Source organism: Lathamus discolor, chromosome 2 (assembly GCF_037157495.1).
Source record: "Lathamus discolor isolate bLatDis1 chromosome 2, bLatDis1.hap1, whole genome shotgun sequence".
Classification (NCBI taxonomy): Eukaryota; Metazoa; Chordata; class Aves; order Psittaciformes; family Psittacidae; genus Lathamus; species Lathamus discolor.
Genome location: NC_088885.1, coordinates 22,522,962 through 22,595,050, shown reverse-complemented (window position 1 = coordinate 22,595,050; position 72,089 = coordinate 22,522,962). Strand labels below are relative to the sequence as shown.

General features: G+C 41.4%; 1 protein-coding gene across 7 annotated transcripts; it reads right to left on the bottom strand.

Annotated features, from left to right (window-relative positions):
- Window positions 1-26,392: 26,392 nt before the first annotated feature.
- On the bottom strand, window positions 26,393-69,666 carry LRRC3B (leucine rich repeat containing 3B). 7 transcript variants are annotated; one of them, XM_065669203.1, is made up of 2 exons: window positions 69,435-69,666; window positions 26,393-28,497 (listed from the first exon to the last, which is right to left on the bottom strand). In XM_065669203.1, the coding sequence occupies exon 2, from the start codon at window positions 28,338-28,340 to the stop codon at window positions 27,561-27,563; it is 780 nt and encodes a 259-aa protein (XP_065525275.1). In that variant the 5' UTR covers window positions 28,341-28,497; window positions 69,435-69,666; the 3' UTR covers window positions 26,393-27,560. The 7 variants fall into 7 exon arrangements, with proteins under 7 accessions (XP_065525275.1, XP_065525277.1, XP_065525276.1 ...); XM_065669205.1 differs by lacking the exon at window positions 69,435-69,666 and adding an exon at window positions 69,276-69,324; XM_065669204.1 differs by lacking the exon at window positions 69,435-69,666 and adding an exon at window positions 69,081-69,154.
- Window positions 69,667-72,089: the final 2,423 nt, after the last annotated feature.

Genomic DNA, 72,089 nt, shown 5'->3' with positions numbered 1-72,089 from the left:
GTTAAGATGTGATGGAAAAGAGGAGGAGAATTTGCACTTGACTAAGACAGCATAATCTGGTAACAAAGCAAAGCCTAGGGCTTACAGTGCAAATAAATAATGGACTGCCCAGCAAGCCTCTTAAAATGACAGCAGTGCTGGAAATGGGCTGACAAATGAGTTGCCATATAAATAATGTCACCATAGGTGTCATCAGAATCAGCCAGTTGAAACTCTGAGAAACTTCAAACAAAACCAGAACACCTATGCATCTTTACATGGAAGAGGACCTTAGCTTCCTAATGCAGAAATAACACATGGTATAAAATATTTTTCCCTTTCCACTCTCCATCTTCTGCCTTCCCCTGTGATTCTTACTTTCACCTTTTGGCTAAGACCAATCTAAGAGTCAGTTTTAAATATCCTCTTTCTGTTGCCACGTAACACATAGGCAAGGAGATGCCAAGTGAACGCTATGCTTACAAATGTCTTCACCTTCTGAGATTAGGCATGGAAGATGGAAAGAACCCAAGTGCATGCGTTATTCCTGCAGTGAAATAAAACCTGCAGCAGTCATACTAGAGGGAAGCATCCTGTCAATGGTATCAAATAAAAGGGGATGACTTTATATGGCAAATACTATGTCTAACAGAAATGTGAAACAGGCCCCTTTGACCCACGCTCTGTAAAATGAGACGCAGTCAGCAGGCAGTGGAGGGTATGCATGGACAAATCAGCAGTGATGTGCAGGATCTGTGCCAGTGAATGTTGGACTGAGCCTTGTTACACGCAAGCCTCACTGATTAGTCAAAACTGTACTGCTGTGAACTGTGGAAATTGCTAACGCAACTCAGGTGCATGGCCTTTACCATTTAAGTTTTTTCCCAGCTGCATTTTCTGGAGCCAAGATACTGCTTACGTGGCTGCAGCGCAGGGAAAAACCTTTTTCCCTGAGAATTGGTTTACTTTTAGTTCATTTTCCCAAAGCCCTGCTCTGTGTGATTTCCTCCTCTGCTGTTTGCCCTCAGTGTACTTTTCTCTCTTCCCCCAAGTTTTGCAGTATTGTTGCTGTGAGATCCCAGTGTGATCATACCCAACATTATCCTGTCTGTTTTATCTTCCGGACTGCCAGTCACAGCAAATTATCACATGAAGGAGGATTTGTGAAGAGACCGTCATCTCCGCATGTTGCCTCTGACTTGTTCCCTTTTTTCAGTTCCTGCCACAGCTCCTTGTTGCTCAATCTCAGTTGTCTTTCCCGTTTCTTGACTGAAGGTACCTTCAAAGTTGTTGCTTAGCATATAGCAAGGGAGACAGCTCCATCTTAACAGACTCTTTCAAAAGTAATAGCTCTGTGTGCAAAGTTTTCTTCCAAATCCCTCCTTCCTTTGCAAATTCACAGAATCGCAGAATCCCAAGGGTTGGAAGGGACCTCAAAAGATCATCTAGTCCAACCCCCCAAGAGCAGGGTAACCTAGAATACGTCACACAGGAACTTGTCCAGGCGGGCCTTGAATATCTCCAGTGTAGGAGACTCCACAACCCCCCTGGGCAACCTGTTCCAGTGCTCTGTCACTCTCACAGTAAAAAAGTTTTTCCTGATGTTCACATGGAACCTCCTATGCTCCAGTTTACACCCATTGCCCCTTGTCCTATCACTGGACATCACTGAAAAAAGCCTAGCTCCATCATCCTGACACCTACCCTTTACATATTTGTAAACACTGATGAGGTCACCCCTCAGTCTCCTCTTCTCCAAGCTAAAGAGACCCAGCTCCCTCAGCCTCTCCTCATAAGGGAGATGTTCCACTACCCTTAATCATCTTTGTGGCTCTGCGCTGGACTCCTTCAAGCAATTCCCTGTCCTTCTTGAACTGAGGGGCCCAGAACTGGACACAATATTCCAGATGTGACCTCACCAAGGCAGAATAGAGGGGGAGGAGAACTTCTCTTGACCTACTTAACCACACACTTTCTAATACACCCTAGGATGCCATTGGCCTTTTTGGCCACAAGGGCACATTGCTGGCTCATGGTCATCCTCCTATCCGCCAGGACCCCCAGGTCCCTTTCCCCTTCACTACTTTCCAGCAGGTCACCCCCCAACCTGTACTGGTACATGGGGTTGTTCTTCCCCAGATGCAAGACTCTACACTTGCCCTTGTTGAATTTCACCAAATTTCTCCCTGCCCAACTCTCCAGCCTGTCCAGGTCTCGCTGAATGGCAGCACAGCCTTCTGGTGTGTCAGCCACTCCTCCCAGTTTAGTATCATCAGCAAACTTGCTGAGGGTACACTCAGTTCCCTCATCCAGGTCGTTGATGAAAGTATTAAACAGCACTGGTCCCAGCACCGACCCCTGAGGGACTCCACTAGTCACAGACCTCCAGCTAGATTCTGCGCCATTGACCACAACTCTCTGCCTTCTTCCCTTCAACCAACTCTTGATCCACCTCACTACCTGATCATCAAGCCCACACTTCCTTAGCTTATCTATGAGGATGCTGTGGGAGACAGTATCAAATGCCCTACTGAAATCAAGAAAAAACGCATCTACTGCTCTACCATCATCCCTCCACCTAGTCACTTCCTCATAGAAGGCTATAAGGTTGGTCAAACATGACTTCCCTGTGGTAAAACCATGTTGGCTGCTCTTAATGACCCCCTCATCCTTGATATGTCTAGAGATGGTGTCAAGAATAAGTTGTTCCATCACCTTTCCAGGGATGGAGGTAAGGCTGACCGGTCTATAATTACCTGGGTCCTCTTTCTTGCCCTTCTTATAGACTGGCATGACACTTGCCATCCTCCAATCCTCAGGCATCTCTCCTGTTTCCCACGAGGTGAGGTCCTCATTTCTCAGCCCAGCTTTAGATCCTAAGACTTTGAGAGAACTGATGTTGCTATCACCTTAATGTTCATATTCTCCTAGTCAAATCCAGTAAATGCCTCTAGCCTGACTGTGCTGTGTGTGTGTCTTACCCAGACAGGTAAGAGCTTGGAGGCAGCAATCAAAGAATTAACCAACCTGCCTCCATTAACTCAGAAAGTCACAGGTTTTACTGCAGTCCCACCCCTAGCCTGAGGCTCCTCTCAGGTCAGCTGTGTCCCCAGTTCCTCTCTTTAAAACCGATTTGTTCCATTAAAGGATTTGGTAGCACAAATTAAATAAACCCTTTCAGTACCTTCTACAGACTATGTCTCGTTGGTGAGACCTGTTTTTTTCCTTCTACAAAGGAGATGCCACAAATATCCCTTCTCTTCTTAATACTGCAGCCATTGCTTGCAGTATTGCTCCAGAGTCAGTGGCATTTCCTGGTGTGGATGTGAAGGACAACCATGCTCCTCAGGATCATATGGCTCCCAGCCAAGGTGTGCAAATTCCCCTCCCAAATCCATTCCCATGCTGAATCACCCATGGCAGGGAGTAGTAGCAAGGGGCAAAAAAATCCTGGTTACTTAGGTGCCCTGTGAGCAATTTCTTTCCCTGCCACAAAGTGGAGAAGATGCTGACATGTGAAGTGATCCTCACTGCTCCTTCTAGGGTTCACAGTGTGTTTGGATTTTATTTTTAGCTCTCTACCTCTTTTTTTGATATTTATTATTTATCTCACAGCTTGGGAGAGGTCATTCTTGCTTACTACTCTGAACTTCCAGGTAGCCAAAGACTTCAGTTCATGTCTTTCACTGCTTCGATTAGGTATGGTCCAATAAGCCTGACTAATGCTGGCAAGCTCCCAGAGCTTGGTTTGATGGAAAATAAGCCTAATGCTCATTATTTTATCCCCAAGGTATTTCAAGTTTCCAGACAGCCTTCAAATTTGGGATTAGGAGACATGAACAAGCCAGTTGATTAATTACAAGAGGTATTTTGTACACCAGATACCATTTTTCATCTCCTAAGGAGAAGTAAAATACCCTCATCTACCAGAAATGTGCCTGTTTGCTCATGTAGCTACTTAGAACATGAGCAAGCTGCTCTGTCTTTAAAAATATTGTTAACAAAGAGGAAATATTTCTAGTATTTTTTTCTTCTTTTACACGCAGAAGAGAGAGTTACTCCTTAAAATCGGAATCATCTCATTTCCCCAGGTGTGTGCATGGGGAGTGGGGAGAAATGAATCCCCTTTTCTTTAGTAGGAGCCAAGCTTTTCTTATCTTGGCCTAGAAAATTGCTTCTGAATTTCTGGTATCAGTAAGTGTGCCACATCTGACACAACACAGAGGGCACAGCTGAAGGTGGACTTAGAAGCAATTGCATTGTCTGGTATTTGTGACCTGCCTGAAAGTTGGACGGTTTGTGGTTCACTCTGAGACACTAGCTAGCCTTTAGAAGGAAGTTTACTTTTCCTCCTTAGTCTTTTGCCAGGCAACAAAGACTTAGTTCACTATCATCTGGTGATCTCCAAAATAAAACATTTTGAACCTATATGCAAAAAGGCAAGAATATTCGAACAAAATTCCTTCCCCTTTGTTTTCTGTAACAGCTTCTTCCTTGCTTACAGGTACCGAGTCCCTACTGAGCTGACTTCATTAAAACTGTAAGAAATGTCTAACTGATTTGAGGAAACAATGAAGAATGAGCAGCGTGAGTCTAAGGAGTAATATGGCCACCCCCACTGTCCTATGTACCCTTGTAGGTACAGTCTGCACTTCTTCCATCTCACCAGCACATGAAAATGTTAGGAATGACTGAACATTGAAAGTTGGAGAACTCAGGAGAATAGATTAATGGTCCATGCATAATAGTGAGACATACCTGAAGAAAATTCAAGTACCTTAAAAAAAATGAAGTTAAATTAAATAAAATTAAATAAATTAAATAAATTAAAAAAATAAAAGAGGAGATTCAATAAAACACATACTGCCCTTCACTGCCCAACCCAGCTCTGCTAACATAAATGTCAGAAATCCATGCTCCGGGAAAAAAGCTCTATGCCCTCTAAAGCAAGGTAATAAGCTAGACATGGAAGACCATGCTGATGAAGACACTGCATCCATATTTCAAATGTTTTCATGACTGACGATGACAGATCGCTACCTCCTTATGAGTGTTATGAGGAAAAACTAATTGTCTTTCCTTGGGCATACAGAAAACAAGGCAGTGAAGCATAGATAATATGGTTGGCAGGAATCTTCTCTGGATATTTAATAGGACATAACTTTAACTTGCATGTATTAGCATTGCATCATTGAATTTATATTAATTAAGCATCTGCCCCAGTATATTAATGGTTCTATTATTCTTTTTTAGTGGACATTCATATATATTTTAACAAAGAAATGCCTGAAAGAGCTGTCTTAAATCAATGGACCAAAACAACTCACCCCATAGTGAAAAAAACAGCAGAATGTTACTCAGGGATTCCAGAAACAACCTGGGTAACTCAGCCTGGCATTGGTTTGCAAGAAAAGAGAAGATTCAGGACATGGTTATCACTGCCAGGGTATGCATGCCCACTCTTGAACCTCTAGCTTCTATGCATGCATGTCTGTATACTAAATGAAATCAGGTAATAATATTCAAAAATCACTCCCCAGTATGACTGGACCATGGATGTGCTTAAATTATATTAACCCCCACAGAGCAAGTACCTGTTTAATCCTTTACTTGGGTTCTTCTGTTGATCATAACTGTTTGTTTTTTGGTACTCTCTCCAAATATAAATATAAAATGCTGTATTTGGTGTAAACAGATGAGAAATCAGGGGTGGAGAGTAGCAGTCGTCATACTTCTCAATCATCAGAAACTACTAGCTTGGTACGTTCCTACCCATCTGATTGCCTCTCCTTGGACCTGAGAGCAGGCTCCTAGATCTGCACATTTGGAAGCCAAAACAGTAACGTCTAGGAACAAACCTTTTTATTATTTATTTGGGTATTGAAGCTTGCTTCAAAGATCCACATCATTCTGTCCTATAAACTATCTACTTAACTATTGATAGGACCTTGTATCTCCTGTCCTTCAGTCCACTGGATATTCCTCTGTTCTTAATGGGGTGTCAAAAATGATTGATAATCCCTCTGTAATTATCCCTGCCTACTCTTTAAGAATATTCAGGTGAGACTATCTGTCCTTGCTCACATGTGAGCATCTAGTTTGTCACCATCATTTTCTTCATTCTTTTTCACCAGCCCAAACAACTGCTTCCTTAATAGTTTTCTCACTTTCTAACCAGATGTATTGAAAGTATAGCTTTGAATACAAAGCAACAGATTCTGTACTTCCACATACTTTGCTTGTGAAGTCTCACTAGGGTCAATGGTAAGCACAAGATACAAATCCCAGCACATGTCAGCCTTAGAGGAATGTACTTTTGTACGCTTCTGTCTATTACCTCCAGTTAATATGTCTGGTTCCCAAACAAACTTTGATTTCTGTGCTTTTATCTGATATGCCAGTCTGAAGGCCAAGTTTCTAAATTAGAAGCCACATTCTACCTTTTAATGGACACGGTTTCACTCCTGAAGGCTTTTGTTTGAACTCCATGCACAAAGCAGATGGTAAAATCAGATTTACAATCCAAGACCTTAATTTGGTGTAGATGGAATGCTCTAGAGCACTGAATGTGCAATGAAAAGATATAATTATGTGCTTTTGAGGTAGGTAAAGATATTCTACTCATTTATTCAGATTATGGCAACCTGGAGAACATCATTACAAATTGTCAGAGGCATGAGTGGGGCTGATAAAGCCCATTTTCACTGAAATTTAAGTTTAAAGTAAATGTTGATGGATATCAGGTATAGGATATCAGAAAATTTATTGTGGACTTTATCTTCATAGGAAAGTGGTAGACAGTCAAACAGACACAAATCCATTTGCTTCCATTTCCCCTGATTATAGGTAAGACTTATGATGGCATAATTTTATCACTGGATTTTTAGGAGTATAAATTGCTGTTTATCTGAAATAACTGAAAAATTTAAGGCATTGAAACTGAACAGTACTAAAGTACATGACAAATTTAAAAGCATTCAGGTCCAATTCTTAAGAACCCATTAAAATTCTTTCCATGGACTTGAGAGCACAGAAGTATCCATCCAATGTATGTGCTCATGCATAAACATACCAAGTCATATGTAGAGGGCTCTTCATCCTGGTATTAGAGATGAAGCTTCTCTGATCACATTTATTAGGTACTCTCCAAGTAGGCTTGTTTCACTTAGTTTTAGACATTTAAAGCATAGACATCTGTAATAAGTAACTCACTTTAGTCTCCCTTCAGTCAACGGAATGAGAATAGGCATGGCCTATCTTGTCACTTAGGCATCACTTTCAGAAAAGGAGAAATTGTCCTCTAATGCATCTCTTTTCCTCCTGCTTTGTAGATAACACCATTTCATCAAAGGATCCCTTCAAAGTCTTCATCTGCTTTTTTTCAGTTGGATTTGATGTTAAATCTAAGCTAGTCATATAGAGATAGGTCTTTCCTTTGTTGTTTCAGAGTGGTTGCAGTCAGAATAGGGATCTGGACAAGAGGGTAATGGTCTTCTTTTTTCTTATCTTATTTATTTGTGGAATAAGAGTGCTAAGACATGGAAATACAGTGCTTCTTAGCACCTTTGCTGCCATTCTAAAAGGGAATCATTATGACAGTACATTTTGCTTAATGAAATGTGCACTAGAGTTTATTACATTGGTCATTTTAAGATCTATTTTTGCAGTTCAGCTGGAGCAGTATGACAAATGGCTACAGTTTCACTGCCATCCTTATTTTTTCTTTAAGTTCACCCACATCAAGCAGTAATTGGGTTTCCTGATTTGGAGTCCTGAAGGTTTTCAAGATTCTTTCAACCTATCAGTCATTTTAAATGTCCATACCCAAATACAGCTTGTCTGGCCAGCAGCACAGATCGTTATGCACCCTGCACTTCTGCCCTAGGCAAGTCCCTAAATTATCCTTCTATCCTAATCTGGTTATCCCTAGCACAGTTGAATCTTGCAGCCATTCTAACTACCCAGTTGATAAGCAGAGAAGGATCCAACGTTGGCACAAATGTGAATTTTGTACATATCACTTTTTTCCCACACAACTGGAGAAAGCACACTAAACTACCATTGTTGCTTGGGAGGATGCTGTCCTGAAATCAGTATGCTGCTGTGCACATTGGTCTGCATAAGCAGGGGGACCTGCCCAAAGTGATCAGCTTCCAGTCTGGTAGTTTTTGTGATGATAGTGATGAGCTGTATACATATATACTAAGCACTGAAAAAGAGCGTTTAGATGATTTTTCAAAATGTATAGTCATCTTAATTTGTACAAAGGAAAGCCAAAATGTTTAGTTTACATGAAGCCAGGCCTGGGAACATGCTATGGCAGGACAGACATTTTAAATACCACTTTTATGCACAAGTCAGGTGGATTTTTTTCCTTTTTTTTTTTTTTTTTGCTTAACAACTTTAATGCTTTCTTTATTCACTTCAGATTTTGCTTTTGAAATAGCCATCTTGGCTAAGATCTTTACTTATGTTTTTTTCAAGAGATTTACATAAATCTGAGACTAAGCATGAAGAGCCAGTACAGATTAAATTGGTACTCGTTATGTCTTCAATAAAGGCAATAATTTTCTGGAACTTACCACTTTTTGGTTCTTACCATGAAGGCCAAACTGTTAGAAACCAAAGAAATTCTAAGTAGGAAGAAAGATACACATTCGTATCATCACAATGAATCTCCCCACATACACACCTTGTAAGCTCAGCCTGAAGCAACTACTTTGCTGTTTGTGGGTCATAATACCCACAAATAATACCCACACAATTACTGCAGGTCCCCTGAGAATGAGGTGTTGATAACGTATGCTCAGAAAATGACATTTTGTTGAATGTGAGATTTCAGGTCCTCCTGCACTAAGAACACCACAGGGAAGGCGGCTGCCCAGGGCACAGCTCTGCTGCCTGCTTTTGGGGCATCCCCTTGGCCTCTGGCTTTCATGCAAGGCTTTGACTTCAGCTCAGTGGAGCAGATGTTGCCTGGCATTTCCCAGGCCTAAGTCCTCAATGAATTATTACAGATATTTGTAAGGTGCAAACATAAATCTTCCTCCCTGCTAATTGCAAATATTTAGCTGTTGGCAGATAGTGACTGCAAAAACAGGCTTTGGAAGCATTATCAGTAGAGCAAATAGTGCTGAGAAGGCAAGCATTTTACCCTGAAAAAATAGCATGTTATTCAGCTACCAGTGTGACTGAAATATTGTTTAACTTCAGCACTTTCTTGTTTTAATTAAACATGCCCCTTTCTTTCTTTCTTTCACAAAGAGAATGTCAGCTAAGAAGTATAATGATTTAAAAAAAAAAATAAAGAAAGAATTATTCAGATTTGCTGAGGACAAAGACTTTTTTTCTCAGTCAATTTACAGTGAGTCAGTCTGCCAGGGCCAAAAATTAGCACTAAGTAAGTGAAAAGAAACCCAAATGGGTAACAGCAGTAACAGCAACACCAGGGAAAGGAGATCAAACCACCAGAAACATAGATGTTCTTCAGGTGCTGTCTTTGTTCAGACTGGCTGGAAAACAAGAGCAAGTCTTAATCTTAGACACCCACCTTCATAATCAAATTTGTAATTGCATGACACTGCTGTTGAGAAATAGGTAATTAGATAAAACGTTCCAAATATGCCAAAATCAGTGCCATATTTGGGAAGAAGGCTTCAGCTATCAAGGGCAAAAATTTATACCAATTACTTACTATTTAATTCCTATTTCCCTCTCTGTTCTTTATTAGGGTATTAGACGTTCACGTCATAGAATCATAGAATCAATTAGGTTTGGAAAGACCTTCACAATCATCAAGTCCAACCTTTGCCCCAGCACTGTCATGTCACTAAACCATGTCCCTAAGGGTCTCATCTACACAGTTTTTTAACACTTCCAGGAATGGTGATTCCACCACTGCCCTGGGCTGCCTGTTCCAATGCCTGAGCACCATTTCAGAGAAGAATTTCTTCCTAATATCCAGTCTAAGCCTCCTGTGATGCAGCTTGAGGCCATCACCTCATCCTATCACTTGTTACATGGGAAAATACAGCCCATTCTAGTGCATTCTGGTCATGCTTAGCTGGCAGCCACCTTGCCAATCAAGTGACTTCTGCCAGCTTTTCAAGAAGTGCAGAAGCTGGAGACTGGGAAGGGAAGGCAGCCTCTTGCGTGCCCTCCTGGTACTAAGGATCCCTCATGGAATCAGGCAGAACCTGGTATTCCAGAAAACATTCTTTTAAACACAGTTTTGTTCTCATCAAAGGTAACTTCCCTGATGTTCTGGATATTACTTATAATCACCTCATTTAGAAAAGAAAGTATATTCCTTACGTGCTTGAGGATTTTGCCTTGGCTGGGCAAGACTCACAGGTCTCCTACTAGCATTTTCTGCTCAATTAGTTATTTCAAAGGGGGTGTTGAATCTACACAGATCTTGTGTAATCTGGGTTAAATCAGGAAACAGTATAATGAGAAGCAGTTACATGGGGAAGGGAGGTCAAAAAAAGCAGCAACAGGAACTCAGAAAATATGAGGATATAAATAAAAGGACAGGTGCTATCTTCAGTCATGTAATGCGATGGGGACTCAGTAATTGACCTAAAAATAGAGGAGACTAGAAGAAAACATGCTGAAAAGCACAGCAGAGGCCATAACCTCAGCTGGTGTAACTCAACATACTTCCACAAGAATGAGTATGGAAGTGAATCACTACAGCAGAATAATAAGAACGTACATATTTATAGAACTGGCAAAAATATCACTTGTAAGAAAACATTACTCAAAGCTAAAGAGAAATACTTATCAAAGTAGACCACAATCTGTGATCAGAGCTGAGATGACTATATCATACTTACAGTAAAGGCAGGCAATGCATAGACTAGGTTAATTTTAAATACATGTTAAGCAAGAAACATTTGGTAACTATGATACAGATGGTAACAATCCTAAAAAAAGAAGGGATCATGTTTATATTTTCCTCCATGGCAGTATTTTTGGAATGACAATGGCTAAATCAGAACAAATACTCAAGTGGATCGTGCTCAGCTGGATATATATCCGATCAGATTTCAAACCTTGCCAGTTTTGCCTTGGATATAATTATCTTGGGCTCTGAAGAATTACTGAAGGAATTTTACTTATCAGAGGCAACAAGTGATTTTAAAGGATGGGCATTCTCCATCAGTCTATGGCCAAAGGGAGACTAAAGGCTACGATTGCCTCAGACAACCTAAACCTGAATTCTAGCTGTCCTGCTTTGAAGTGAGATATTATCAGATCTCCATTTTCCCCTGTTTCAAAACATGCTCAGCTTGTTCTGGATCCAGTCCTGAGCAATTTCACTCTTGAGAAACGATGAGAGACAGAGTACATGAGGAAATGCTAATTTTCTCCTTGGTTGATTTTTTTTCACTTGAATAAAAAAACTTTCATAAAGTTGGAGAAATTCTGCTCCAAGAGGAGTAAACAGGAGGAGAAACATGCTTTCTGGCTCGTATCTTGAAGACCAAGAAACCTGCTAAATCTGGGCTTTAATCATTGACATTTTATGCAACCATCTATAATTAAAAGCAGAGTTCTCACCCAAAATGTATCTTATGCAATCAACATATGTTTTGTGCAATTGAGCTTAACTGTTCCTATTCACTGAAGGAGCAACTTCACTCCTGGAGAGCTGAAACTGGACCATTTCCTTACAACGCTGCAATGCTTCAGGAAACCAAGCTCAGCATTACCGTTGCCATGCTCATAAAGTCTGTGTGTGATACCCTTGTTGTTGTAAATTAGCATAGCCCCGTGAATTTTCACAGTACTGCACAGATTTAAGCCTACTGAGACTGTGACTCCCACTTAAGCAGGACCATTTGACTGCTGAGACTTCATGCAGCACCAGGATAATTGCATCCAGAAGTGGTTTTCTCCCACAGGGCCTAAATGCAAAGCCCTGTAGCAGAGCCAGCTCCTCAGATACATTGCTGGGTCACTGCATCCATTTTGCACATTCATAGGTGAGCAGCCTTGTAGGAACCATTTCAGAGCAGTGCACTTCAATACAACACAGAAATGATAAATGGCAGAAAGTGCTTTATTTTCTGTTTCAGTGAGGCTAAAGAGTAATTTGATAGCCCAAAAATCACACTTTAATTGAACCTTTTAATGAGTTTGAAAATACATTTATTCACAAAATAGGGTTCCAGCCTTTCCAAAGATCAATGAAAGCTGTATGAGGGTATTACTTCTTGAAGAACGAGCACAGCCAGAAAGTGTTATGGAAGTATTATGGTTATTGGCTTTCAATGGAAGCCAACAAATTTTAAACCAGCTCAACCAACACCTTTGATTCACTGTGTTTGGTTTGTAGCTGAATAGGCTGAACAGAAATAAAACTGATACATGTGCCTCAAGGTTACAAGATAATTTTTCAGTGGAGCAGAAAAGTAACATACACAGGCTTTTTTCAGAGGGAAAAAAAAAAGCAGGAAAAATTTCAACACTATTTAAAGCTGTTTGCAAAACATTAACAACTTTTACAGAAAAAAGGTCTTTTTTTTTTTCACATCATTTTGAACCAGCTCTCCTCAGATGCTTAGAAATCTCTTTTAAGAGCCAAGCAGGAAGTTGGCACCAACTCTGCTGCAACATCACGGAACAGTGAAGCAGGATAATATAATAACAATCCTTCTTGTTCTCTTAATATTTTCTCTTTTGTCTGTTTTGCCCAGAAATATGCTATAGGTTTGATCGTTATTTCCTTTTTGCCTGAAATACTGATCTGTTGCTGATCTGATTTGTGAACCTTATCCTCCAACAAATGTGTCATCAGCTGTCACTGCAAAGCTCACAGGATGGTGCAAAGCACTTTGACAAGCAGCAAAGACGTATTGATGGTTTGGTTGTTTAATAATTTCAGAAATACCTGAAACCACACAACTAGTCACACACTGTCACCACTTTTATTGCATCCTATTAATGCAGAATTTGGTCAAGTCTTTGCTAGATTGAGCCTGAACACACATACATGAGTATACTCTGCCTTCTGTGCACAAGAGTCTTTTTGTTTCCTACTGGAAACTGATGTTAACCTTGCAAGTGGTCACGAGAAATGCATTGAGGATTGTGCAGTGACACAGAAACAATAAGGAAGTCTCACTGTGTGTTTATACTCTACCAAGAGAGGCAGGGGTGTCTGAGGCTCTGCGGCAGTACAAATTGCAGGCCAAGTCTGCGGCAATGTGAGATCTGAGTTAGCAAATCCTTGTAAACTTCTTTGCTTAGTAATAGGCAAACTCTTTCTGACTATTTAATAAAAAACATTATAATAGGATTGTCTGAAACCCCACTGAAGTATTTTCCAGTCTCTGTGTTGACATTGCACTAGAACAAGATTATTTAGTGAAGTCACTGGTGGAGTTGGGAATGTTTTGAGACAGGTTCTTAAAACAAGCAATTGATTGCTAGGCTTTTTTCAGTGATATCCAGTGATAGGACAAGGGGCAATGGGTGTAAACTGGAGCATAGGAAGTTCCACGTTAACATCAGGAAGAACTTCTTTACTGTAAGAGTGACAGAGCACTGGAACAGGTTGCCCAGGGGGGTTGTGGAGTCTCCTACACTGGAGATATTCAAGGCCCGCCTGGACAAGTTCCTGTGTGATGTACTGTAGGTTACCCTGCTCTTGCAGGGGGGTTGGACTAGATGATCTTTTGAGGTCCCTTCCAACCCTTGGGATTCTGTGATTCTGTGATTCTGTGATTAGTAAATGGTGCTCTCTGCAAGACCAGTATTAGGAGGATGATGAATATTATTTGTACTCAAAAGTTGAAAACACTTCATTTATTTAAACAGCAACAGCATTGTTTTAGCTGTCACAATATAAGGCCCCTAGCAAGGTATGTGGGAGAAGTTGACATGTTTTTGTAGGCCAACTGATATAATTGGGAGAAAAACAAACAAGCAAGTGTTTTTTGCAGTTTCTGCAGTTTGCAAGAGCTTGTCTTTTGGGTTCCCTCTACCTCTTTTTTTCTCAGCTATATCCACAAGTCTAAGAAAAGACAGTACCTTTTCACTGTACATTAACAGGGGGAGAGAAAATGCAATTGTGCTTGAAGAATAAGAGAAATGAAGGAACTTTGATAATTCAACCCAAAAGCAACCAACAAACCAGAAATCTTTACACAAACTTTAACATTCCTTTCTGGTAGCTAGATAAAATCAGGATGAGCATACTGAGTTCCCTTTATCTAAAGTTTCCCACTTGCTTTGCTCAATGGCATACCCGTAACCAGCAGTGGAACATCTTAGCAGATATTCCCAACACTGACAGATTTTGGGAATAAGAAAATAGTTTAGAAAGCTGGGTACATCAGGGGACCACATAAAACACAGTCTAACTCAATCCTTAAATTCTACCACAGAGTGTTTTTTAGCCTAGCCTCTCTTACGGTTTTCTGATGTTTCTGCAACCTCTTTCCCAGGATAACTGTGAAAATGAGAGGAAGGTGAGCTCAGAGACTCCCACACCATGTAACAAGCCGCAGAATTTCGTCTCTGAGCAAACAAGCCATTCTGTCATCAGCTACTTTTGAAGAGGTTGCAGATGCACAGATTGATCTTCATGATGAATTTGATGACAAAATGGAAGCACTTCAGTACGTCACACATTTCTAAAGCTAGACTTTCCTGGCAGCTGGTCAATACATTAGGATATGATGACTGACACCAGAACTTTGGTTGTAATGAGGGGCCAAGCATTCAGATACCCTCAGCCCTTAATCCTCATTCAAGTCACTGAAGCAAACGTAGTTTTCCCCTGGAGACAGCCCTAGAAAACATGTTATAAAAGCAATGTCCTCTCTTCAGAAGTGAACATTAGCAAGCTGCACGTGTTTCAGAGTTCTTAGGGTTTTGTTCTCTCAGTGTCAGAGCACCTCTACCCACATGCAAAAGAGGTATAATTAACACATTGCATTTAGAAAACAATATCCTCAAAATGTGCAACTCCTTTTCTGAACACACTTCCTCTTATTATGAGACTGGCATGAATGGGGAAAATAGACTGTTCTGTAGAGCCTGGATTTGCATATATCAGCAGAGTGCTCCCTCACCCTTGGACCATACTGGAGCTTGTCATTGTTCTATATTAATCCTGAGGACTGAATCTTGCCTTCAGCAGCTGACAGGAAGAAACAAATCAAACTGAAAAGGGAAGAAACATTTGTCACAAACATCCTCACTCCTGGGGGTGATTTGGGAGATAAACTAGCAAATCATACGTGACAAATTTGGTGACCTTCTATGATGGGGCCATGGTAATGGTGGATAAGGGAAGAATTATTGACAGCATATACCTGGATTTGTGCAAGGCATTTGACGCTGTCCCACATGGCGTCCTTGTCTCTGAACTGGAGAGACATGGATTTGATGGATGGACCACTTGATGGATAAGCAATTGGCTGGATGCTCACACTCAGAGAGTTTTGGTCAATGGCTCTATGTCCATGGTGAGTGGTGTTCTTCAAGGATCAGTACCGGGAGAGGCGCTGTTTGTCATCTTTGTTGGTGACATGGACAGTAGGACTGATGCTCCCTCAACAAGCTGGCCAATAACACCAAGCTGTGTGGTGTGCAGTCAACATGCTGGAGGGAAGGAACGCCATCCAGAGGGACCATGACACACTTCAGAAATGGCCAATGCAAACCTCATGAAGTTCAACAAGGCCAAGTGCAAGGTCCTACACCTGGGTTGGGGCAATCCCAAGCACAAATACAGACTGGAAGAGAATGGATTGAGAGCAGCCGTAAGGAGAAGTACTTGGAGGTATTGATGAGAAGCTCAACAAGCCCAAATGAATGTATATCCCCATGCAGAGCATTCTCTCCAGGTAGTCATCTTACCTCAGCCTCTCCCACCCCTTTCTTCCCACTCTGCAGAGAGCTCAGGGCTTCTCTCGTATACAGACTACCAACTTTCTGGGGTTCACTGGCTTTCCCAGTCATTTCTGTAACCCCCTACTTCCAATCAGGTCCTCCTTCATTTACCCCAACTACTCCTTTCTCCCTGGGAGCACAAGGGGCAAATTCCCATCAGCCCTTGCCCTGCCCCTCTGCCTGACCTCTTCTCTCTGATAGGAAATGAAGTTTACGTATGGAAATGCGCAGTATCTGAGGCAGCAGATAGCTTGCCATTGAAGTACACAGTGAACACCCGTGAGCGCAGCTGTCAGGGGAACAAGGTGTGTTTTGCTCAGAGGTAGGTGCCCTGCGGTTTGATCAGAGATATGTCAAGAACTTGGCTAACTCCTTGCCCTGGGGACGTGGCCTCAGACTAAAGCAACCTGGCAAGCTTTGCCATGACATATAACATGCAGTAATTAAGTGATTCTGCATTACACAGCACTAAGTAATGATTTAATTACTCTGCCTTCATTTTTATGGAAAACGTTCTATTACTAGGTCAGTAAGAGAGCAGAAGACAAAGTAATCATGAACCTTTTATATCAATACTGGAATGGCACATAAGCATGGTGAGCACCTCTGGCCCTCTCCCACCTACTCTCCAACAAGCCTTCGGATAGCTTCTCAGGATATTGCTGCAATTCAAGCCCATCATCTGTATACACACTAACCCATAATGTGGGGCATTTAAATTCCCACTAGCAAGACCTAGCTGAGTTAAATGTTACCACACCCATACAAGTGTACACACACACGCATGGAAGCACAAGCCTGGAACAACTGAAGCCCGTGTGTCATGAACCAATGTGGTTTTCCATAAGGCATGTGAACGGGTGTCTCAAACCTAGTGAAACAGCTTCATGAGGCCTGCAGTGAGGGGTGCCATCTACTCACTCTCCAAATCTTCAGCCAGACCATGAAATTACTTTTGTCAGCATTTTCTCAGTCTGTTCAGAAAAGTTGGTTCTCCTTTGTGCTCAATGCAACACCTGCAGCAGAAGGAGCACGCTCATCAGACACCTAATACTGCACTCACTTAGCGTGAGCAGTCATCACCCATGCACCTCTACCAGCTAAAACTGACTGTCATACCATGCTGTGTCAAAAGAAATCCAGTGGCATGAGAAGGAAAAGCACTGCAACACTTGCCTGCAGGATTTTCCAAATGTAAAGCTTATTTAATCATTGCATTTCTGTAAGTTTTCAGGAAAAGCAGCTCAGCTCTGAATGACTCACCCTTCTCAGCCCAAACCATTTGTCCCCTGTGCTAAGTATGGCATCTACTTACTCAGGCAGTCAGGGGCCAGGCATGAAATGTGTGTCAGGTCTCCTCAGGTCCACAATTACGTACTGTTGTTTTTAATTCAGGTAGTTTCCAAGAAAAACCTTTCCTCCATACCCTCAGGAGAGCTTGTTCCCTCCAAGACAACTTTGTTCCTCTGCACAGTGGTGTTCATAGATACAGAGAATGCGTTCACAATGGTGCAGAACAGCAGTAGTTGTGGAAAAATACTGGAATACAAGCACTTAACAATAATGGTGGTTATTTTCCAGAAGCCTGCTGACTCCAGTGATTCTGCTATAAAGTAACATAGTGGGTGATGCTGGCTGAACTGTGTGACCCATTACTGGAATCTAATAACATGCAGTCAACCCACTTAAATACCATTTTTTTTTTTTACACTGGAAAAGCCTGCCCTCATACATACAAACTTCGAGATTCTAGAGGGGTCTGTGTACAGCCAAATACAATAAGGCAGCATCTGTCTTTTATCATATAAACAATAAAAAGTTAAGGCTATTGTCATTGCTCTTTGCCACCAGCATGAGGAAAGGCTAGCCCCTCATTGCCCCTCCAGAAGCCTGAGGGTGCACCACTCTGGAGCTGTGTGATGCCATTATTTTGAGGTTGAATCCACATTAACCCCTTCAGTTCAAAAGCAATTGCCAGAACAGTCACTCAGTTCACCCTGTACCAATAACTTACTGCAGAAATGCTGATCCCACTGAAGGCAATGGTGGAACTTCTTCTGGTTTATATCCAGCCCAAAGTGAATTCCTGGGTTTGGGAAGAAAGACTGCTAATAATGAAAACACAAATTCAAGTTCAGCCAGGAGTTTTGGTACATCACAGTGTGAGAACCCGAGTAAGAGATCCATTTTTTTCTATTATCTAAACCAAATTATTTTCATTGTCGCAATTTGCATCTAGTATGATGAAATTATGATTTCAGGGTTTGCAGTTTTTGAAGCGAAACAAATGTTTCAAGGCACAGCAGAGCTTGTCTTTTGAAAGAATACCCTTATACACTTCCCAGCTCTTCTAAACAGATTGTCTTTTTCTACTTCAGAATAAAACACAGTAAATTTCACTTTGTTCACTTATTGATCAGCCACTATTTTTAAAAAAGCTTGTACATACACATCAGATCTCTTTTCATTCTCTTTATAAAAAAATTGGTATTCATCAGTTCACAAATCTTGTAAAAGAGAAATGAAGTGAGAAATGACCAAGTCTATTGGCCCACCTATGCACAGATTGCCAGTAAAGTCTGCTATTCATAGCAATAGGAAATAATTGTTGATAAGTGAAAACAAGCTTGCTGAAGATTCAATATGAAGAGCTATGAAGGTTATTGAACCACAAAAGACTAAAGAGGGGGAAAGAATTCTAGCATTTTTAGTGTAACTATGATGTGGTTAAACATCCCCTTGAACAATCAAACTGGCTGTGCTGGTGTTTTTCAGTCTATATACTGGAGAGTTTGATGTCCCAAAAATAACTTGTATCATTCTGTAGAAAAGTAGCCATGAAATTGCCTTACCCAGGTAATTTGGCTTCATCAGCATGTCAGGATGCCCTGTCAGGGGGAAAGAAAACTGAAAAAGGGCCCTGTTGTTTTAAGGGACAAGCTGTCTGGGATCCTGAACTATGATGTATTTATCTGCTGCTAGTGGTAATTGAATCACAACAAGAGGGTTCACAGATGACATCCAAACAGCAGTTTCCCTCCTTTTACATATAGCCTAAACCAATGTGGCTGCCTGTGCTGTGGTGGGACTCTGAGCAAACTTCTCTCAGGGTGGCACTTTCCATATGCAGTGTTTCCCAAAGCTTTTGTCTTTAGTGACCACAGGAAGAAAGAGATAAGAGGTTTTGTGTTCTGTAATTGCAATAATACCCATAGCTTCTGAAATAGGGAAGAAAAAAAGGTGTGTTGGTTACCCTATATACAGCCACATTAAGAATATAAAAGCCAGTATCTACCTGAAAACCTGGAATCTCATTACCATTGCCTGTCCATTACCTTAATTCAACAATTCTTTTCCTTTGCCACCGAATCTAATTAAAAGGCTATAGAAATATTATCCAGAGAGCTTATTTTTTGCAGTTACAGGGTTTTTTTCAGCCAGAGAATACCTCAGTATTCTCTGAGCTGAGAACTCCACTGATAAGAGACTTTGCTGAGAGTGGATGTTAACTGGTTTAGGTACAGAAATAAAAAACTAGCAAACCATGAAATGCAGCATGAGCACAAAGCTAATCCTCAAAGGAAGAAACAAGAATAACTTGTGATAGAGCTTATTTTTCATCCTTTTTGTCCAGCTTCAATTTATGAAGAGGAGATGAAGATTCTGGAGCCTGTTTTTCCTTTCCAGATTTTTCCTTGTTTTTTTACATTAAAAACTTTCAGAGCATATCTGAAAGAGCATTGTCTCACAATCACACCTATGTAAGGGGAATGCATGATTTTTAATATATACCTAAATATTTTTTGCAGATATGCAGACAGGCATACAAATAGACCTCAGTGCAGACAAGGTCTAGCTAATGTTAAACTTCAATTGCCTTTTAAATACTAGTACTGTCAGGTTAGATACTACCAGTGTTAAGGAAGATGCGTTTAAAAAGACCTATTTTTCCAAATTAAGATGCAGCTATGAAAAACTTTAATAATCACAAAATCTTTGCTTATGAGGCAGAGACTAATGATTGTGAAGCGCAGAAATACCTAACCAGACTGTTCAACATATGGAAGTTTTTGTTGTTTGTTTGGGGTTTTTTTCTCCCCTCAATGCCCAGTATAATCTGCCACTAGTGGTCTTTGCAGATTGTTGTGTCTTTATGAAATCTGCGTGCAGAAGGCCTACCAACGCAGCAGGATGCTCACAACGTGCGTTTGAAACCTCACAGCAGCATAAAGAATACTACAGATGTTTGTTTGATTTCCTAAATACTTAACTGCTTCTCAAGTTTTCTGCAACAGGGAATTGTTATTTTTCATTCTGGAGCTTTTGTTAGATTTAGCAGCTGTATTCAGATTTGCAAGCATCTCAAGAAAACTGCTCCAAAGGGCATAACTACCACCTAGGAGAAAAACATAGCCATATATGCTGTAATGCCAAGAACCTGCTCATTAACAAGTGCAGAAGAGGAGAACAGATTCAGGGATACTAGCCACAGGGATACTTGCCGCATATGCACTCAATTTTTTACAAACAGGAGTGTTCCTTATGAGCATTGCATCATCCACCTAAACATTTTTCTTCCTAGAAAATTGTACTGTTTTCAGTGAGCCAGAAGGAACACAAAAGGTTGTTCACAAAGGTGAACAAGCTGTAACTGCTTTATATGGTAACCAATGGATTTGAATCTCAGAAAGCGGATGAGCTGTGCCAGCACCACCCCATTTTCTTCCACGTCATGCACAGCTGGTGTTGGGACCAGGGGGCATTGTGAAAGGCTGAGGATGGAGGTGTACTTGGCTCGGAAGCAGCATGAATCATGGCTGCAAAGCAACAAAGCAACCTGTTTCATGATGAAATAGGGGAAAATGAAAGCTTCCAAAGTTGTTTCTGTTCCTGTTCTGCTTGCATATATGTGTATGCATATCTGACACACTAATGCACACAACTAACCACAGGGAAGTGAATTTGAGTAATGTATGGATGACCTGCACACATACATACTCATGTATGCATTGGCATGCAAAAAGCACCTACTTCACATATTGCCATGGTACTGCATGTGTACTCTGTGTTTAATGCTTGTAGGCTGGTTTCACTCCTCGGATCAACTGACTCAGACAAACCAGAATTAAATATGCCAGAGTTATTTCTCTGCCCTAAGTGGCACTGTGAAGTACTCATACTTCCATTAAGTCATCACACCAGTTTCCACCTCAAGAAACAGACAATATTGAAGAAATTTCTTTATGAAAAACAAGGCTGAAGCCCTGCTTTGATCAAGAACCTATTGGGAAATCACCAACCTTTTTAGATGGATCACCAAGTGAGCTGTAACAGTAGTATCAAAGCACCTTGATATATCAGGGAAGATCTCTGAATAACTTTCCCACATGACCCCAGGGAAAAGCTGTCACTCCTTTAGATAACAGAGTCATGGTACAGCTCAGTGCAGAGCACCCAAACCCTGCCTGGCAGTTAGCACTGCAATTCACAGCAAGGAGACACCAGTGTTTAAATGTGATTTCGATTCCCCCAGGCTTTATTCCCGCTCCATGCATGTGAAGCCTCCTTATCTACACAATAAGTGTCCCCTCCTGCCTCACAGGGAGGGTAATGCAGAACAGTTTGTATCACAAGGGCTGCATGAGAGCATCAGTACCACAAAATCCAGCTCCTTGTTGAAGATGGTCAACAAACACCCACAGCAGCACCTCAGAGACATAAGAGGCACAAACTTCTGAGCCTCTCCTAGGGAAACTGTCCCTGTTTCTTTGGATAAGATAACTTCTTGAGAATTGTATCTACATCAATATTAGTGTTAAACAACTTCTGACATTTGTAGAGTCCTCCATTTGGATATGTGTTTTATTCTCTACAGTATCATGTATTTTATCATTTAAATGCACACTAACAACAAATATTAAGAAACGCCAAACAACAGCTGCTGCCTGCTGTCAGAACTGCTCTATTTTCTGCTGTGAGAAACAGAGATCAGTGCTTCACAAGTTATCTTTTGTGCATTACTCCAGTTGTTACCATGTCTTCTGGCATCTCATCCACATGCTTGGAGATGTTCAATGTCTTTTCTTAGGAAACAGCTTTACATCTTTGATTATTTTATTGCCTTTATCTACATGATCTGCAGTCTCTGAACTACTGAAAATCTGTTTTCAAGCCAAGGAATACCTGAATTTAATGCAATGTTAGAGATGTGGGTTCATCAGAGATTTTATTTAGTGGTTTATCAATGCCATTCCATCATGCTGTTTGTCTGTTTTCACCCTAATAATTTCTGGTGCTTGCCATCAAGGAGCTTCCCACTGTGCCTCCAAGATGTTTTTTCAACATTTGATTATAGCCAGTTTAGAGAATATCCTTGCATTCATAGCTAAGAGTGTGTCATCTGCAGTATTTTGCAATTATCACACCAAATTCAACCTTCATTTTATCATCATCTGCTAACTTAGAAATGTAAGGACCTTCTGTATGTCTTCACATTTATCTGTAGGTTGGGCTGCCCTCAGTAACTGTTTAACATCTACAAATGTTATCAGCTTATTATTAACTCCCTTTCCACATCACCCAGTAATACACTGCACAGCATTTGCCCCATTCTGAGATCTTCGGGATCCTCCTTCAAGAAACAACAATTTTTTCACACTTTTGTTACTTATCTTTAAACCAGGAACTAATTTGTAGGATGATTTATCCTCTTCTCAGAATCTAGCCTGGATTCTTTCAGAACATTTGCCAAATCTATCCATTACTCCAGGTGGATTCTCACGAGAGCAGAGTAGAGGGGCAAGATCACCTCCTTCGAGGTGCATGCCAGCAAATGGCTGGCTTTCTGGGCTGCAAGTGCACACTGCTGGGTGGTGTTGAGCTTCTCATCAGATCAGCTCCCCCAAGTCCTTCTCCTCAGGCTTGTTCTCAATTCATTCTCTGCCCAGCCTGTATTTGTGCTTGGGATTGCCCTGACCCAGCTGCACGACCTTGCACTTCGCCTTGTTGGACTTTGTGAGGTTGGCACGTCTGGGTCCCTCTGGACGGCACCCCTTCCCTCTAGCATGTTTACTGCACACCACACAGCTTGGTACCATTGGCTTGCTGAGGGAGCATCAATCCCACTGTCCATGTCACCAACAAAGATGTTCATATTAGCATATTAACACTGGTCCTAATACCAACCGTGAGGAATGTACTAGTCTCCACTTGGACACTGAGCCATTGACCACAACGCATTATCATCAAGCCTGCTCTTAGAATTCATAGATTTATAGAATGGTTTGGGTTGGAAGGTACCTTAAAGACTGCGACCATCCAGCCAATTCCTTATCCACTGAGGGGTCCATCTCTGAAATCCCCATCTCCCCAGTTCAGAGACAAGAATGCTATGTGGGACAACGTCAAATGCCTTGCACAAGCCCAGATACATGCTATCAGTCATTCCAATCTTCCCTTATCCACCAGTGCCATGGCTCCATCATAGGAGTCCACAAAATTTGTCAGGCACAATATGCCCTTACTGAAGCCATGTTGGTTGTCACCAGTCACCCCCCTTATTGTTCATGTGCCTTAGTATATAATCCAGAAGGATCTCCTCTATGATCCTGCCAGGCACCAAAGTGAGACTGACTGCTCTGTAGTTCCCTGGGTATTACTTTTTCACCCCAACAGATAATGGGACGATTGAAGTTCCTCCCTGAGGACCAGGGCTTGTGAATAGGCTGCACCTATCTGTCTGCAGAGAGCCTCATCTACTCAATCCTCCTGGTCAGGTGGCCTGTTGCAGAACCCCATTGTAATGTCCCGTACCCCTGCCCTCCCTTTAATCTTGACCCATAAGTTCTCAGTTGGCTCCTGATCCATCCCCAGGTGGAGCTCTGCACACTCCAGCTGGTCACTGATGTGGCGGATTACACCCTCTACGATACCTTCATCACCTTACCTTTTTACGATACCCTTTACAATACACCCTCTATGATACCTTCATGCATTTTAGCCTCCCACTTCCCTTTTTCTGCTTGCTCATCCTAATGCTTACAGTTCTCTCCTTTGTTCCTGGAAAGCACTGTGGTGGATTTTCTGTATCATACCTCTTTGGTAAACCAGCATTTGCTTTCCTCCCTGGGAAGACCAGAACTGGCACCATCACACTTTCTGTTCGTACTCAGCCCCTGAAAGTTATAGCAACTGCAGTGCAAAATCTTGCTGTCGAAGACCTAAAAGCATAATGTATATTAATGGTGAAGATATCTGTATCTAATTCTATACAAACCTGGGAACAGAAAAAAAGTATAAAGAATGAGCCTAAATACACACAGTCCAAATGCACCACCAGAGATCTCACCCACACGGCACAGTAACACCAAAAAATCAGCAGAGAAAAAATCTGCATTGGTTTTAAGAAAATATTAATGTTGAGAGTTACCCTTTAGCCTTTAGAAACAAAAACTAGAAAAACTTTCTTTTTAAAAAGGGTAGAGAAAAATCATGTAAGTTATTGAGCCCCAGCTCTACTTTTCCTGAAGCATCTTAATAAAAAAAAATAATCACTCTGTTATGCATTTCCTTCCTTATTTTCTGTTATATGCTATCTCCTGTGACTGTGGAAGCACCCACTTCCTCTCAACTGTATATATGCTATGGTATCACAGCTAAAAATATACAGATTTACTCTTTTTCGAGCAAAACTGGGTTTGTAAATAAGATAACTACTTGAAGAGTTATGCAATCAAAGTTTAAAGTTTGTGCCATTGACTTCAAAGGGCAGCACAGAGAATTCTCTACAGGCAGTAGTTTTGCACAGAAAGGCGAGCAGTAAATACGAAAACATCTTCTTACACTACAGGTTTCTATCTTTTCTGTTTCTTTTCAATGAAACAAAGAGACATGGCTCGAATATCTGAGTTGACAGGAGTACTAACACTGTCAAGTCCACACAGGTGAGGAGCAGTGATTTAATTAATTTTGCTCATCAGCTGAATTGAGGTCGACAAGTTTGTGTCTATTGGTTGTCAGAGAAGTGCCTTGATTCCCAGGTTTTAAGCAGAGATTTCAATATCGGCTTTGAAAGAGGAAAGGCAAAGTTTTGTGAGGAAGGGTGTTTGATATGTAATCAATTGAAGAAAATCAGGAATGATATGAAACCATCCCTCCAGAGCCTTTCTACAGAATATTCCTTGGTTTAAATTGGTTTTGGTCAGGATTTAAACATGTAGAATCAGAAGCTCAGCTGGTACAAAACTGTACCAGCTCCAGAAGCAGTCTTACAGATCAAGCAATAAAGTAGAAAACTGGAAAACCTAAAGACAAATTATTTATAGTTTTGTCAGTTTGGGGGAGAGGTTTTGTTTGTCTTGGGTTGTTTGTGGGTTTGTTTGTTTGTTTTTTAAACACTGCTTGAAACAAATATTGTTGCAAGTGTTTTTAAGTTGTTTAAGACTGCCCAGCTTTTTGTAAATGCTGCTCTTTTAATAATTTTGTCCAATTTTTGTGGAGAAGTTCCTGCATTTATTTGTGAATAAACAGCACCAAATTCTTTATTAAGTTAGTACCTCCAGCTCAGTCCCTTCTTTTAGGTAGTCCCCCCTGCTTTTTCCAAAAGTAGCATACTAGTTGGGATTCAAAATGTCACTTGGGGAACACAGCAATAGAAACAAGACAGATTTTACCCTTAAGGAGATTTTATAGTAATGAGGAAAACTGTGTCAGGAATGAACTTGGCTCAGCCTACACAGAGGCACTACGCATCCTGTTCAGTAGGATTTGTTGGATTGTCAGTACAATACAACATTTTATCTGCTCTCTTCAGATTCAGATATGTATTTAACCCTACTGCTTCTGGTTCCTGCTGGAGGCCACACAGAGCTCAGGGGCCTGGGGATGGCACTTTGGTGATGATGGAAAGTTCAGCAAGATAGAACTTGGGAAAGTACAAAATGCAAACTCAGCAGGATGTGTAACCAACAGCCTCCTCTCCTCAGAAAATAAAATCTCAGTTTAATGGTGGGGAAAGGGAGGAGGGAGAAATATCAGAGAGCAGGTATTCTTTGGGCAGACTGTGCCCTTTACAAATATTAATATGCTCCTAATATGTCAAAAAGTGTTCATCAAGATAAAACAAACAACTGAGTCAGTCACAAGAACTGTTACTCAGGCAAGACTCAGCCTACAAAGATGACATAAAAAGTTGACTCTGTGCGTATTTAAAAAAAAATCTTTTATTTTGCTGTTTGCTTACCTGCTTTAAAACAAATTTTGGGTATTCTTTCAACAATGTTCTGAAAGAAGGTGAACAAACTTGTGGCCTCTAAAATATAAAAGAGCATAATTGTGACAGAAATAATGGATAATCTAATGGGAGCTATGACTGAAGTTCCCTGATTTTTTTGAGACTGCCCTTTAACAGTTGTTTTTGCAAAGCAGCATTTTACAGATTTTTTAATCAACCCTTCTGCAATCCATATTCCAGCGTCAATTACACTAGATCTGTATGGACGGACCCAGAGACAAGTATAATTTTATTATGGTAATGAAGGATGAAAGTAATACATTGTTGTGAATTAGTTCCCTTTGAAACTTTCACCTATGAAAGGAGAAAACCATCATGGTTTTGAAGACAGCAGAGCTTTAAAAATATCAATTTCATAACCAAGGCCGAGTTTAACTACATGGGCTTTACATTTTCCTAAGCATTTATCTGTAAAATCGTACAAAAATATTTCCTAACACACAATAGGATACGCCCAGTCTGTATGCTCACTCATTTCATTCAGCTTTTTATGAAAGACAGCATATAAATATATATAATATAAAGCTACTTTTAGTTACAAACCAATATATAGATTAAAAAGACTAATTTAAGTAACCCTTTGTTTTTAATCCCCACTAGTCGCACTCTAGTTTGAACAGTACACTAAGTTTGCTCTTGCCTTCTTGTCCTCTCCATGCTGGGAACACTCTGCCTGAAGCTCACGAGAGGCAGCAAGTGGGTGTAAGATGAAAACCCATTTTATTTCCCCACTTACCTCTCTTCGAAGTCTGTAATGCAGCTCCTTCATGCTGGCTCCTCCACTGTTGAAACGCCCTCCGGGGTCTTACCCAAACATCGGTCCCATAACACCTGCAGTCAGGACACTTTGCTCTCCCCACACTGTGTCATTTTCCTGTCATGGCAAGCAACCCCCAGAATGGGCTACCATTCACCTGGCACCCTCCTTGCACCTTCAAGACCCTCTGATCCTGGACTTCTCACAATCCACTTTGTCTTCGCCCCTCTCTTCTACCTTACAAACACTGATCAAACCAAGTGTGCTTGGGCACAGGACAAGCTTCTGATCAATAAATTACTCTGTTTTACATGGTTCAAATTTGAGCTTTTATTTGGTTTTTAAATTAAAAAAATAAATTTCATTATTAAATAGTGGAATGGGTCTAAACTAATGTTTACACATTAATTCACTTGCTTTATGGTACCACCAGAGAAATAATTAAAGGATACCACCCAGACAAAACTTTCTGTTAGAAAGCTCAACAGTGGCATAACTCAGTTAAACAGGAAAAAAAAAACCCGGAAGTCTTAATGTTTACAATGAATGTTAGAAGTAAACCTCTGGTTTGAGTGACATCCAAATCTAGTTTCCATCACAAAGGTAGTCATTGTATTCAGAATACTATACCACAGTGCTAATATCATCAGCTTCATCTGGTTTCTTTTGCCTGCTTGGCAGGGATTTCAAGTACTCAAGGTGCCTCCTTGCATCCTCCTGGTTTTGCCGGACGTAATAAACCACGTATGAGATCACCATGGTGAACCAGCCAAACATGGTGACCAGCATGGCATAATCAGTAGTCTTTTTAGGAAGGTTGCAGAGGTCAGCATCATTGGCAGCATTGAGGAACGGTCTCCCCGCGTGTTCATCCAGCACAGAAGTCTTGCAGATGACGTTGTTGGCCGTCTCGTGGTTGGAGGCCATGCTTCTCAACACCTGCTGCAGCGTGCAGTCACAATGCCAGGGGTTGTTTGCAATTCTGGCTCTGGCCTTCAAGTTGTTGAAAGCGTTTTTGTGCACGCTCTGAATCCGGTTGTCGGACAAATCCAGAGTCTGCAAGGTTTCTGCCACCCCTTTAAAGGCGTGTTCATCTATAAACTCAATCCCGTTTTTTGACAAATTAAGGACTCTCAGTTGGTGCAAGTCCTTAAAAATTTCGTTGGGGATAGATGTTATCTGATTGGAGTCCAAATAAAGTAAGACTGTTTCTGGAGGAAGATCTCTGGGTATTTCCTTGAGATTTGCATTGCTACAGCTGACGTTCAGACCTCCGGAGTGAGAACAGAGGCAGCCTTTCGGGCACATACTGGCAGAATGAAAGCACAGTATCATGAGGACAAAACTTTGTAAGAGCAGACACATGGAGAGGGAACGAGTTAACCACAGGTCTACCAAATGCATGCTGGGCTGTCAGCATAATCACACGACCATTTCTCATTCAACCGACAGTGGTGGGAAAAGGATCGGTGAAGCTGAAACGTGGCTTCATTTTCTTCAGTGTGATTAGTGGACCATCACGTGGGCTTCCTCATGGTCAATACTCATTTCAGAAGCACACCTACAGAAAGGAAGGAAAAAAAAACCTCCTTATACTATAAACTCCAATCTCAATTTTGTATTCATTAAAAATATAGAAATAAAATGAAGGCAAAGCGAAATGCAACACTGAATAAATGATCTATCGTCCTATCAGTGTACCACAGGATTTATGTAGGTAACTCGGATTAGCATTAATCTGAATTTAGTGCACAAATCCCAAGGACATTTTTAAGAGAATAGACTATATTTATTACAAATTGCACAGGTTTGGGCTTAAATACTTATTAAAGAGGCACTGGCTTGCTTTTGTTACAGATGTTTCTAAAACAGCTAGAAATCTAAATTACATTTTCCCTTGCTGAAATAGAAGATGCATTAACAGGAGCTTAGAGCTCGATCTCCAGCAACAGTGACAAGTAAGCAAGGAATTTGTGGTGGCTAATGTGAACTTATCTCAAAATAATTTACGCTATTTTAAGTCCAAATCAAAGTACTTCAGCAAGGAAACATTTTTACTATACCAGGAAACAAAAAAAACCCCAAGTAAATCAAATGCTGCTGCAAGACACCACAAACATCCATCATTGCCTTGTTTTTCTCCCCATCGTGCCCTTCTGCTTTTGAACCCCAGATTTCCTGTAACTCCCAGCATTTTGTGAAACACACAGAAATAATGTCTACTTCCGGTCTTCTTGACAAATTTTTCATTTATCACAGAGAAAAAGAAAGAAATGTAACAATGCTAAAACCTCACACACTCACCTCCAAACCAAATAGAACTCACACAAACCTATGTACAAGCCAAACAAAACCCATCTTATTCATGGCACGCAATTTGCTAAAAGAACACATGAAAAATAGGTTCTGCTTCAGCTTCTCAAGTTGGCTTAACAATAGCAAATATCCAGAAGCTTTTTCCATTTTCTCCTTTAATTGAAGTACAAATACAGAAGTCTGAAATGCTGACCTATAAGGTTTCAAAGACAATCTCATTTATTTTTCCCCTCTTATGGTACAATATGAATTTTTAACCACAACAAGTACATTTGCTTTCATGTGCATGCCCTCTGTCTTTGTAGCAGCTTGGATATTTGCAGCCTTATTTGCATGCTCTTACTGCAGCTACTGCAAGTAGTAGTGTATCACCACTACTCTTCAACTTATTTATTGATCAAGAGAGAGATTGCCCAAGAACCTAAACAGAAAGTTTACACTTAGAGTCCATAAAACTTCTACTCTTCAATTAAAAAGAAATTGTTAGCAATGAGAAATTGTGAAGTTAAACCTGGAAATGTGAAACCATTAAGAAGGGCTGTAAGCAGAGCACGAAAAGCTCCCATTGAGGATAGAGAGGGGCGGTAGTACCTCCACAGTCAATGGAGTTCTGCAGGACCTCTGTTTATATGAAAGCCTGCTGCACTGGGTGCACCCTAGCCATTTCTCCCTGTGGCTCTTTGGTCACTGAAGTGCCTGGTCTTAAGATCAGACAAAAATCTGCTACAAAAGGAGACAAGCTCCAGAAGCTGGTTTTTCCCAGCCTGCCCCATGTAGAATGCCTGTCCCATCGAAAAACACTTATTTTCCTTTCCCTTCATGTTTATGTGTCTCACTGTGCTGCACCAAAAGTATACGAGCAGTCAGCTCATCACCACAGAATGAGCATCATCTCATCACCTAATACTTGTATACGGTGCTCTCCTGCTAATGATACTGCAGTCCTACTGCAGGAATGGATCAAGGTGAAAGAGCAAAGACCTGAAGGAGTCTCAGATGCTTAACTTTGTAGAAGCATGCGACTATTAAATATCATACTTCCTTAAGTACAGGCAGAAAAAACCCTGCCAACCTGGAATTACACCATGGATCCTGCCAAGTCCTCCATAATGCTGCTACACCACCAAAGACCATGTGTCAAGCACCAAAGACAATATGGAATATCTTCATCCCACCGAAGACAAATGAAGCTTTTTTTCTTTAATGTATTAATGTGCTTAGAGTGGAAGAATTAGGATCATTACAGACTAAGCAGGAAAGTGTTTAATGAAGCAATGCCTCTTCAAAAGAGATAGCTAAGTAAATAGATAAAAGCAGGAGAAAAACTCCCAGTGTTTTGTTAGGAAGAGCAAATACAAGTTAAAACCCATAATTAAAAATGCAGTCAACAAAACTGAGCTCAGCAAGAACAAAGCTCAGCAAATTCTCAGTAATTTAACCGTAAACAACCCAAAGGGACTGAGCATCAGTCAGGGGAAACAGAACTTTGTTCACTTCCATGGTCAGAATATCTTATCCAAGGGATAGATGAGCTTCAAGTTTCATCAACAAACTTACAGCAAGGACTTTCTTGACTCACAGGTATCCTAGTGACTGCAACAAGAGAAAAGAGAACTAGGATCCTCACATTTGCAATGATAAAAGGAAGATTTTTGGCTTCTTGAGCAGCTAATTCTTGCTTGTAACAAAAATAAAGAAGGTAACAAAGTCAGACTAAAGACAAGAGACATATACCAGACAGAAACATTAAGACTACAGAGAAAGGGATGGAAGATGCAGAATTAAAATAAATGCATGAATTAATTAGAAATCTGCAAATCAAGAAACAAAAAAGAAAAATAAGTAGTAGACGAAAGCACACAGAAATGACAGCTATATTTCAAGCACAGGTAACAGCATAGGATAAAAAGGCTTTTTGTGTACATTTATAAAACACACATACAATCATAGAAAACCTAACATAGAATTCAAATATTGCAGGGCAATAAAACCATAGAGGGAAGATCACACAAAAGAATTCTTCATAATTTTGCAATTTAAACTGGTTTTCAAGCTTTTCTAGACCATTCATATACAACAGCATAGGAAAACTTACAAATCCTGAAATCCTCAAGGAAAGCACATTTGCTTTTAATGCACAGTGAGATTTCTACTGAGCTTCAGGTGTCAGGTACTTGCAGATGACTGCCTTTCAAGCAAGGTGCAGAGACTGTATCTTAGCATCTGGATGCGATACCACTAAATTGTGTATTTGACTAGCAACCCCTCCTCACAAGAAATGAGTGATGTAAAGAAGCATTAGTCCTTCCCACTTCCCACCTGGAAAAAAAGGCCTCACACATTTTCAAGTGAAGTCCCAAACACTTCTGGTGAGGAGAGATCAATAATATCACTCTTTTCCTGATGCGCATTCATGGCATTTGAGCAGCTACATCATCCTTCTGTTGTGTGCAAAGACTGCATGGCACACACATCGCACTGTGAAGGAAATTCAGTGATAGCAACTCCATTTCTGTATTAATAACATACTAGAAAGTCTGTTCTTGTCTTCAAAGCCGCATCTCCTGAGGAAAAAGACTGCACTCATTACCCCAGCAATGTCAAAGGGGTGACAGCTAACTAGAGATGCTCAGCACCTGTACACACAGCTTGTATTTGGCGTTACATGATTAGAGAGGGATTTCTTGTTCCTGTAGTTTATGTGCTCAAACGAGCAAGCAGGAACGGGAAGAGGCAAAAGGAAGAAGCCAACAGATAACCACAGGGGGTGGCCTGTTGGTTGCATCGTGATTACGCTCAATCTGTCTGGTCTGTCACTTTTCAACCACCAGAAAAACTAATTTTAGGCACAGTACCTGGAGAAACCCTCATTGGAAAACAGATCCTAAATGGCACCGCAGAGCTCCACACTCCTTGGGATCACACAGTCCTCCTCAAATGACACCGTTTTTTCACGAAATACCAAAGGCATCCTGTGAGTAACTGCTGGCCCTCCATATTGGAGATGAACTGCACATGTCGAGGTGCCTCTTGTCCTCACATACAGCCCACAGACTCACATATAAATCTACCAACTGCTCATATTTATATGTGCAGCTCTACACCTTCAAATGAAACTCTCAGCTCCCAAAAAACCTTCAAGAGATCCCTAGAAAACCAACTTGACTTTTCAAGCCAAGTTTAAGTAAACTGCTACCCTTCAGAGTAACAACCCTGCATGCCAGCATCGGAAGTTTGATACAGAATTAGAAAAGCCCAGGAAATAAAGACTCTCTGGGGCTCTTTTTTCAGACATGTTTTAGAGCAAACTTGCACTTTGAATAAATACTAAACTTTTATAACTAAAAATCCATTAAAAGAGTACATTGTAAAAAGATCATTATTTTATCTGACTTCCAGAAAATTACTGAGATGTTTTATAGTTTTGGAAGACCTGACATTATTGCTTTTTTTTTTTTTTCTCCTCTTTAAGACATTGACTATGTTGGTATGTAGCAAAGATGCTCATTGATAAATCTCATCTCCTAGTCTCTATTAAAATAGATCTTTACCATACTGACTAATTTTGTTTTAAATCAGGTTCAGCAAATTACCCACTGAAATAGAAAATACTTGTCTTTTTAATGGATTGTTTTCCTTGAACTCTTCTTGTAATGCTGATCTGTTTGTTACAGCACACATAGATCTGCCTTGCTCTCCACACTCAGAGAGACCTATATTAGAGACCTACATATTTTCTCTTTGTACCCTTTTCCCCCTGCCTGTTGTCATAAAATGCCATATACTAATTTATCTCTAAAAATATTACCTTTTATGTAATACTGACAAGACAGCCATAAGCTGGAGACTAAAGGCTTAAATACTTGGGTGATTAGCCCAGCTGGAAAGTCCAGTTTGCTAAAAGACTGAGGACAGGACAATTTTACCTGAACCAGAGAAACAGACTTGCCACCACTACTCCCAAATAACTGCAGATAGCATACTTATGAAGAACCAAAACAGAGAAGATATCCATGGGAAGAACTACTTCTATACATCCTATCCTTTATCAATCTTATACTACTGGTTAGTACAGACCTTCCACTAAGCTACACATTGGATTGCCCTGTGCAATGTATGTATGCTGTGTTTGAAAGCAGCTGAGTCTCTGGAGGCCAACAGACTGTACACACTGGGGGAAAAACCTTCATGAAATCCTGTCTGCCTCTTCCGACACCTGTGGGCTGAATCTGATCACAACTGTTTCAAAACACAAGAAGATAGATGTAAAAATGCGGAGCCTCCTTCTTCTACATCTTACTCTAAATCTGTTCCAGTATTTAGATGATGGCTCAAAAGTGACAGATTCAAAAGAACAGTAATTATTAAAAAAGAAAAGAAAAGAAAAAAGGTATTTTTGTTCACTGTGGACGTGTGATAAAGCTACACCATGGCAACGTTACTAAGTGAGTACCAAGCCTAAAAGTGAGGATACCTGCAAGCTGGCGATGAGTGGGAGCTGCAGGACCCAAAGGAGAACACAGCAGCTGCGTCTCATCTCTGTGCTGCTCATGTGCTACAGTACAACAAATTTCATGGGTACCAAGTGAATTCCTGCAGACAAACAACCCAATCCTTTAAAACACTGCCTGTGTACTGTCAGTGGGGAAGGCACTGTGGCAATCTCACTAGCTGCACAGGCAGACTGAGCTGGGAAACTTGATTGTGGCTCCAGCACACCAACAGGAGATGCAGTTTAGCAGATGAAACAAGAATCTGGTCTCGAGTCTCGGGACAACCTCTGTCTTTCACTCATCTCTCCCTGGTACTCAAACTCACTGCTGCTGCCTGGCTGCTTCACAGCACAGTTCTGTTGAAGGCAGGTAGGCAGTTAAAATGCTATCAAGCACCAAACCAGGGAGAGCCAAGAGCTGCTTGCAAGGCGCCAGGTGATGTAAATTCACAGATGAAAGTCTCTGGCAGTGGAAGATTTTCAGGATTTCAGAACACAGCAAGATGAAATCCTACAGCAGTAAGAACAGAAATGAACAGAAGCCAACAGCAAATGAGGTGGGGGAAAGGGGTGCAAATGATCACTGATTCAATGAATAATTGAAATGTCATGATTAATCAGTGTGAGCCTGAACTCCAAGTACATAATGGATTCATTATCTGATGAAACACCAAAAGTGCTCAAACTAGAATATTCTCATCTAAGACAGGACTCAGAATGTCAACATTTTGTTCCCCCAAATTTCCCAGTATAGACATCTTTCCGCCAGCTGCTCATAGCAAAACAGTCCCAGTTGCAGAAGCAGACCGTGTAGATAAAAGTTACAGATCCTAAGCTACGAATACCCTCTCTTAACAGCCACTGAGTAATAAATGGTAGAGGAGAGCCAAATGAACATTTTAGGCTATAATCACTTTCTGATTGTGAGATCATTGAATGTATCACTCCTTATTACAGATTAACAGCTTAATTATACTGTGTGGGCAAATGAATCAGCACTTTAAGACTGATGAGTTGGGTCTATGTTAAAAAACGTATTTGACTTTTCTCCCTTTTAATGTCAAGTCAGGAATTATTTTATAACTCTCAGCTGATAAATAATTGTGTGAAGCTTAGCAGATACAATAACAGATCAAAGGCAGAAAAATATTACCAAGTATCTCCTATCTTTCCTATAATGCTTTGCTCTAGGAAGTCTCCTCTGGAAGCATATTTCCTGGAATGAAATCTGATATACTTGAATGAAATTAAAGACACAGTTGTCAGTGATGCTCCTAGACCTCCTCCTTTCAAGCCCTAACACAGACTGTATCACTTGCTTTTTAGAAGACATTCAGTGCTGCCTTCTTTTCCCGGTTTTATCTCTTGCATCCTCTTCATATGACTACAAAAGGCTCCTGTCCCTTCCCTGAGCAATATACCCTTCCGGGAAATATAAACCACATTTTATATGCATATCTATGCCATTTGAAAAAGGAAAGAAAGCATTACATATGCTTACAGTGCATATATAATGGCAACATGAAGTAAGTTAAGAATTAAAGTCGTAAGATAGAAATAAGATCAATATAATCTCTAGAACATCATTTATCGCTATATTGGCAAGAAATTGGCTTGATAATCTATACAAGCATGAAGAAATGCTCGAGGTATGCCAGTTACTGCTCAGCAAACATATCTGCAAAATGGAATTTTTTTTTACCCCTGTATAAGAACATAAAGAACCACATTACAGATGCTAAATGGAAATGCTCCAACACAGACAAACGACTGTAAAGAGTTCTAAAAAGCCATGTAATTTGTCTCTGGATTAATTATTCGTTTGCATTACAGTCAAAAACATTTTTAGAGTCTGGAATTATATCTACTGAGTCTCAGTGACATTTTCTGAGAAAACATCAACAACCATTCTGTTTGGCAAGAAAACCCTTTCCAGCAGCAGCTGAGTCAATCCTCCATATGATCTATACTAGAAAATAATATACTCTGAAGGCTTAAAATAATCTGAAGTGGAAATACTTTGCATTCCTTGGGTAAAGAGACCCTGACTCAAGTCTGTTCTAAAGTCTGGTTTTCAATAAATCTGATGGAATTCAGTGGAAAATGTTTTCAAAATAAAAGGTCAATTTCACAATATTTGCTCATCTATTTTTCTTGCATATAATTAAATAACGTGATCAAAGTGAAAAACGTGCTTAGTTGGAGCCATACGCAGTAGCTAATGATGGATGCCCCTTCAACTTAATTCTGCTGCAGTACCATATCAGAGAAAACATTTTCTCAATCTCAAGGTAATTACACTGACCACCTCAATGATTACCAGCATAATCAGTGACAAGTCTTTCAATTTAATCTTGATAACTGCATCTGGTGACTGCAGATGGTGTCCAACTGAAAATCCTGGTTTTATTTTGCAAATTGTAAATCTAACCCCTCCGCTGGTAACAAAACCTGTGCTATCAGAAACTAACAGGCCTTTAAAGTACCACCTTGCAAAGATAAGCAAGATCCAGACCACCTATATACCCTTCTTGCACTTTTAAGAGTGCTTATTTGGTTCTGCATACTGCTATCTTCAGGCTCATTTGAGGTTCATCCAAATGTTCCTGTAACTTAGTAGGCAGTAGGAAGAGATAAGTTGTAATTAGGCTGGGGAAGCTGTGTTGATAATAAAACCAGCAAGGCAGAAATAAACATGCAAACCTGAAGGGACCATTCAGCAAGGAACATGCTAGCAGCTTGGTGAAGTTGACAACAGCTGCACAAAGAAGACAGCAAGACAGCTGCTGGCAGCAGATACCTTCGCATCCTAGGAAATGTGTTACAGACTCCAAAGAAAGACAGGGGAAGGGAGGAGGAGAATGAAGCAGAGCATGACTGAAAGTTGCTTCTTCCAGCTGTCCCTCTGCCATAGTGCAGGTTCCCAGGAACTATATAGTGTGCTACCACAGATGAGACCATCCTTTGGGTTATATGACTCAAAAGGAAACACAGATGTGAGAAGAGGCAGTGCCACAGTGGCAGCTTAGCATCCAGTTTGGGATCTAGATTACCCTGTTATCTTAAGCCACAGGAAATCAGGGATGTTCCTCTCCATGCACAGCTGCCCAGTGACATAAACACAGTGCAATAATGTATGACACAAGGAATCTGCAAGGAAAGAAACCAGGGCAGTAGAAGCTACTACTGGAATAAAACTATCTGATTAACACCTACAAGAAGAGACCACAAAGAAAAAGAACATACTCCCAGAACAATTACTGTGTATGAAAAAATCTGAAAAGAAGTGGGGGGAACCACAAGCTAAATTAGCAATAGGGGACAGCACTTCAGAATAGAGTACCTCAGCTGTTATTAATTCAGCTCCTTGCGCTTTCAAATATCCTACCTGTACAACAATAGGACATTTCAGAAGTATGCAGGAGTATCTGATTTAGAAAAATGCAAGAAAAGTGAAATGTGTAACTTTTGTATATAAAGGAAGCCAATAGAGTTTGAAATACCCAATTAAAATTTCAAAACTTAAAAATGAATGCTCGACATCACAAACACACAATCTTCCATTGAAGAAATTAAAATTGTGACCTACCAATACATTTCAGAAAATGGTAAAAGAGACAGCAAGTATGGAATAATTATGAGATCAATAAGCAATTAAACAACTTTAAGAAGACATTCAAGTAACCTTCTGGAATCAAGTGACACACTGAGTTAACTACAAGCCATTTGGGCTTGCCAAACAAAGTGGCTGATCACTGATGCTGGTTTTGCTATGTCCGTGGTTATTAAACCTGCACACTGCCACTTGCATACCTGAGCAAGCAAAGAGCACATCTACAACAACACACACATACGTACTTCCCATTTTTTGCACCAAGGGTGTTAAGCAAAAGTATCATAAACCTCTACCACATCAAACCACCCACAAGTACAACCACATCCCCACTTTAAATATTTAATCCATGAGCAACTTCAAATAGCTGTAATTTCTTTTTCATCAGCTTGCCAGAGAAACTTATCTTTTTCTGTCAATGAATGCCATAGTACCGAGCTAATATTAGAATTTATTTCTGTATTTAGATACCATTACAGCTATAAAAGCTGAACGTGTGACAGTCTGAAAGAGTTAGACACAGGGCTTTTGTACCTTCACGAAACCAAGATTAGCAGGTTCCCATCAGGACTAGCATTTAGCTCGGCTGGCTGCTACTGGCATTATAGGGCGAGGAAAACACTAGCCCAAGTACAACCTCTGCAATTCTGCTTCAGCTCAGGATCTCCCAGGCAAGCAAAATCTAACAATGGAAAGCTTCAATGCCATCTTGTGCTGGCTGCACTTCCCTAATTAAGAGTTTGAGGCCAGATGGAGCCATTAGATCATCTAACCTGATCTAGCCTATCACATGACATGTCATTTTACCAGTAAACCTCATATTGAGCCCAGTAATTTAGATCAGACTAAAACATGTCAGAACTAAGGAGACTGGGTACCCAAGGCAGTACCTTTTGTACCCACCGTTCTTGCACCATCCTGAACCAGAAGGTAATGGGAGACTTCAGCAGAGTCTGAATGCCCCAAGAAAGATCAATTTTGTCAACATCCACCATAATAGTTAAACTACTCTAGCAGATTTATCTGATCCATCAGGATCTAGACACCAAGCAAGGGTGTCTGCTTTCAAAAGAAAGAGTATGGTAAAAGAAAACGTTTGACTGCTCATCAGAAGCAGTTGTGTGTTAGCACTTATCTCCAAATGAGAGTTAGAAAAAACAGCTACTGTTTTAATGTACTGGTGAGTCCCTCAGCTGCCACTAAAGGACTTTGCAAATTACTTGTGTTCCACCTAGGCAACAATCAGCATGTTTTCATTTTGAAATGACTGCTCTGGAGCATCCCCAAGGCTTCCCAAAAAGTCAGGTAAAATGTAAAATACTTTTATTTTTTTAAACCATGCACTATTTTTCCAAAGTGATAAAAAGTTCACTGTGTAAGTTTTTCTTCTGAGGACATACGATCATTTCAAGTGATGTAGGAGGCTGAAATCCTTTAAGGGCTCTTTGAGCCTTACTCAGCAAAAATATTTAGCCTGGTTGCAACTCAGCAGCATGGACAGAGGCGAGCCTTAAGTGTTCAGGGGGCTGAAATAAAAGTTGTTTATCAACAACTGCTAAAGAAAAGGAATGAGGTGTGTGTGTGTGTGTGTGTAGAGAAGGATGGCAGCTCTCAGTGGAAATTAACAGTAGTCTTTATCAGACATGAAACCTAGCCATGCTAAAAAAACAAAACCAAGGCACAGCTGCTCCACACTGAGTGAGCAGAGATTTTCAAGTCAGTCAGTCATTCTTCCCAAAGAGAAAATAAAAGAAAGGAAGAGCCAAAAGAAAGTGTTGCAATGGCTGCCTCAAATATGAAAACAAACTGTTGAGGTCACATTTATTCTAAGGGAAAAGAAGTCTTTATTAGAAGCACTAGAGCATGACAGGAAGATGCTGAAACTCAGTTCAATAAAATCTTTATTTTAAAGACAAGAATGCATTTGCTCTTTGTGTGTCCCCACGGAGGTTATACAGCCAAGTTGACTTTGGCGGAGATAGCTGATAGAAAAAGCAGGAGATCTGAAGGGAGAAAAATAAAAGTATCTTGATTAGCTGGGCAATGATCCAATGAGCAAGACACTTGAGGCTGAAAGTTCACAACCGAAGAAACTCAGGTAGAAATAATTTATAGCAAATTAAGTTAGGTCATGATAATGAAATTTAAAGACAAGTGGGACATGATTTATTTTACTAGGGCTTGTTCAAAAGTGAAAACCAAGCAGAGCTAACAGAAGGGCTAATTTAGCTCTAGTTACAGGCGGTACTGGCACCGAGATAAACTTAACTTGACATATTTGGAATGAGGAAGAGAAGAAGAATAGGATTAAAAAAAAAAAAATAAAAAATGAAACCATTTTTCCAAATTGCAGGAGGGAGCAGGGCAAATTCGGTCCTGCAAATCATTACTACTTGTTTCCCAATTTTAGAACATCCTGGTACACAGCCCTCAGTGGACACATGATGGAAATATCTGACTGCAAGTGTCTGGAAGGGATGGATATCAACACCTGCATTGCAAAACCCCTGCCATCAAGAAGCAGGAGGGAGGATGGAAAACCCTAATGGGAGTAGCTCTTGGAACAAGTGCAGCTTCCTTGCAAGTCACTAGAAAGCGGCAGCCATGGCAGGAGGGATGCTGTTATCATTGAGGGCTTTGCAAGTTACCTCAACAGGTTATCTAGTGGCAGCCCAGGATCTGGCTTTGTTTGACAACAGATGTAGTGCTATTATGTCCTCAGTTGTCCCTCCTGCCACCCACCTGCTTCTTCCTCCTCATGCTGTGAAAAATGGCAGATAATGAGAAAAAGAGCGAGCCACTTTATAATGGATGAATGCAGCAGTCTGTGGGGGAAGGGAGCAGGGGGAGAGTAATGAAAAAGCATTAATATTAAAGTAATAAAGCTTGTGGCCATTTTTCAGTCTGAAACGCATGGCACCATAAAACAATGCTTAAAGGCACCAGAAAACAATGCTTAAAGGCACCTGATTCTGTTCCAAACCACCTGCATGCTAAGGCACCCTGCTATTACAGCACAGAAGTTTTCTGTGCTATTATAGCACAGAAGTTGTTTACTACCCGTCTCGTTTCAGTCTGACTCCAGGAGAGACATAAAGGCGAATTTTTTCACTTGGTGTGAGAGCCCAAGTAGCCTCAGGTTTTCTTTGGTATGCCAAGCCCTGCCATGACACCTGCAATCCCTGTCTGCTCACTAACCACTCATTTCTAACAAGATTTATGAAAGTCAATTCTTCAGAGTTGCAACATTGAAATGCACCTTGGCATATGTAAACACCTCTGCAAAGAGGAAGAAGTGGCCAAATCAACCATCAGCCCTGGAGCTGTCTTACAACTTCATCTACAATATTAACCCACAAAACCATCATTTCCTATTATGAAGTTACTTTCATGGCTGCATAAACAACTTCATTAAGAATTAGTGATCTCATTTAATCACTGATTAAAATAATTGATTAAAATAATTGATTTTAACAGCTGCCTTAATATGGCAATCATTTATTTATAACAAAAGAAATACTACCTTCTCTTAGAATCAATGTTAGCAGTAAGATGAGAGAAAATATTTTCTATTTAAAACCTGTTAATAATTATTTAAAAATCATTAAAGTATTCCCCATTTAAAATTGTACAGCCTACCTTTATTCATTAAAATAAGATATGGCTCAAATCTTGATGGCAGATGAAGAGAAATAAATAAAGAAAACTACTTTACATCCTTCTCTTTACAGTGCCATTGTTTCAGTTAAGTCATTTCTTATTTCTGCTGTGGTTTTCATAGCATTGGTATCAAAGGTGTTGTTGACACTTTAATGGATTTTTTAATATTATTGGACCATGTTTTCTTACTGCATTTTATGAAAATTTTATAAATAATTTTATAAAATATGACTTTTAAAAAATTAAAAACTTTCAAACCCCGAGACAAAAAAAATGTATAAAACATTATCCAATGTATAAAACATATAGTATGAACATTTGTAATTAAAATACAAAATTTATATTGCACTAGCATTTTTCAGTCTTACTGAAAAGATGGTATTTTTTCTTCAATCAGTTCAGCTTTCAGTGGAGCTTTCAGTCAGCTCTCCTCAAAATGAAGAGAAGGTTCTTCAGTGTACGAATGGATACAGCCCCTTACAAACTGGTGAACAGGATGCTGCTTGTCTGGGCTTGCACTAAGGATCTTAGTAAGGATGGGAAGCAGAAGATCAAATGGCTGGACAGAGCCTTGGGTGACATGGTTTAGTGTGAGGTGTCCCTGCCCACGATGGCGGGGGGGGGGGGGGGTGGTGGAACTAGATGCTGTTAAGGTCCCTAACTATTCTATGATCCTATGGCTGCGATAAGATCATACAAAGAGTTTGTAAGACTAGACACCTAATATGAGGTAAGTTATGATATGTTATTATAACATACCTATGGACAAGACACACACTTTGCAACCCAGACTTAACAAGAAGCATTAACAACAAGATCATAGAATCATAGAATGTTTAGGTTAGAAAGGACCTTAAGGTTATCCAGTTCCAAGCTCCAACAGTTCCATGTCCTTTTTATGTTGAGGACACCAGAACTGCACACAATACTCCAGGTGAGGTCTCACGAGAGCAGAGTAGAGGGGCAGGATCACCTCCTTTGACCTGATGGTCACGCTCCTTTTGATGCAGCCCAGGATACGGTTGGCTTTCTGGGCTGCGAGCGCACACTGAAGCCAGCTCATGTTCATTTTCTCATTGACCAACACCCCCAAGTCCTTCTCTGCAGGGCTGCTCTGAATCTCTTCTCTGCCCAGCCTGTACCTGTGCCTGGGATTGCTCCTACCCAGCTGTAAGACCTTGCACTTGGCATGGTTAAGCTTCATGAGGCTGGCATCAGCCCACCTCACAAGCGTGTCAAGGTCCCTCTGGATGGCATTCCTTCCCTCCAGCGTGTCAACCGAACCACACAGCTTGGTGTCATCAGCAAACTTGCTGAGGGTGCCCTCAATCCCACTGTCCATGTCACCGACAAAGATGTTGAACAAGACCAGTCCCAACACTAGCCCCTGGGGGACGCCACTCGTTACTGGTCTCCAAGTGGACATTGAGCCATTGACCACAACTCTCTGCATGTGGAACATAAGATACGCTGAGGAAAAAAAACCCTTTTTTGTGCACCAGTGCCAGCAGAAAGCAGCCCAAAAGATGGCACAGCTACCCTGGGAATAATTACTGCAACGTCTGCAGTCTCCCTCTAGTTTTGAGGCAGTGCCACAGTTCCCACCTGGAGCCATTCTTGCTTGCATGCAGGAAGAGGAGTGACCCTGGCAGATCCCCATGCGATGCTAAGCTGTGTCCTTGCTGCTGAGCAACCCCAAGAGCTGCTGGCTGTTTAAGGAACCCTAAGAAACTGAAAGGCTTTTAAAAAGTTATTATTAACATAAAGCACGCAGAGCCATGCTGGAAGAGTAGATGACTGCTGCCAAAGATGGGGGGCTCCTCAGCTCGGACATTACCCAGTGGGGATGCCCAGCTTCTCTTTGGAGGGCAGGACTGACTAACTGGTGGCACATGCTTCAGCAGAAAAGGAAAAATCTGTGCTTTGCAGCCCTCTGAGCACTGGGATTCCCAAGCTGCTGCTGGGCTCGGGGCTTCGAAGAACCCAGGAGCCAGGGCTGTACCCTGAAAAGCAACAACTTCCAGCATCCTTTCAGCTCAGGAGCTGTCAGGTTCCCGCTGAGCTGGAAACAGCATCTTCATCTTTTTTTCTTACCTCCTTTTCTCCATTTGACGGCTGCATAGAAACGTTTGTAGATGTGGACTGTTACATCTATACAAGCTGAAAACAACCTTGCTCAGGTACAGACAACAGCTCTCAGTGGCAGTGTGAATGTGACTGCAGACTAATACACCTTGTTGTTCTGACACATGAAAAATGTCTCAGAAATCCCTGCACCGCCTGTACTCACTCCTGTTACACATCTTTGCACATCCAGAGCTCAGCCAGGCCAACACAACAGAGCAGCACAGAGAAAAACCTCCCACTTTTGGTAGATTAGTACTCTGCTACGCACTAGAATTTTTCTTCAATGTAATAATGGAAAGACATTAATAGTTTAAATACAGGTCAATCAACAGACTTTAAATGTAGCTCATCTATTTAATATACACATTCTGCAAAGAAATGGTTTGCATTTAAAGCACATTCAGTCTGTCTCTGAGGGGATAGAGGGACAGACTACTACCAGAAAAAAGGCAGTCAGTTTAGAAGGTATTTCTTCCTCCAATATTCCATTCTCAGAAATCTCAGGCCCCTGCAACCAGTGAGAAATTTTGGAGCAATGAAAACTTGTCATCAGCAGAGGAGGATCCAGTTAAGGGACATTCAAACAAACTGGACATACACAAGCCCGTAAGTCTTGAGGGGGATGCATCCACAGGTGCTGAGGGAACTGGCCGACGTTAACAGGAGGCTACTAGACTCTAAACTGTCTTAGAAAGGTCATGGGGATCACAGATTGTTCTTGAGGACTTCAAGAAAGCAAAAGTCCTATTTTCAAGAAGGAGAATCCAGTAAATTACACACAGGTCAGCCTCACCTCCAGCCCTGGGGAGGTGATGAGCAAATAAATCTGGGAACAATTTCCCTAACATACGGAGTAAAATAAGGTGATTGGAAGTAGTCGGCATGGATTTATGAAGGCAGAAATCACGTCTGACCAACCTGATAGCTTTCTGCAATGAGATGCCTGGCTCATGTCATTCAGATGAAAGTGCATGTTATTTATTTTGACTTCAGCAAAGCTTTTGAGGCTGTCTCCTATAACACCCTCACTGACAGACCAAAGAAGTACAGACTAAATAAATGGTGAGGTGGACAGATAATTGGCTGAACTGCTCAGCTCAAAAGGCTGTGGACTGTAGCATGAAGTCCAGCTGGAGGCCAGTCACTAGAGGAGTATCCCCAGGGGTCTATACTGGGGGCAATTTAACATTTTCATGAATGACCTGCACGATGGGATAGAGGACTCAGCAAGTTGGCTGATGATACAAAACTGGGAGGTGCAGTTGCAACACCAGATGGGTATGCTGCCATCCAGAGGAACCTGCACAGACTGGAGAAATGGGCTGACAGAAACCTCATGGAGTTAAACAGAGGGGAATTCCAAGTCCTGCAACCGGGGATGAATAACTCTATGTACCAGTACATGTGTGGACCAATTTGAAAGAAGCCTTGTAGCGAAGGACCTAAGGGTCCTGGCAGCCACCAATATGAACATAAGCCAAAAACGCTCCCTTGCAGCAAGGGCAGATACAGCATCACAGGCTGCATTAGGAACAGCATCAGACAGCTGGACAGAGCCCTGAGAAACCTGGTCCATGTGACTCTGCTTTAAGCAAGGGATTGGACTAAGTGATCTCCTAAGAGACTTGATTGGACTAAGAGCTACCTTCCAGCCTCACATTCTGCAATTACTTCCAAATAGATTAAAGAAAACATCTGAAAGAGCTACAATTCAAGAAAAAAAAAAAATAAAAATACTTGAAAGCAGTATAAATGAAGACAGAGATAATGCCAGACCTTGCATCACAGCATTTAAGTCCTACTGAAGCACATTTTAATTTCCTGTTTATATTACACATGGTTGTACAATCTTGTTGTCTGTAAAGAAGAGATGCATTTCATGGGGTGCTTACTTGCAACAGGGAGTTATAAACACATACCCCCAAACCCAAAATTTGGCTGCAGATGTTTTCTATCATTTAGATAGGGTTTATGGAATATCTTACCACTGAGTACAGTTTCCTTTATGACTAGGTGGGTAAACAAGTCCAATTACAGATGTTCTATTTTTAAAATGTTAATTGTAAGGCACATAGCGTAAAACTTTAATTAAAATTATGCTGGTTTCCACAACAACAGTGCTTCCTGAGAAATAGCTATATTAGCAAACAAACATTGAAGACACCCAATTATTGCACTGCTCTGTGCATTACACTCTAACTTGGAATAGTGCTGCTCTTTTTTAAATCATACCATCATCTAAAAGCAATGGACCAAAACTACAAATATTTTTTCATTTATGTAACTGTACTGAAGTAAAAAATTTGAATTACTGAATTGACAGCATGATAATATCTCCAATAAATACACATAAATTTATTTGGAAACTCTTGAAATTAGAAGATTTTTAAATGACAGCAAGCCACACATGGCCAAACTTCTGGTAAATAAATTCTACATCCCTAATGAACCAATTAAGTTGACTGATTTCAATGCATTAGACACTGACTTGGGTGCCTACTTTCACACAAGCTGTTTTAAGAACATTGCCCTTAAAGAAAAAAACAAAACAAAACAAACAAAAAAAAAGACAAAGAAGAAGTTTAAGGGGGTTTTTCTAAATGCTTTTGGGCACTAAAATGCCACACAGACTGGCCAGAAAACAAGGGTAAATTTTCATTCTATTTTCTGCACTCAAATTACAGAACAAAATCCTATAAAATGTAGCTAGAAGGCTTAAAAACAAAACAAAAAAAAAAAAAAACAAAGCAAAACAAACTCACTGGACTTTGTCCCTACATAAGTATCTTGTAAAGTTTCCCAATGATTTCAGGAAAAGCTGAACTGAGCCACGGCAGATCAAGCTTTCTAAAGTTCCAACTTGTGTTATTAATTTGAGAAGTCAGTAAATGGACTGTAATAGGAAAAATATTTTTCCATCCTTCATTTACAATCCTGCTTAGAAAATCTGATGCCAACTCACATGTAGAGTTCTACAGGCACAAGCCACAAAGGTTTTTCTTGAAGCCTACCACTGAAGCCTTAAAAGGAAAACAGGCTTTTATCCTGCTCGTCCCCAGCTTGCCAAACCACGAACACCCACCTCTGCTTGGTACCTTGTGATTGCATTCACTCGGGGATTCTCTGTGGCTTTCTGCTGCTATTTTTCAGCAGAGCCAGCACAATTGTTTTCATCTCCTGGTATTAGTCAAACTTTGTATCAGGCTATTTGCTTAACCTAGCAATCTCTGTGGCTCCCAAGAGGTCAGACTGAAGCAAAGTTCAAGTGCTGCAAGTTGCTGGAAAAGCAAGACATACTATCTCTGCTCCATACCTGTATAGGTCCAGATAATCTGCAGGCGAAAAGGGGAGTGCTAGTGCTGACCAGATTTCTTCCAAAGCCACAGAGTTAGTCAGCTGTAGAGATGACCTCCACATGCAAGCAAAGGCACTATGTCATTGGATCATGTAGTTCATGCCCCAAAAGAAAAGCACCATCTCAATTTTCAAGTTCACAGTAACAAAAGGAACTCCTTTAAAATTCAAGGACTGATGGCACTGGTAGCAAACAAATTCATTTCGAATGCCCTGAACAATTTGGTTTTATATTTCAAGGCAACAAGTCCAATTTCTACTCCTGTTTTATATTGAAGAGAAGCTCCCCTAGGCATTAAACCCTAAAAAAAGTCAGCCCACCACATAATTGCCCACAGTCCTTGCCTCTGAGTGATGACAACCACTGCTTACTCACTGCTGCTTACAGTACTGCACATGGTGGAAAGGTCTGATGGTAAGGAAGCAACTAAATCTTTATGGGTTTTTTAGTTCTTTCTGGTCATAAGGCTAGACTGTTTCAAAAGTCACTGTTTGTATACTTCCCCCTCGGGTTTCACAACTTTCTCTTAATGTCTTTCATCCTTCTCCACAAAAACATCCATTCTTTTCTGGTTAGCCTTATTAGTTCGACCATTTGGATTAAACCAACTTAAAAAGCTATTTCCTAGAAAAGTTTTCAACGCTTCTACAGGCTAACCTGTCTCTCTGTTTATTTAACTTGTGGTATCTTCATTTTGGTTAATTTGACGGATGACAATAAAAATAAGAGATATACACAAAAATTAATGCCTAAAAGAACCCAGAGTACCTATGTAAAGAAGCCAATAATGAGTTACTTTGATCTTTCAGTGCCATCTGAAACCATTTTTTCAAGCAGCATTTTTTAATTCATAGAACTATGCATAAAAAATTAAAATGTTCAGATAACTCATAAAAATACTACTTAATAGGGTGTATTCACGCATGACTACCTAAAGTAAGCAAGATTCAACACTATGGTAAAGGGAAGAAATGAAGTGTAAAAATATTTTCCCTTACAACACCAAATGGAAGTCACACTCAGTTAAGTAAATATTTTGCTATACTGATAGAAGCCAAGTCTGTGGCTTGTTTTTTTTTCTTCAAAGCCTTGCTTTAGTCGTTGTTTGTAAACTACCATTTTGATCTGCTTCATAAAAAATGGCACATAAAGTTTGTGCTCATATAACTATCAATGAAATGCATTTTGCTTTTTCAAAGTGGCTTGTAAAAAAACATTTTAGCTCCATCAAAAGGTAAGGAATACAATCAACCAATCTCCTTGTGAGTGTGCTATGAGGATACTCATCCTCGGTAGAAACAAATTTCCCTAGCCTTATTCAGCAGCTGTAATGGCATGTGGTAAAACTATGATATGCACCAAAAATGTAAAGGCTTGTTAATAAGAAGCAAGATACAACAGGATATGCTATCTGAAAACTACCCAAACTTCCCAAACAGCATTCAGATAGCTTCCCTTTTTGAAAGTGGACTTGATGTCTCACGTTCAATCCGTGCACACCATGTTCTCCTTCCTGCCTAAATTCTAAACATTTTTCTTACATTTACTTTTTCTGAGATTCAGTAGTGACAGTTTCTTCCTTACACTCCTACATATATTTTGCACAAGCTGTTAAACAGAATTAGTCCACACTCCTCTTCCATATCAGCCACCATTGGCCAAAAACCTTCTGCAGAATCTGGTACACAAGAACACAACTGACTTCACGGTTTCAAAAGCTCAACAGCCAAACTATTAAAAAAAAAAAAAAAAAAAGAAGGAAAACATTTATAAGCGATACTTGACTATACACAGTTGGATGGAAGGCTGTTTTTCCTGTGCTCTGTAGGAACCTAATAAACCAGCCTTAGAGAAATCCCAGTGCTCACCCTCCCCACCCAGCTTCTAACTTGTGCAAACACAGCTCGGCAGAGGGGCTGAAGAACAGTTTTGTGGACTATGGTCACGCAGATTCTCCAGATGGCCACAAGAAATGTTTACTAGGTGAAGACGGGTCCCAGGTAGCTAACAGAGAAGAGGTATGAACACAGCATTCAGAAGTCCGATTGAGCATGCCCAGTCTAAACTCTATGTCGTTTTAACTACCATGAGGGCATCACTTACAAGCAGATAACAAAAATACTACCTGGTATCACTTGGCTGTTGCATTCTTCACATTACAATTATCCAGGTTAGCTCAAAAAGATGCCATCAGCAAGAGTACTGGCTGAGAACTTTACTTAAATAAGGAAAGAGATTATTTACCCTGAGCATTAAGGTGTTCTTCAAATTCCATGACAAGTCTTTATTACAAATTCCCCCTTACCATTCAAAGCCAGCAGATAAAAACTTGAAAACTGTACAAGTTAGAATTACCTAGATAAATTAGACTTTGTGGTCTTCACAGACCTACCAAAGCAGAAAGACTAACATAAGCAAATTCCCTACCCTGCAAAAAAAAGGCAAAATTATACCCTGTTAATTCTTTCAGTTGCAGCTCACTAATATACCTTTTAGTAATGAACACGAGTAACCAGTTCTATGGTAACAATCTAAATTCAATGCCCTATTTTTAAAAAAACTAAATAAAAATACCAGAAGAAATACCAAGAAGAAAAAGAAAGTGACACTGGAAACCTGACAGATGAAATAGTTCAAGTCTGAATATCCTTCCTTCACCATGTGTTAAAACCACATGGCACGCGAAGAAAAATCAGCATGTGCAGTATCTGAAACGCATGTCACAGAACAGAAGAAACCAGGGGATAATAAAGAATTAAGTTATTAGGCAAGCACTGATTTCTGCATATGTTTAGATCTGGAGGCACACTATCCTTCCTGCACAGCTTTCTGCCAAACACAGGATCCACAAGGAAAATGGCTTAATCCCCAGCAATGACACAGTGTGAAGAGCCTATCTGGGGCATACTTCATCCTGTTCCCCATGCTGAGGGGACACTTCCAGGAATAGAGAGTTAGTCACCATGTCTCCCTCCACCACCCATCTTTTCATCTTCTGCATATCCTGCTCTGTAGAGACAAGCATTCACACCTACTGGATGCTGCTAAGTCATGTAGGGACATGGTATGCAGAAAACTGCTCTTGCACAGAAAAACCTCCTCTAAATGTAGTGGACAGCCCAGTAGGAGTTCTTTCTTTATATGGATTTCTACAGGATGTGAGATGAATGTCTCTGGTGGTGGTGGTTTTGCTACACCCTGTTCCTGAGTGGAAGCATCAGCTCTGCTTCTGAACACCCTGACTTCATTCATGAGTGCTAGAAAGGAGCAGAGAGCATCTTCTTACATACTTTGCATACACAGTGAGGCCCAACAAAGGCAAAATAAAACTGATAAATTATTCTTTAAAAATTGGCTTAGTTACAGCAACCCTTTTTTGTTTGATTGTGGTTTCTTTTTCTTTTTTTTTCATAAACCAAGTGTGTCTGTGGAATTGTGATTTTCCCTGAATGCTGTAAACATTTCTCGTTAGCTCGCTCCCAAAGCTCATCTGAGTATGGGAATAGATCCCATGCAGCTATCCAGTGAAGCAAAGGAATGAGTCATCAGTCTGCAATCTGAACAACAGATGGAATCATAGATTCAGACCAAGGTAAACACAGCAATAAACGAAACACCAGTCTCAAAATTACACCTCTGGAGAAAGCAGTCTAGGATGGCAACTCATAAATATATCTACCTAGCCTGGCATTAGAAAGCATATAGGGAATGCAGTGAGCCACTTAAGAGAAAAACTCTGTTGAATTCAATGGGGGGAAAAAACCTTCCTGAAAAATGTTTGAAACAGCTGAAGGAATTCATACACCTCTGTAACTAACTTGGCCAAGTCTTGTGTCCTATGTTCTTACAGGTTTGGCACAAATACTGTGGATTAGGAAAATGTCTTTAAATAAACAAGTAATTTTAATTAATTTATAGTGAACTTGATTAGTTTTACTCCCACTAAGATTAGTGTAATTTTCCTCACAGAAGAAATAAACTCCACAATAGTGCCAATGCTCTCTCATTTTGTATTCAAGCAGTTTCTTCTTTGACTCAACAAAGCTAGCAGTCTCTTCCCACCAACCACACAGACAAAAAAGGCTCAAATTCTGTTTGCAGTTTTGCTGGTCTAAATGCAAATAATTTAGGTAATAAGTTTAGATTTCTACCAAAGCAACTGAAAGCAAAACATATCCCCAGAGCTCTACAGCCTGATTAGTGATGATGAACTGAGATAGCACAGCCCCAGCTGCTCAGTGCTACACAAAGAAAGAGGTAGGCAGGTTCAGAGAAAGCTGCACATATTGGTTTCACTCCTATTCACAATTTACCCCTACTATTTCACTCACCCACTCTCTCTTCACCAAAGCATGAAATGCCAGTTGCTTAGATTTAAGCTGTTAAATATTCAGCTCCTGCCATCACAAATTACTAAACAAATTAGCAAAACACCACCATTCCACACACAGACTCCCAAACACCATGCTAGCCCCATGTATTTTCAGATGTTTCGCTCTCCTCCCAAACTCTTCTGCCCTGCCACCACCTAACCAGATGCAGGACCTGCACTGAGTTGCAAACACAGATCCTGCTAATTCCCTGCCCCAGGACATCAACCCTTCACTGAGGACTGCTGTGGTGCAGTACACATCAGGGGTACTTTTCTCCCAGACCTTCACCTATACTATATATCACCGAGCTGCATCCAAAAATTTATCCCTGTAGTTACTGCACACTACAGAGGTCATGGTTACCTCTCATCAGAATACTGTCCACACCACTGCACAGTTGCCTGAGCTGCTTAGCCCTCAGTGCAAGATAGAAAAGAGAGCAGGAAGAAGAAATAGGGCCTCCAACTTGGCTCTTCAAGAAACTTCCCCAAAAGACAAATCTGCTGGCTCAGATGCAAGACTTACACACACTCAAGTCTATGTGGCCAGATGGGTTCCACCCAAGAGTGCTGAAGGAGCTGGCAGGGGAGCTCGCTAAGGCATTCCATCATTTACCAGCAGTCCTGGTCTAGTGGGCAGGTCCCAGAGGACTGGAGGTTGACCAGCACGAAGCCTTTGTAGAAAAAGGGCAGGAAGAAAGACCCTGGAAACTACAGGCCTCTCAGCCTGACCCCAGTGCCAGGGATAGTCATGGAGCAGATTACCCTAAGCGAGATCATAAAGCACATGCATGAAAAGAGAGGGATCAGGCCCAGTCAGCACAGGTTCATGAAGCGCAGGTCCTGCTTGACCAACCTGATCTCCTTCCACGACAAGGTGACCCGCCTGGTTGGTGGGGGAAAGGTGGTGGACATTGTCTATTTGGACTTTAGTAAAACATTTGACACCATCTCCAACGTTGTCCTCCTGGAGAAACTGACTGCCCACGGCCTGGACAGGAGGACTGGAAACTGGCTTGATGGGTGAGCCTCAAGAGTGGTGGTGAGTGCTGTCACATCTAGTTGATGACCAGTCACTAATGGTGTTCCTCAGGGCTCGCTGTTAGGGGCAGTGTTTAACATCTTCATCGATGATCTGGATGACGGGATTCAGTGCACCCTCGGTAAATTTGCAGATGACACCAAGCTGGGCAGGAGTGTTGATCTGCCAGAAGGTAGGAAGGCTCTGCAGAGGGATCTGGACAGGCTGGATCGATGGGCTGTGGCCAATGGTGTAAGGTTCAACAAGGCAAAGTGTCGGGTCCTGCACTTGGCCCACAACAATCCCATGCAGTGCTCAAGGCTTGGGGAAGAGCGGCTGGAAAGCTGCTATGTGGAAAAGGACCTGGGGGTGCTGACTGCGGGAGCTGAACATGACCCAGCTTGTGCCCAGGCAGCCAAGAAGGCCAACAGCATCCTGGTCTGCATCAGCAATAGTGTGGCCAGCAGGATCATTCCCCGTACTGAGCACTGGTGAGTCTGCACCTCAAATCCTGTGTTCAGTTCTGGGCCCCTCACTACAAGAGACACATGGAAGTGCTGCAGCAGGTCCAGAGAAGGGCAATGGAGCTGGTGAAGGGCCTGGAGCACAAGGGTGATGAGGAACAGCTGAGGGAACTGGGGAGTTTAGTCTGGAGAAGTGAAGGCTCAAGGGGGACCTTCTCCCTCTCTAACGTACCTGAAAGGAGGTTGTAGTGAGGTGGGTGTTGGTCTCTTCTCCCAAGTAACAAACAATAGGACAAGAGGTAACAGCCTCAAGCTGTGCCAGGGGAGGTTTAGATTGGATATTAGGGAAACTTTCTTCATTTGAAAGGGTGCTCAGGCATTGGAACAGGCTGCCCAGGCCAGTGGTGGAATCACCATCCCTGGAAGTGTTCGAAAACTGTGTAGATGCAGCCCTCAGAGACATGGATTTGTGGTGGAATTGGCTGTCCTGGGGTCACAGTTGGACTCGATCATCTTAAAGGTCTTTTCCAACCCAGCTGATTCTATGATTCTTTGATTCACAAGTTCAATTTCAGTGGTCTCTTCCTACTAACACTTTATTTTAGCTCAGACATACTGCAACACACTGTGCACTGACTGCACCAGTCTGGACAGGGTGAACAAGCTCAACGTCTACGGCTGAGAAAAGCAAGGACCTTATCAAGAAAAATAATACCAAATATATATTAAGAGGACAAGTTGTCAAAATGTACAGGGTAACATGCCATTTTAAGGACTTCCAACATATACCAGATGTCCCAAAAAGGGAATTTTTGCATTGATACCTCCAAAACTATGATTCAACAGCTTAATAGAAAGATAAATTTGAAGACTATAAAGCTTACTTCCCTTCTTCTCTAATTTAGACCTGCTTCTTCACTTACTGATTTTTTTTAAGGTAGCTCAGCTTCCAACTCTGTTTCATGGCTTCTAATTAACATTTCTCATTTTAAGTTTGGGAGTACAAAAAGCAAAGGGATAGGTGATGAGCAGAAGGAACAAAAACCGGCTGCGCAGGATACCCACTACAGGAGCTGGACCACTTCACCTGTAGGCAGGATGGGAAGCAGCTTGGAGATGTCTCCTGCCTGTTCATGAAAACACGAGGGGATGCGAAAGACTGCTTTCCTGCCAGATTGTGGCTGTGTCACACCTACCACGCAGTGACCCAGAGCACCCCTGCCACACACACAATTAAATTCTGTGAAGCCACTACTGACCACCCCCAGTGCACAGCACATGGCACACTTTAATTTAGCATTAGCAAAATACCAATAGCCCCTGGAGAGACTTGGACTTATTTCTACTCCAAAAATATATTCACTGTACTAGAAGCAAAGCAGCAGCATCAGTGAATAATACTTCTTAATTGTCAGCTCTTTGAACATTTTCATACCTATACTGAATATGTTGGAAAGGATAGCTCCTCTTCCCAACAAGAATGCCAGAAACAGTATTTTTTCTGAAAAAGGAAGACCATTTCAGATTGCAGGCATTAACTCTACATTTGCTTTCTAAACTGTTCAGATTCTGCAAGCCGAAGAAACAAGAATTCAGTATGTAAAACTGCAGCTCGAGTATTTTCAGCAGCCCAGCAAAATCCTCTTGCACACATTCTTGTGAGTTAAAAAACAGATCTGCTGTGAGGCACAGCATGTACCTCATGGCAAAAGTGTAGATTTATGTTTCTGCTCTCTGGGAAGTCACTGCTATGTAAAAGGGTACGACTGGCTTTACAGGTCAAGGTAAAATCTATTGCCCTGAAAGGACCAAAATGGAAAACAGATCTAGCAGCCTATCAGTTCTAGCACAGAATTATCACAAGGGGCTGAGAGGTACGATACACCACTGCTGATTTATACAGTTTAAATAGCACAGTCAATGTTTTTCTTCTCCATTTGACAACTTCTCTTTTTGCTTTACATTTTCCTTGCTTTTCAGTCCTTTGGAAACCTCACTGGCAAGGGAGAAGATGTCACATTTCCCATGCAACAAAATTGGTTTATGACACATTGTATAATTCCAAAAATACATAATGCATTAATTTGACACACTCCTGTCATCAAGACCTTAATTTCTAATATCTTGTTTTCCAGATACCATTAAAAATTTTCTCTGCCTCAGCTATCTAATTTGTACCACTCTTAAGAGGGAGAGTTCCCTCCTACCCACCCTAAGGTCCTTCATGTTGGAGATTCCCAAACCTCTGAGGGAAGGTCCACTTGAGTCTCCTCCATGTTCTCACCCTAGCAAGTGACTATTAGTCAGCTGCTTTTCTCAAACAACACTTAATATTTTAATTCCTATCTTTGCTTGACTGATTTCCCCCTCTTTTTCTGTGTATTAACGTCACACATACTCACCATTCTTGTGTTCCCATTAACTCCTTCCTTCCACCTTGGTTTTGCTCTCTGGACCTATGTGTCCCTCCTCTATCACCAGGCTACCGTGCATACTACAAGTTCTCAAATTTTGCAAAGGACTAAAGCAATGATGCCTGTGTGATATTCTAAAAGTCTAAGAGTGTTATCTGGCAATTGTTCAAGTAGAATCCTAAAACTTAAGTGGAGCATTTTCTGTAAAATAGATGTGATTCTCCTATATAAACCTTTACAGCCCTCTTACCATCTCTACAATTACAGTTGCTTCTGTTTCAGTGCATAAAAGGCAGGGACAGAGAGAGATGATATCTGAATATACTGCAATGCTTTATAATGTCTTCTGGTAGATAATTAACTGTAGTCTGTGAGGGAACTGCAAGAAACCCACCTGCTCACAGGTTTGTGACCTTTCTGGTGAATTTTAGGAGTTACATAGCTCCATTTCATCTTCACAACAGACCTCGCCTGGTTAAATATTACATATAAATTGCAGAAACAAGAAGAATTACTGGTAGAGCCAGCATAAAACTGCAAGAGACCCCTTTTTGTTTCCCATAATACTGAGCTACCCCTGCAGTGACCCAAGATGAGGGGACAGCTGACTAGGAGAGGACAGAGACACAGCACTGTCAATGCCACCACAGGCAGTATTGTCACAATCTGACCCAGCATCTGTCTTTCCCTTCTCTCCCTCATCATACATCTTTTTCTCACCCTGCAGCCCTAACTCTGTGTACACACAAATCAAATTACCTGGTGCTATGTTTTCTCACAGAATGTCCATAAGTCATATTTCCTGGTTTCAGAGTTCGATGGTACGTAGAATAATGGGAGAGGACCCAAAAACCCCCACAATGCCACAAAACCGTAAATTGATTTTGCTGACATCAATCTTGCCTCTCTAAATCAGCCATAACGTAAAATACCAAAATGAAACGGTGCTTTACAGGCATAATAAATACTGGTTATTATTTTTCATAGCCTTCAATACACAGCCTTTATCACTCGTGAAAGACAATTACAAAACATTATTCCAAATCCATACATCACCAAAGCAAAACAGTGAATGTAAAGTACCAGCATACATCGCTCTCTGTGACTCCACAGGCAAAACCACAAACCAATAATCGGGAATTTTTAAAGAGTTCCTTTCTGTGCCCTCTTCCCGATTTTTCGTTAATGCCTTCATCGTCTCATCATTGAAAATCAGAGCACCATTCACTGTCATGAAGCTGTATATATCCTGGACATACAGGAAAACCAAAGCTCCCCTCGTTGGACCAAATCCCTTCGATGGGAACACTGCCAAGTGAAAGCAGCCTGACTGAGCCATGTAAGAGGTTAGGAGGCAGGGGATCGCACAGCAACCTTAGTATTTCTGGATGCAAGCCTAGGAAATCAAAGCAAAAGCAGGTGCTGGTAGCTGCAGAGGACACCAGAGGAGTCACTCCATGGCATTGCACACGTGGGCCAGGGCTGATCTTACTTTTCCTTCCCACATACCTGGGCAAGGAGCCCAGCTAAAATGCACACAGCACCAGCATGGAGACTCAGCTCTGAATGTGCTCTTTATACTGCATTCATTGGCCAATTCGATAAAAAATACACCTCCAGTTCTGCCCAGCACAAAAAAACCCACCAGATATAAAAATTAATGGAGCTGAAGGGTCACTGCTCTGGAGAAAATTACCCTGACTTGAGCAAGAAACTAAAAGAAACAGAGGAAGAAAGACTGGATGATGTCTCTTCATGGGGTCAAACATACTCTTGGTCATGTCTTTGTCATTAACTGCTGTTTTCTTCTGCTAAGTTTGCATAATCCTTTGCACAAAATATATTTGAAACAATTTTAAAAAGTTTTTTTTAACAAAAGAGGCAAAAATCTTTTTGCCGCTATGAAGGCTAAAAAAAAAAATAAAAAATCAGCTTTCAGCTTTTACCCTGGTCTACTTCATTATACACCTCGTGTGGAAATTTATTGCAGGAACATGTTACCTAGTAAAATTTATTATCATTTTTTTTGTTGTTACCTAACTTAATTAAAAACATCTTGATTTATATAATTTATTATGGCATGGCCATTGTTAATGAAGCTCACAAAAGGATAAATTTATGTAAAGGAGATGAAAGAGAGCAGAATGAGGGATTATGTTCTCAGGCTTCTGAGGCAAAGCAGTCTGAAATAAATGCAAGTTGTGAGATTTTGGAGCAGAGGGTGCATCCATTGTAATTATTTCAGACTGCCTGCTGATTGCAAAAGATTAACATAAATAGGAATGGTTACCGCAGATGTTTCTATTCTTGCTAGGAAATCCCTTGAATGTAGGAAGTACAGAATAAAAAATACAAAGCTGCTATATTACAGGATCGTAACGTTTGTTCTATTCTTTCTTCTGTTCTAGACATATCAGAAAAAAACATAAATAAAGTTGTTCATCTTCAGGTCTTGAAGGAAAAACACCACTCCCCTCCGGCAGCATGACAAAACATCTAGATGCAACCTCACTGCTCATCAGTGTTTTGGGACATTCCCTCCTCCCTCCCAGAAATGCTCTTACACTGCATGGCACTAAGTTACCCTCTGGAGCCTGCATGGCCTGCAGCTACAACCATAGTCAGCACATTGAAATCTGTAGCAATTAACAGCTTTTAAGATCTTTGCTCCTCCATTCACAACAGCAAATTGAACACATAAATAATTCACATGTAATTTTGATATTTCCAACTCCCTTTCTACATTAAACAAAGGAAAAATTTCCATTCAGTCTGGAAAAAAATAGGACCAAAAAACAACCAAAACCCAAACCAAAACCCAAAAGCTCTTACTGAAAATTTAAAAATAACAGGAGCAGATAAAAATGTCTCACAACTAGAGGCATGTATAATACATCTCATCATGTTTTACTTCCTCTTCTCATAATTTGCCCTCTTGTCTCAGTAGGATCACAATGCACAGAAACCAAGAAGAGAAATGCCTCAGGGTAGGGCTTTTTGACTGTAACTTCAGTCCGCTCAGGTCTATCACTGCAACACTTCTTGCAGTGATGAGAGAGAATTATACAGCTATTCAAACGCTGGTTATTTGTGAACCAGCTGTATGAAGTACCCTCCACACTTAGAGAGATTTCTATGAGTCAAAAATGCTATAGTCAGTACAATATCTGTCTGTAGGCTGAACAGTATTTCCTATGGCTCTGCACTAAACATGAAACAAAAAAAAAAAAGTCATACAAGCCTTTCCATACAGCAACGTACACCTCCAAGTACCCTAATGTTTTGCAGTCATCAATGGTAGGGCAGCAAGCTACATCACCACGGGCCAAACCCCAGAGCTCCAGTCCACTGCCTGGAGACTAAGGGGGTGCAGCTTCCTGCCCTTTACATTCCTGAGCCCTCTGCTTGCTCCATACTGGATGCTGTCAGAAACATGTCAGACCTAAACCCAGTTTTCTTGGGCCAGGGAGGACAATGTTCTCTGCTGCCTGGGACTCACTGTGCTGCAGTGTCCACCAAGATGGGCTCAGGACTTGACATCTCTGCTGTCCAGCCCTGCCAGCAGATGGGCCTGGCTCCTTCCCAGAAGAGATCAGGCCATGAGGAGGATCGTCACACTGTGACCAGTGATTTGAACCTTGCCAGGAACCAGAAGCCCATAGAGCACATTTGTCTCACAGCACAGACACTGCTATGGCACCTAGCAAAGACAGTTTTAGTAACAAACTCCACTGACAGCACAACACACCTCATACTCTAAATCTGTCCTTCTATTTCAATGTTATGCAACAGTATCATCGACTGCAGTTCAGGTATACAGCTTTAAAATAAAATGTACTAGGGCAAAAACAACAGCCCTAACATTTACAGAGCGACTTTCAGTGGAGCGGATCTCATAGGATTTAAGTCTTTCCAAGCCGATAGTAAAATGCCACAGGTTTTCAAAAGTGTAGCTGAGGGCAGAGTTTGAGTCTCTGTATATATGATTTCCTCTATTTGCTGCCAGCTGCAAGGGGTCAAATGCTGACAGAGCACAGATGCAATTCTACACAACAGCACTGCAGAGGAAGAAAAGCATGGTCTGTGGCACTGCAAGCACAACACAACCACGGGGGGTTGAAAAAGATGGAACAAACAAAACAAATAAGACAGAAAGGCTGGTTCCCCAACACACAACAGTAGGGTTGCAATGGAAACTTCACCATATTGCAGGGAGGGGTGGGGCATTTATGGGTGCAATTACAAATTCTGCAAATCCTTTTCCAAAGGACTGTGGTTGAACAACTGAAGCAAGATCCCAATCTCCCTGAACAAACTACACAACCTGGCTCAGCAGGAATGAAATGCATTGTATGACTGTCACTTCCATAATTTTGAGCAGCTTTCTGGTTTAGTAGCCTGTCAGATGACAAGGGTAGATACAAATTCAATAAATAAGTCCCAGAAATAGTTTCAAGTATTTTTATACCACAAGTTAGGAACAATACCTCACTTCCCATTTGGATATATGCTGCGTTCAAATCAGTATGAATACCACCAATTCATAAGGTGTTTTCATTATCATTTTGCGTAACACTATCACAAACTGAGGGAGCATGTGCATTATGGACATAAATCTACTACGGCTTGCACCCACCTTAAAGCAACTTCAGTGAGCTCAGATTTATGCAGGTTTACCTCAAATCCTTAAATGTGAGTGACGAGTGATTCTCAAGGGGAAAAAATAAAAATCCCATAATACTGATATTTCCAAAACAAATAGCAGTATCATTACCAATCGGAACACCTCTGCACAACCCTGGTTTCAGGTCTGAACCAACACACATTCCTGCTGTGCCTTCTCCTCGTAAGAATTCAGCTCCATCCCCAGCAGACACACTCACCAGCTTCGGCAGGGGCCCAGGAGGACCAGCTCCAGGCACCCGCACTGAAACTCTGCCCTGCTGCCCTCAGCCCAAAATAAGGCTTTAAGTTGGTGGATTGTAAAGAGTTCTCTGCAGCTCACATCCCTAAGAGAGAGGAAAACATACCTTTCAAAAAGCAGCAGCAATGAAAAGGGAATAACAACAGGCAGATAAAAAAAAAACAGTAAAAAGTTCAGGGACTCTAAACATTCTCGTTAGTATCCAAACAGTTGCAAGGAAAATTGCACAAAGTTTACTTTTTACTAAGTTGACTGCTATGCTAAAATGAAACATTTCTGAACCCTTGATTGGGAAACGCAGAAGTGCTGTAAGCCTTTTCAAGGCTTTTCTAATCTGTCACGTGACAACACCGTGGCTTCTTATTCACAATGTCCATTTTCCCCTGAGAAAGGACAGACCTGTCCACCTCCCATTTCAGACCTCCTCATCTGACTCACATCTTCCAAAACTCTTTTTCTTTGTTGTGCCAGCATCTCTAATGGACTTCGTTCTTTAAACACCACTTTGGTTCACAGAAAAATTAGAACAAGGTTTTAAAAGTTCTTGGGAAGGGGAAAAGAACAAAACCAAACCAAACAACCCAGAAACATAAAAAACCAAAGAATAAATGGCTGGCAAGTTAGAGGTTTTAAGCCTACATTGCAAAATGCCACACAGGACTCCTCCATTGCTGAGAACATTGAAGTCTTACCTACACACTCTCCTCTAAACCGTGCCACTCACTGGGGGAAAAGAATTGAGCACTTTCCCACAGTAAGGTTTTGGAGAAGACCTCCTGAAGCCCTGAATCACAGCACTGAAGGTTTTATGCAAATGATGGCAATTAGAAACATCCTCGACTCACACTGATGATATTCATATTAAAAACACCAAAGGCAGCATTTTAGAGTGCAGTGAGCCTAAGTTTCACAGCAACAGGGACTGAAAACTTGTCATCATTGGTCTTACACCCTGGACAAGACACCCATCCTATAAAGAAACTCCTTTTTCGCAGAAAAGCCCAGCAGCTCCTGGACAGACTTGTAAAATGACAACTTCTGAGGGAAGCCCATTACTGCTGATAGCTGTGAACACTTCACCCAGATGCCCACAGACAGAGCTCCTGCCCAAGATGCTTCCCTGGATGGATTAGGGGCTCCATGACTTGCCCCTTGTCCATGTCTCAGCCCTGACAAATCCCAATGTCCTCTATGCACCCAGAACACCCATTTTCTCAGGGCCCAGGAAAATACCTGCATCAGGGCTGCCAAGAAAGTAATTGCAGGCTTAGCAGGGATATACTTTAGCATCAGCAGGATGTTTTATCTTTTACTGCTCACCAGAGGTACAAATCTTACTGACATGTTTCAGCATGTCCTGATCTTTCTGCCCTTCAACTCTTCAGATGAGCCTTCTTACACAGGTGTTTTATCTGGTACATCCCTGACAGCTCTTTATAGATAGCACTTCCCACTCATGCTGCCACCAAGCCTGACAAATGCAAGTCCCAAACTGAGGAACACTGACCTGTCACATCTGATGAATTTTTGCTGACAGAAGCTGGTGCTTTTGTTTGGTCCATTTTGGGGTTTGGTGGTGGTGGTGTTTTTTCCTGGGTGGCCAAGGAAATGAAGTTCCCCCTTCAAATCAACCTAGGATCAAAGCCCTAATGAAAGATTAAAGGCTTTCATCAGCAAGGCGAACTACAGCACAGCGTTAGGATGGAAGATGAACTTTATAATGTCCCACAGAACCCCTGAAGCAAACAGATGTGCCCCAAAGCTCTGGTCTGATGTGGTTGAAGGTGCACCCTGCCCTTGAGGTGATGAGACTCACGGGGAGCATACAAACATCCACTTGTCGCTACAACAGTGGCATTGAGACACCAGTTCTACCACTGACTTTCAGACAGTGTTCTTTGCTTGTCATCACAGTTGTTGAACAGTACTATTCTAATCATTGTGTCTGAGGAATACAGTGTTCCTCTCCAATCTGAAAAAGGGTACGGCACAGCAAGCAGGTTTCAAACAGTTTACATAGATGGGCTTTTCCCCCGCCTCATTCTGGTGTGAAAATGATGAAAATATAATTACACTTTCTTATAATTTGAATTTGGTTAGGATGTGAAAACAGAGCACTCACTTTTCATTTCCCTTTTCCATTTTTCATTTAGCAAGAACTATAAAGATTCTCTTGAAGAAGTAATATATTTGAGACTAATAAAATTCAAGTGCAAAATGTTTTCAGAGGCAGCTCAGGTACAATTATTAAGTTGTCAAATAAAATCATCTAGTCTAAGTTATACTGGAGAAGGGACAAAGTTTATAAGTAATTTCTCAGACCAAAAGGGAACTGCTTCCAGGAGCAACACATCAATCCAAGATGCTGCTAGGTAACTCCAAGAACATGGAGTATACGGGTGAAAACAGTGAACCTGACTACAGTGTCAGTGTTAGCAAGAAGTCCACCTCTCCCTAGTCTCCAACTTTCATACTATGAACCTTCCACCTCTACAACCAGCCTACCTCTACTCATGCCAACCGATCATAACAAGCTCAGCATCTGTAATTAAAAACAAGCATGCTGTTTTTTTCTAAACGGCAGTGGTGAAGTACACTTTCCTGATAGCTGATCCAATGAAAATAAATCTTTCTCCATCAACTGTGGTATTTAAATCGCTAAAAAGTATTTCCCTGTCAGTGCCATTTACCTGCAACTGACCTGTCCAAAATGAAGAAACAGTAACATGGGAAGGGCTGAGACGGATCACTCCATTAGTTTGTACACACACACATTTACATCTGAAGTCACAAAAATGTCACTTCTACTACAATACAGCTATTTATTAAATTCAAGTCTCTTTAACCCCTTACCTTTAATATTTTTACAGAAAAGGTAATAATAATATTCTTTAAAAAAAATTTTAAGGAAATTATGGACACATTGTCACAGAGTCAGCCCATAGCTCCCCGCTGCTTTGCATTCCCAAAGTACTACTCTGCAAGCCTGATGGTATTTTAGTCTCCCTTCGCAGAAGCCCAACAGATTACTCAGGATTCAAAACTGCACTCCTCAGCTTCTAGAACCAGAATTTAAAACTAGCAGGTTAGCCCATACGATTAAAATTGCTTTATTAAAACAAGTATGACACAGTAACTCCAGTCAGCAAGACTCTTTTTAGGGAGCCCACAGAGAGACAGAGCTTACCTGCTCTGAAACTCCACAGCAAGGGGAAAATGACGGACCTATGCAACCTGCAGCATCTTCATTTGCCTCATATTTTTCTAACGATTTCCCACATAACTCAAACATCCATAAACTTTTCAATGCAATTTACTCATCATCTAAGCATCATCATCATCATTGCATGCCACGCTAAGAAAAATACTAGGATGATGACGCATGGAGGTGACACAAGTTCCTCTCAAGGCAGGCTAGGTTCTTCTCTGAAGAAGAGAGAAGAGATAGAGCCTGTAGAAGGATGCTTGTGGTGTGGTGACACAGCCACACAGAAAGTCCAAACTGGAATGGTATTTTTATATAAACTAATCATAAATTAATGCAAAATATATTTTATGGCATCTGACCTGCAGGCTGATTTCATATCAAGAAAGATCTGCAGCATGACAGCTTTTTTTATGTGAGAAATAAATACATTTTGGCTTGAAACCAGTGGCAAAGGTGTAATATGGCAAGCTTGTGAGAAAGAGCTATTCTCAGACAACAGACTGAATGCAAGAGCATACATCAATTATTGCTGCACAAGCCAGATCAAAAGAACAGCACACAGCTGATCTATTCACAGTTCTTCATGCAGCATGACAATGAGAAGGACTGAGGTGCTATTAGACAACAAAACAGCAAGCATTCAATTTTTAACAGATTCATGCAAGTATCTTTTTTCTCACAACCAAGGGAAGCTGCAATGCTACTGACACTGCACAGTTGACTGCTGTTGTTCAATGTGTTAAAAAAAAACCTGCTATAATTAAGGAACTGCTTGGCCTCTGTCCATTTTGTTCCACACTGCTGCCTCACACTTGTTTAAAGAACTGAGAAAATTTGTTGAAAATGTGGCAGATAGTGGGAAAAAACAGTTAAGCTTGACTGGTTCAAATTAGGCGGCATTTGTACAGATGGAGCACCTGCCGTGACTGGCAAGAACAGTCATGTCGCCTTGCAAGGAAAGTTTTTGGATCGAAAGTTATTGAAATACCATTTGTATCCATCAGGATTTTTTCCTGAGCCAAAGATTTCAGTTTCTTACATGTCTCAGTCCTGTCATCTCCTACTCTAGCAAAATAAGTATTTATGCATGAGAGCTGCCAATAAGAGTACCATGTAATTGATGAAAATGATGAGCAGAATACATATACAATGTCTTCTGTCAAAGGCAAAAAACCGTGAAAGATTCTGGAAACAGAATTACCAACACATTTTCTTAACAGAAATTATTAACCTTTCAATGACAACAGTCTGCTTAAAACCAAGAATGAGATCAGAAATCTGGTCTGTAGGGACATGACAGCTCAGCTTTGCAGCTGTCTTAGAGGGAAAAGATTGCCCATTTACTGCATGCTGTCTTCCATGTGCTGCTTTTGAGATGAAGCTGAGATATTCTGGTTCTATTTGAATTGGCATGCTTCTGTTCTCTGCAGTGGGAACTTGCCTCTGTTCTCAGAGGAGTACTTGCATGAACACTGTACACCCAGTGCTTTTGTTTCTTTTTCATTATAAAGCCTTTAAAATAGGCAACCGCATAGATTCATTCGAATGTCCAAAGGCTTCCACCTTTGGCTGCAAATTATTCAAATGCACATGAAAATGCATACTTAGTAATTACGATAAAAACACTTTCCATGAAGCAAATTCTGCCAAAGGGATACACATTTGTAATCTGGATGAGGAAAATAACCCTCACGTGCTTTTCACATGTCCCACTAACTCCCAATATAAGCATATTAAATAGCCATTCAAGCACTCTAATGAAATGTTGAATACTCACAATCATTGCACACAAAGTATCTTTAGTTAGGGCAGTTGCAAAAGCATGCAACCCACTTTTGGAAAGCTGCAAAAAAATTACTCCCTTTAAAATCAATGCTATTTTTCTTTGGAGGAAGAATTAAGTTTCACTGCAACTTTGACAGAAAACAGTAATGCTGTAATGCCATAATGCCATTAAAACTAACAGCATCCACAAAGTATACCTCTTAAGACAGGCTGTCACTAAGGCATGCCCCCTTTAAAAAGACATGCTCCATTAACTGAGGTAGTGCATTCAAGGGAAGAAGCAGGAACATGAAGTGACCCCTCCAGGAGAACACTCTGTGTCAGGCTTTCGCGATTTAAGTAAAATACAGGTTGTTATGTAAGCACTGCAATATACAGATTTATACAGATAGTTCTTTTCCAATGGAATTCTAAATCCATGCCCTAGCTAACTGAACTGACCCTGAAAAGCACAGGTAAACCTTATTCAAGTACATCAAGCTCTGTAGTGCTAATTTTCATCTCTGCTTAAGTAAAAATTCCAAATACCCAGTTCAGCGTATCTCTGAAAAGGCCATTTACTAGTCCCGTTTACTCAAGAAGCATTTTTATCTCCTTTCTATCTGTGGAGTGGAGACACAAAAAGCCAAGTTCGATCTCTCAGCAAGGCTGCTAATCCCACTGAAATCAACCAAAAACTCTTCTCTGAAGTCCCATGGCACAAGCAGGGAGCTGAATCAGAGGGCTATGGTACAACCCCACTGAGCGCTCCATCCTTTGGGAAGCCAAACTGCCCAGTTCAGCTACTGCCTTTCTCCTTGCTGTCTTTTACTTTTCCCCTATTACTATTTTCTTAGAATTTTACTGTTCCCTTACTTCCGTTTTACTGTTCCCATTTCTCTCTCTTTTTCTGATCCCTGTAAAACTTCACACCTTCCAGAGGGAGATAACCCATTTTAATTCAGCTAACATTGCCTTTTCCTTGTTGATGTGAGTACTCAGGAGCTGTGCTAGTCATTACAGTAAAAGGTTTTTCCACTGTCCAGTGTTGGAGTCAGTGCAGAAAGAGCCTAACTTAAAAAAAAAGAAATCTACTTGCTGAAGGTACTCAATAGAGCATTTAGATATCCAGGAGGAGAGGAACAGAAGTTACTTTCTTCTTCAGCAGCAGTTAAGCATTGTGTTTCCATGTAAAACAAGCCAGCGCTGGCTACAAACTCTGCTTAGTCTACAGGGGTAAGTAATGCAAGTCATCGATGGCAAGTATGGACACAGACACCAATTACCCACAGAGATCTTGATGAGGCAGGAACATACATCTTTAATCCTGAAACAATGAGACCCTCCTCCACAGTGGGTTTGGCAATTGTTTACCTAAACAATGAGCTCAGATGAAAAAGCAAGTAGAACTTCATACTGCTTTTTCTCTGGGACGCACCCATATGTCCATTGTACAACCAGGCTAACAAACTGCATCAGAGTGACAGGCAAACAGAAACTACTTTATGAAAAGAGATGGATTAAAACTACAAGCAGAGATCTAAATTCACCAGAAGAGAACAACTATAAGTTTGACGCTACTTTACCCATAGCACATTGGATTTAAGAGTAGAAGGCACACCTTGTTGCATGTATTTACAGACTGTAATCCATTTAAAAATACCTACTGCTGAGAAATTCCTATATCCTTATTGCATGTAGTTTCTGTAGCCATCTTGACATTTAATTCACCCCAGCACTGAAGTGCTCTATCAAAACTGCACTTCCTGGAGATTACGTTCAGTAACTAAAATAATATTTTAAAAGGCTTGGCCAAACAAGTCAAGGTAAATGCTACACATTCCATTAACTCAATTTATTCTTGGCTCAGAAGACCATCATTTTAAAATTAGATCCTCTTTAGCATTATCATAAGTTGCTAAATTTCATAGTTCCATAAGAGTTTTCTCTAAACTTATGAACAACTTTTACTGGATGAAGCAAAATTATAAAGATGATTTTACTAGTCACGGAACACTAATTTAATCTGCATTCTCAGGCAAGGGCTGATCCAAACACCATGCATGCAGGTAACAAGGACAACAGTCACATGTGAATCCCATAAGTCATCGCAAATACAATATTCTGAGAAAAAGTATCTTCCTTAGTGCACCTACTGATTACCTGAAATGGTAACAACAGATATTTCTACACATATTCCTGCTTTCTCAAATCATTCATTTCATTAAAAAGTTTAAAATCTTCCTACCAGTGAGCCACATATCCCATGTGCTACTCCCATAAATATTCCTAGTGAAGCGACAGGAAATACCCTTAAAATCAAGATTTTAAGGTGCTTCTGTAATAAAGCAATACATTTTCTCTGGGTTTAGATGCCAAAATCGGCACTTCCAAGTAAGGCTGTATTTTATAAATTCTGGTTCTACTGCTTGGAGATTATTTCTCGAGCTGACATTCACTCTGAAGTTACTCTAACACAGCTTCAGTGTGAGCAGGAAGTTTCCTACTTCCCAAAAGATCTGAAATACAGGCCCCATAAAGCACATAGAAGAGACAAATCACAGATGTATACTTAAATTAAGCATTCTTTCTATCTGTGGCAAAGCTCTCATGAACTTTATTAGCACAGGACTGGATCCAGAGCACAAACCTATATGCCTATTAAATGATACTTTTTCGATTAATCTCTCATTTGAGGCAAAACATATTGATTTCTTGCTAGTCACAGACACAAACATGCATTTCGTTCCCTCAGGCCTTGATCTCCAAGATACTGAGCAGCTTCAACTTGCCCTAAGGCAACAGAAACCTACAGTTAACCACAGGAGCATAATTTAGCTGGACTGAAACAAATTTTACAGGAGACTTCAGAGAAAGCAAGATCAGGGCTCAGTGACCCAAACAGCAACAGCTGAGAGATCTGGATTTAACCCTGAGTTGTTCTTCTGAAATCAAAAACCTCTCATAAATGCCAGTGGGCGCATCCCCACACAGTACGCTGGAACTATCTGACAATGGGCCCAATCCTGCTACCCTCGGCTGCCAGAATACAACCTGTAGGAGTAGTCCCACAGAAACCCACAGCACCTTGCACAAAGGCAGGATGCAGAATCAGCCAAGCAATCACACTGTTATAATTAATTCTGAGCATTTTTACTGGTTAGCAGCTAAACTAGAAAATTTGTCTCTGAACATATCAAAGGTTTTGCAAATTAGTTCATTCTACAGCTTAAACATTTTCTTTCCCTCTAAATCAAACTAGAAGCCCATTGTGTGCCTGTTCTTTTTAATTAAATTGTGCTCTATATCAAAGCCTCCAAGCTACTGCCTTCAGCAGGGCATGACACACACCTTGCAATTTAAATGTACAAATTATTAGACACATTACCACAAGAAATTGTTGCCAGTTACTTCAGCATTCAGAAAAGGCCATCCTAGTCAGTTTTCCCCTTGAAAAGTACTTTTTCGTTTCCTTGCCAAATCTGCAATATCCTCATGGATATCGTTTAATAATTACAATCATCTCAAAAGCATTAGTTTATTTTGTCATTTTCATATATATGTATGTCTGGGCTTACTTCTTCAAAATGAGCACTGAGCACTGTTGGCCTGGTTTTATTCTGACTCCAAGTAGCTGGCTTATTCATGCTTTTCAAGTTATTTGGCTGGGTTTATTCTGTAATCACACCATTTCTGCTGTCGAGGGACATTCCAAAAGACTGGGTGATAAGCTGCACCCTGAATCACTTTGTGATTTTCTGACCGTCACCCTAAAATCGTCTAGTTTTTGAAGGTAAAAGCCAAAAGGAAAGTACAGTTTCAGCTGGCACATCTCCAGATTTCTGGAGAGGGAAATTCTGGGTTTGTAGATTGCCAGAAAGGCTAGAGAAGAGCCTGCAGTTTCCAGTCGCGCACACACTGAGTAGCCGGTACCCGCTTGCTGCGCTCAATCACGGCATTTCAGTGTGGGCTCTAAGGTCGCGGCAGCTCCCCGTTCGCCTGGGCGGCTGCTCCTGAGCCCCGGTGAACCCAGCGCCGCCGTACACCGTACCCGGTGCTTCACCAGGCAGCGGGGCTGGGCGGCCGGTGCAGCTCACCTGGGCACGGCGGGCACCACAGCCGCCCCTGTAGCCCGGCCGCCTGTCGCTGCCATTTGTTGCTCGCGATTCAGAAGGAGCTGCCCCCTCCTTCCTCCGCAGCACAGCCACCGCCGTCTGCTCCGTAGCAACTGGTCCCGGTAGGTCTCAAAGTGGAAAAATCCCACGGCAACACACACACGGCGTCTCCCCATCGCTCCCCGCCGCCCCCTTCCCCGCCCGCCCCGCGCACCGGCCGCCGCCTGCATGCTGATCAGCGCGACCTAAGGCTGCTCACCCCGCACACGGCCGGGAGCGCCTCGAAAACACATACATACAGGGGTGCGCTTTCTTCCCCGCCTCCTCTTTATCCGATGCTGCTCCAGTACGAGATCAGAGTCTCAAATCCCTCGTTTGCTCCTAAAAGAGGAGGTGGCAGCCAACCTCCTCGCAGCCTCCGCCCCTTGATTCCCAACCCACACACCCTCCGCTGCCTCGGCGGAGCCCCGGACCCGTCACCCCCCAGCACTCACGAGGCGCCGGGAGCTCAGGGGTATCTCCACTGGCCCTCGCCTATCGGAGCTGGGGGCACAGCGGTAGCCCCTCGGCGGCAGCAGCTCTACTCGCGTCCCCCTCTGCCCGTCGAGTTTCCTCCCAGCGCTGCCGCCCCGCAGCGCGGCCCCACAACTCACATGGCGGAGCGGCACCTCCCCGCAAAACTTCGCGGCTCGGCTCAGCGCGGCTCGGTCCGCGCTCCAGCGGCGCAACAGGCAGCGCAGCCTCACCGCGCCATGGGAGCGACGGGCGGAGCCTGCCACGGCGGGGCCGGGGCAGCAGGGCCCGGGCGCAGCCACCGCCCGCCAGCCCTGCTGCCTCCGCCGGGCGGTTGTGCCTGCCGCGCCGCGATCCCTCCTGCCCCTGCGCTGCTGCTACTGCTGCGGCTGCAGGCAGCGAGACTGGCAGGGAGGGAGGAGAGAGCGGGGCGGGCAGGGAGGGAAGGAGGAGACTTAGCTCTCGCTCCCACAGCACAGCGGGGAGGTGCCCCCTCTACCACCCCCGGGAGGGCTGCTGCTGTCCGTCCCTCCCGTGCGCTGCTTTTGGCTCTAGCCGCTCAGCTGGAGCGGCTGGAGCGCGGGGAACGGCTCTCAGTGCACCCCGCGCTGGAGGCCGGGGAGAGTCCTCCCTTCCTGCCGGGATCCCCGCCGGCCCGCGGAGTGTGTTAATGGGGTGTTTCTGCTCTCCCCAGTGCCCTTCAGGTTCCCCAGCAACAGATGAATAAAGTTGCTTTGCCAATCTGAGTGAGAAGCTGCTGTTGCCGGTGTGTAACGCTTGATGTGGCAAACTTGCCACTGCACCGTTTTTGGTACAATAGGTAAACTTGCTCTGCACCCAGTCTGGTCCTGTGTGGAACCAGTTATTCGGACCGTGCTTTGGGCTAACCATTATTCTTGCCAGGGTGACTGTTCTCCGAGAGATGCTTCTTGTGAAATGTGCCATGTTGTAGCAGTTGTATGGACTGGCAAAATACAGGCTTGAAGGAACATCACCAGTTAGTTGCCTCTGTCACTCAAACATGCACTTTTCTGCTCCAGATCAGCAAATTAAATTTTCTATTTACCTCGTGCAGCAAAGCATTCTGTTGCCAGTCTCCAGCTGAGAGCATCTGGGTAGAAGGGTTTTAGAAAGATTCCTCTTTGCTTGGTAGCTGGTTTGCTTTTAGCCACCCAAGAGGCTACGTGGAAGAGAAAATTAATTGGCTTGGATTTCCATGGTGGATTTTTTGCCTTTAGCTATACTAAACTGTTTTACCTCCGTATAGGCAATTGTGAAAAAGAAACTGCCGGCTCAGAAGGAGCACCGCTATGGCCACAGACAGGTGGTCTTCTGCAGGGGAGAAGGAAAAGCTTACATCTAATACACGGCTAAATGCCATTCTCCATCATTAAACGTCATTCCTGGGAGTCTCTACCCGAGTAAATACTTCTCTGAGTAACGTGGCTACATCACTTTAACAAGATAATGTGGGACCATGCGTTTGTGTTAAATCAAAACCTGCTTTTTTGCTCTTAAGAATATTTACGAATTGGCTTGTGAGCACTTTATGCATGCTTATAATTTTACATTCTTATTAATATAAGAGGAAATAGCAAAAAGGAAAAAAACTTGATAAAAATTGCTTTTGTCAGTTCCTTACAAGTCCAGCACGCTGACTCAGCCCTGTTTTGAAGACATGATCAGTTAAAAAAGAAAAACTTAAAACATGAGCATGCATTCCTGTTTACAATGCATTATATCGTGTCACAATGCCAGCGACCAGAGGAAGCCATGACTGCACTGCCAGCTCTGTATTATGATTTTTAGGCTTTGTGAGTTCTATTCTTTTAACTGAAACCGATTCAAATTCATTTTAAGCTAGTAGAAAAATATTAGCCATGGCTGAGAACCCAAATCTAATATGCAGGATCCATTTCTTCAAATCAGTTCATGTTTATTATTTTCACTGTTCAGTATACAGGCATCTGACAACAGAGTATAACACACAGGATGGATGCACTTGGTTGGTCATACCCACATACCCACAATGCACCACATAACAAGCAATGCAGACCTCCTTGGAGTGTTAATTCTTTTTTAATGGAAAAGAAGATTAGCAGATCTATTAATCTTTTGGCTAACAGAAAAAGAAAAATAAAGAAACAAAAAATTTGTTTTATTAGATAAAAATGGATGTCTTCCATGAGGTAATTTCCCTTTAAAACTGAACCTCTAGTTGTGCTCAGTGAAATGAACCACTTGTATAGTTAAAAATCATAAAAATAGAAGGGAAGACTGATTTTACTTTACATAACTTATCACATTAGCCATGGTGTTATTCATCCTATTGATTTAAGTGTGATTGCTTGTGTTCAGGAAAAAACATCACCAAAGAGAGAGAAATACTGATTTTTTTATTGTTGAAATTGCAGCTTCTAAAATGTTTTTTGACCAGCTGCACATGAGTAGCTGGTTTGCAGGTTTGTATTCAAAGACTCACTCCTGAGAGCAGCTAAGCATCTGTAACCTCCGTTGAAATTAATGGGCATTTAGTATATCTTTGAAAAGGAGAAAAAAACATTTTTCTGGGGAAAATTGCTGTGAAGGACTGCACAGCTACTTGCTGTTAAAAATATCACAGATTTTTAAGAACTGAAATACAGCTCATGTCGTGCCCCCCCTCAGCTGGCAGTGTGTGTAGCAGAAGGAATGTATTATCATTACAGGTGGAAGAAACTTTTTGGCTTCATGAACAAACCTGCTAGCAGATTTGCTCATTAGCTTATTGGAATCACATGTCCATTTTACATGGT

What these genes read in the sequence shown, in the direction of transcription:
- LRRC3B (XM_065669203.1), bottom strand. Translation starts at nt 28,340, where the DNA reads ATGCATTTGGTAGACCTGTGGTTAACTCGTTCCCTCTCCATGTGTCTG.